Here is a 72089-nt window from a genome sequence, read left to right on the forward strand (position 1 = left end):
GAGTAGAGAGACTGCTGGTGGGAAGCTCAGGAACTCTCACACATGGTTGAGAGGTGCCTGATGAGTAGAGAGACTGCTGGAGGGAAGCTCAGGAACTCTCATGCATATTTGAGAGGTGCCTAAAGAGCACAGAGACTGCTGTAGGGAAGCTCATGAACTCTCACCCATGGTTGAGAGGTGCCTGAAGCACAGAGAGACTGCTGGAGGGAAGCCCAGGAACTCTCACGCATGGCTGAGAGGTGCCTGAAGCACAGAGAGATTGCTGGAGAGAAGCTCAGGAACTCTCATGCATGATTGAGAGGTGCCTGAAGCGCAGCAAGACTGCTGGAGGGAAGCTCAGGAACTCTCATTCATGGTTGAGAGGTGCCTGAAGAGCAGAGAGACTGCTTGAGGGAAGCTCAGGAACTCTCACACATGGTTGAGAGGTGCCTGATGAGTAGAGAGACTGCTGGAGGGAAGCTCAGGAACTCTCATGCATGGTTGAGAGGTGTCTGAAGAGTAGAGAGGCTGCTGGATGGAAGCCCAGGAACTCTCACGCATGATTGAGAGTTGCCTGACAAGGAAGCTCTGGAACTATTACGCATGGTTCAGAGGTGCTTGAATAGCAAAGAAACTGCTGGAGGGAAGCTCAGGAACGCTCACGCATGTTTGAGAGGTGCCTGACAGGGACGCTCAGGAACTCTCACGCATGGTTGAGAGGTGCCTGAATAGCAGAGAGACTGCTGGATGGAAACTCAGGAATTATCATGCACCGTTGTGAGGTGCCTGAAGTGCAGAGAGACTGCTGGAGGGAAGCTCACGAACTCTCATGCATGGTTGAGAGGATCCTGAAGTGCAGAGAGACTGCTGGTTGGAAGCTCAGGAACTCCCACGCATGGTTGAGAGGTGTCTGAAGAGCAGGGAGACTGCTGGAGAGAAGTTCAGGAAATCGCACGCATGGTTCAGAGGTGCCTGAAGCGCAGAGAGACTGCTGGAGGGAAGCTCAGGAGCTCTCATACATGGCTGAGATGTACCTGAAGCCCCGAGAGACTGCTGGAGAGAAGATTAGGAACTCTCCTTCACATTTTTGAGGTGTCTGAAGAGTAGAGAGACTGCTGGTGGGAAGCTCAGGAACTCTCACACATGGTTGAGAGGTGCCTGATGAGTAGAGAGACTGCTGGAGGGAAGCTCAGGAACTCTCATGGATGTTTGAGAGGTGCCTAAAGAGCACAGAGACTGCTGTAGGGAAGCTCATGAACTCTCACCCATGGTTGAGAGGTGCATGAAGCGCAGAGAGACTGCTGGAGGGAAGCTCAGGAACTCTCATGCATATTTGAGAGGTGCCTGAAGCGCAGAGAGACTGCTGGTGGGAAGCTCAGGAACTCTCATGCATATTTGAGAGGTGCCTGAAGCGCAGAGAGACTGCCGGAGGCTAGTTCAGGAACTCTTATGCATGGTTGAGAAGTTCCTGAAGAGCAGAGAGACTTCTGGAGGGAATCTTGGGAACGCTCATACATGGTTGAGAGGTGCCTGAAGCACGGAGAGACTGCCGGAGGGAAGCCCAGGAACTCTCACTCATGGCTGAGAGGTGCCTGAAGCACAGAGAGATTGCTGGAGAGAAGCTCAGGAACTCTCACACATGGTTGAGAAGTGCCTGATGAGTAGAGAGACTGCTGGAGGGAAGCTCAGGAACTCTCATGCATATTTGAGAGGTGCCTAAAGAGCACAGAGACTGCTGTAGGGAAGCTCATGAACTCTCACCCATGGTTGAGAGGTGCATGAAGCGCAGAGAGACTGCTGGAGGGAAGCTCAGGAATTCTCATGCATGGTTGAGAGGTGCCTGAAGAGCAGAGAGACTGCTGGTGGGAAGCCCAGGAACTCTCATGCATATTTGAGAGGTGCCTGAAGCGCAGAGAGACTGCTGGAGGCTAGTTCAGGAACTCTCATGCACGGTTGAGAAGTTCCTGAAGAGCAGAGAGACTTCTGGAGGGAATCTCGGGAACGCTCATGCATGATTAAGAGGTGCCTGAAGCACAGAGAGACTGCCGGAGGGAAGCCCAGTAACTCTCACGCATGGCTGAGAGGTGCCTGAAGCACAGAGAGATTGCTGGAGAGAAGCTCAGGAACTCTCATGCATGACTGAGAGGTGCCTGAAGCGCAGCAAGACTGCTGGAGGGAAGCTGAGGAACTCTCATTCATGGTTGAGAGGTGCCTGAAGAGCAGAGAGACTGCTTGAGGGAAGCACAGGAACTCTCACACATGGCTGGATGCTGCCTGAAGAGCAGAGAGACTGCTGGAGGGAAGCTCTGGAACTCTCACGCATGGCTGAGAGGCACCTGAAGCGCAGAGAGACCGCTGGAGCGAAGTTCAGGAACCCTCACGCATTGTTGAGAGGTGCCTGAAGCACAGAGAGACATCTGGAGCGAAGCTCAGGAGCTCTCATACATGGCTGAGATGTACCTGAAGCCCCGAGAGACTGCTGGAGAGAAGATTAGGAACTCTCCTTCACATTTTTGAGGTGCCTGAAGAGTAGAGAGACTGCTGGTGGGAAGCTCAGGAACTCTCACACATGGTTGAGAGGTGCCTGATGAGTAGAGAGACTGCTGGAGGGAAGCTCAGGAACTCTCATGGATGTTTGAGAGGTGCCTAAAGAGCACAGAGACTGCTGTAGGGAAGCTCATGAACTCTCACCCATGGTTGAGAGGTGCATGAAGCGCAGAGAGACTGCTAGAGGGAAGCTCAGGAATTCTCATGCATGGTTGAGAGGTGCGTGAAGAGCAGAGAGACTGCTGGTGGGAAGCTCAGGAACTCTCATGCATATTTGAGAGGTGCCTGAAGCGCAGAGAGACTGCCGAAGGCTAGTTCAGGAACTCTTATGCACGGTTGAGAAGTTCCTGAAGAGCAGAGAGACTTCTGGAGGGAATCTTGGGAACGCTCATACATGGTTGAGAGGTGCCTGAAGCACGGAGAGACTGCCGGAGGGAAGCCCAGGAACTCTCACTCATGGCTGAGAGGTGCCTGAAGCACAGAGAGATTGCTGGAGAGAAGCTCAGGAACTTGCAAACATGGTTGAGAGGTGCATGAAGCACAGAGAGACTGCTGGAGGGTAGCTCAGGAACTCTCACGCATGGATGAGAGGTGCCGGAAGTGCAGAGAGACTGTTGGAGGGAAGCTCAGTAACTGTCATGCATGGTTGAAAGGTGCCTGAAGAGTAGAGAGACTGCTGGACGGAAGCTCGGGAACTCTCACGCATGGTTGAGAGGTGCCTGACAGGGAAGCTCAGGAACTATCACGCATGATTGAGAGGTGCCTGAATAGCAGAGAGACTGCTGGATGGAAACTCAGGAACTCCCACGCATGGTTGAGAGGTGCCTGAAGAGCAGGGAGACTGCGATGCTGGAGTCTCAGGAACTCTCATGCATGGTTGAGAGGTGGCTGCAGAGCAGAGAGACTTCTGGAGGGAAGCTCAGGAACTCTCACGCATGGTTAAGAGGTGCCTGAAAAGCAGAGAGACTGCTGGAGGGAAGCACAGGAACTCTCATGTATGGTTGAGAGGTGCCTGAAGATCAGAGAGACTGTTGGAGAGAAGCTCGGGAACTCTCATGCATGGTTGAGAGGTTCCTGAAGCACAGAGAGACTGCTGGAGGGAAGCTCAGTAACTGTCATGCATGGTTGAGTGATGCCTGCAGAGCAGAGAGACTGCTGGAGGCAAGCTCAGGAACTCTCACGCATGGTTGAGAGGTGCCTGAAGAGTAGAGAGGCTGCTGGATGGAAGCCCAGGAACTCTCACGCATGATTGAGAGTTGCCTGACAGGGAAGCTCAGGAACTATTAACCATGGTTCAGAGGTGCTTGAATAGCAAAGAAACTGCTGGAGGGAAGCTCAGGAACGCTCACGCATGTTTGAGAGGTGCCTGACAGGGACGCTCAGGAACTCTCACGCATGGTTGAGAGGTGCCTGAATAGCAGAGAGACTGCTGAATGGAAACTCAGGAATTATCATGCACGGTTGTGAGGTGCCTGAAGTGCAGAGAGACTGCTGGAGGGAAGCTCACGAACTCTCATGCATGGTTGAGAGGATCCTGAAGTGCAGAGAGACTGCTGGTTGGAAGCTCAGGAACTCCCACGCATGGTTGAGAGGTGTCTGAAGAGCAGGGAGACTGCTGGAGAGAAGTTCAGGAGCTCTCATACATGGCTGAGATGTACCTGAAGCCCCGAGAGACTGCTGGAGAGAAGATCAGGCACTCTGCTTCACATTTTTGAGGTGCCTGAAGAGTAGAGAGACTGCTGGTGGGAAGCTCAGGAACTCTCACACATGGTTGAGAGGTGCCTGATGAGTAGAGAGACTGCTGGAGGGAAGCTCAGGAACTCTCATGCATATTTGAGAGGTGCCTAAAGAGCACAGAGACTGCTGTAGGGAAGCTCATGAACTCTCACCCATGGTTGAGAGGTGCCTGAAGCACAGAGAGACTGCTGGAGGGAAGCCCAGGAACTCTCACGCATGGCTGAGAGGTGCCTGAAGCACAGAGAGATTGCTGGAGAGAAGCTCAGGAACTCTCATGCATGATTGAGAGGTGCCTGAAGCGCAGCAAGACTGCTGGAGGGAAGCTCAGGAACTCTCATTCATGGTTGAGAGGTGCCTGAAGAGCAGAGAGACTGCTTGAGGGAAGCTCAGGAACTCTCACACATGGTTGAGAGGTGCCTGATGAGTAGAGAGACTGCTGGAGGGAAGCTCAGGAACTCTCATGCATGGTTGAGAGGTGTCTGAAGAGTAGAGAGGCTGCTGGATGGAAGCCCAGGAACTCTCACGCATGATTGAGAGTTGCCTGACAAGGAAGCTCTGGAACTATTACGCATGGTTCAGAGGTGCTTGAATAGCAAAGAAACTGCTGGAGGGAAGCTCAGGAACGCTCACGCATGTTTGAGAGGTGCCTGACAGGGACGCTCAGGAACTCTCACGCATGGTTGAGAGGTGCCTGAATAGCAGAGAGACTGCTGGATGGAAACTCAGGAATTATCATGCACCGTTGTGAGGTGCCTGAAGTGCAGAGAGACTGCTGGAGGGAAGCTCACGAACTCTCATGCATGGTTGAGAGGATCCTGAAGTGCAGAGAGACTGCTGGTTGGAAGCTCAGGAACTCCCACGCATGGTTGAGAGGTGTCTGAAGAGCAGGGAGACTGCTGGAGAGAAGTTCAGGAAATCGCACGCATGGTTCAGAGGTGCCTGAAGCGCAGAGAGACTGCTGGAGGGAAGCTCAGGAGCTCTCATACATGGCTGAGATGTACCTGAAGCCCCGAGAGACTGCTGGAGAGAAGATTAGGAACTCTCCTTCACATTTTTGAGGTGTCTGAAGAGTAGAGAGACTGCTGGTGGGAAGCTCAGGAACTCTCACACATGGTTGAGAGGTGCCTGATGAGTAGAGAGACTGCTGGAGGGAAGCTCAGGAACTCTCATGGATGTTTGAGAGGTGCCTAAAGAGCACAGAGACTGCTGTAGGGAAGCTCATGAACTCTCACCCATGGTTGAGAGGTGCATGAAGCGCAGAGAGACTGCTAGAGGGAAGCTCAGGAATTCTCATGCATGGTTGAGAGGTGCGTGAAGAGCAGAGAGACTGCTGGTGGGAAGCTCAGGAACTCTCATGCATATTTGAGAGGTGCCTGAAGCGCAGAGAGACTGCCGGAGGCTAGTTCAGGAACTCTTATGCATGGTTGAGAAGTTCCTGAAGAGCAGAGAGACTTCTGGAGGGAATCTTGGGAACGCTCATACATGGTTGAGAGGTGCCTGTAGCACGGAGAGACTGCCGGAGGGAAGCCCAGGAACTCTCACTCATGGCTGAGAGGTGCCTGAAGCACAGAGAGATTGCTGGAGAGAAGCTCAGGAACTCTCACACATGGTTGAGAAGTGCCTGATGAGTAGAGAGACTGCTGGAGGGAAGCTCAGGAACTCTCATGCATATTTGAGAGGTGCCTAAAGAGCACAGAGACTGCTGTAGGGAAGCTCATGAACTCTCACCCATGGTTGAGAGGTGCATGAAGCGCAGAGAGACTGCTGGAGGGAAGCTCAGGAATTCTCATGCATGGTTGAGAGGTGCCTGAAGAGCAGAGAGACTGCTGGTGGGAAGCCCAGGAACTCTCATGCATATTTGAGAGGTGCCTGAAGCGCAGAGAGACTGCTGGAGGCTAGTTCAGGAACTCTCATGCACGGTTGAGAAGTTCCTGAAGAGCAGAGAGACTTCTGGAGGGAATCTCGGGAACGCTCATGCATGATTAAGAGGTGCCTGAAGCACAGAGAGACTGCCGGAGGGAAGCCCAGTAACTCTCACGCATGGCTGAGAGGTGCCTGAAGCACAGAGAGATTGCTGGAGAGAAGCTCAGGAACTCTCATGCATGACTGAGAGGTGCCTGAAGCGCAGCAAGACTGCTGGAGGGAAGCTGAGGAACTCTCATTCATGGTTGAGAGGTGCCTGAAGAGCAGAGAGACTGCTTGAGGGAAGCACAGGAACTCTCACACATGGCTGGATGCTGCCTGAAGAGCAGAGAGACTGCTGGAGGGAAGCTCTGGAACTCTCACGCATGGCTGAGAGGCACCTGAAGCGCAGAGAGACCGCTGGAGCGAAGTTCAGGAACCCTCACGCATTGTTGAGAGGTGCCTGAAGCACAGAGAGACATCTGGAGCGAAGCTCAGGAGCTCTCATACATGGCTGAGATGTACCTGAAGCCCCGAGAGACTGCTGGAGAGAAGATTAGGAACTCTCCTTCACATTTTTGAGGTGCCTGAAGAGTAGAGAGACTGCTGGTGGGAAGCTCAGGAACTCTCACACATGGTTGAGAGGTGCCTGATGAGTAGAGAGACTGCTGGAGGGAAGCTCAGGAACTCTCATGGATGTTTGAGAGGTGCCTAAAGAGCACAGAGACTGCTGTAGGGAAGCTCATGAACTCTCACCCATGGTTGAGAGGTGCATGAAGCGCAGAGAGACTGCTAGAGGGAAGCTCAGGAATTCTCATGCATGGTTGAGAGGTGCGTGAAGAGCAGAGAGACTGCTGGTGGGAAGCTCAGGAACTCTCATGCATATTTGAGAGGTGCCTGAAGCGCAGAGAGACTGCCGAAGGCTAGTTCAGGAACTCTTATGCACGGTTGAGAAGTTCCTGAAGAGCAGAGAGACTTCTGGAGGGAATCTTGGGAACGCTCATACATGGTTGAGAGGTGCCTGAAGCACGGAGAGACTGCCGGAGGGAAGCCCAGGAACTCTCACTCATGGCTGAGAGGTGCCTGAAGCACAGAGAGATTGCTGGAGAGAAGCTCAGGAACTCTCACACATGGTTGAGAAGTGCCTGATGAGTAGAGAGACTGCTGGAGGGAAGCTCAGGAACTCTCATGCATATTTGAGAGGTGCCTAAAGAGCACAGAGACTGCTGTAGGGAAGCTCATGAACTCTCACCCATGGTTGAGAGGTGCATGAAGCGCAGAGAGACTGCTGGAGGGAAGCTCAGGAATTCTCATGCATGGTTGAGAGGTGCCTGAAGAGCAGAGAGACTGCTGGTGGGAAGCCCAGGAACTCTCATGCATATTTGAGAGGTGCCTGAAGCGCAGAGAGACTGCTGGAGGCTAGTTCAGGAACTCTCATGCACGGTTGAGAAGTTCCTGAAGAGCAGAGAGACTTCTGGAGGGAATCTCGGGAACGCTCATGCATGATTAAGAGGTGCCTGAAGCACAGAGAGACTGCCGGAGGGAAGCCCAGTAACTCTCACGCATGGCTGAGAGGTGCCTGAAGCACAGAGAGATTGCTGGAGAGAAGCTCAGGAACTCTCATGCATGACTGAGAGGTGCCTGAAGCGCAGCAAGACCGCTGGAGGGAAGCTCAGGAACTCTCATTCATGGTTGAGAGGTGCCTGAAGAGCAGAGAGACTGCTTGAGGGAAGCACAGGAACTCTCACACATGGCTGGATGCTGCCTGAAGAGCAGAGAGACTGCTGGAGGGAAGCTCTGGAACTCTCACGCATGGCTGAGAGGCACCTGAAGCGCAGAGAGACCGCTGGAGCGAAGTTCAGGAACCCTCACGCATTGTTGAGAGGTGCCTGAAGCACAGAGAGACATCTGGAGCGAAGTTCAGGAACTCTCATGCACATTTGTGAGGTGCTTGAAGTGCAGAGAGACTGCTGGACGGAAGCTCAGGAACTTGCACACATTGTTGAGAGGTGCATGAAGCGCAGAGAGAATGCTGGAGGGAAGCTCAGGAACTCTCACGCATGGTTGAGAGGTGCCTGAAGTGCAGAGAGACTGCTGGAGGCAGGCTCAGGATCTCTCATGCATGGTTGAGAGGTGCCTGAAGAGTAGAGCGACTGCTGGATGGAAGCTAAGGAACTCTCACACATGGTTGAGAGGTGCTTGACAGGGAAGCTCAGGAGCTCTCACACATGGCTGAGAGGTGCCTGTATAGCAGAGAGACTGCTGGATGGAAACTCAGGAACTCCCACGCATGGTTTAGAGGTGCCTGAAGAGCAGGGAGACTGCGATGCTGGAGTCTCAGGAACTCTCATGCATGGTTGAGAGGTAGCTGCAGAGCAGAGAGACTGCTGGAGGAAATCTCAGGAACTCTCATGCATGGTTGAGTGGTGCCTGAAGAGCAAAGAGACTGCTGTAGGGAATCTCAGGAACTCTCAAACATGTTTGAGAGGTGCCTGAAGCACAGAGAGACTGCTGGAGGGAAGCATTGGAACTCTCACGCATGGATGAGAGGTGCCTGAATCGCAGAGACTGATGGAGGGATGCTCAGGAACTCTCATGCATGGTTGAGTAGTGCCTGAAGCACAGAGAAACTGTTAGAGGGAAGCTCAAGAACTCTCATGCATGGTATAGAGGTGCCTGAAGTGCAAAGAGACTGCTATAGGGAATCTCAGGAACTCTCATACATGGATGAGAGGTGCCTGATGCACAGAGAGACTGCTGGAGGGAAGCATTTTAAATCTCACGCATGGATGAGAGGTGCCTGAATCGTAGAGACTGCTGTAGGGAATCTCAGGAACTCTCATGCATGGTTGAGAGGTGACTGAAGCACAGAGAGACTGTTAGAGGGAAGCTCAGGAACTCTCATGCATTGTGTAGAGGTGCCTGAAGTGCAGAGAGACTGCTGGAGGGAAGCTCTGGAACTCTCATGCATGGCTCAGAGGTGCCTGAAGAATAGAGAGACTGCTGGAAAGAAGCTCAGGAATTCTCATGCATGGTTGAGAGGTGCCTTAAGAATAGAGAGACTGCTGGAGGGAAGCTCACGAACTCTAACGCGTGGGTGAGAGGTGCCTGAAGAGTAGAGAGACTGCTGGAGGGAAGTTCGGGAACTCTCATGCATGGTTGAGAGGTGCCTGAAGAATAGAGAGACTGCTGGAGGGAAGCTCAGGAATTCTCATGCGTTGTTGAGAGGTGCCTGAAGACCAGAGAGACTGCTGGAGGGAAGCTGCGGAACTCTCATGCATGGTTGAGAGGTGCCTAAAGCACTGAGAGACCGCTGGAGTGAAGGTCAGGAACTCTCATGCACATTTGTGAGGTGCCTGAAGCGCAGAGAGACTGCTGGAGGGAAGCTCAGGAACTCTCACACATTGTTTAGAGGTGCCTGCAGAGCAGAGAGACTGCTGGAGGGAAGCTCAGGAACTCTCACGCATGGTTCAGAGATGCCTGAAGACCAGAGAGACTGTTGGAGGGAAGCTGCAGAACTCTCACGCATGGTTGAGAGGCACCTGAAACACAGAGAGACCACTGGAGCGAAGTTCAGGAACCCTCACACATCATTGAGAGGTGCCTGAAGCACAGAGAGACTGCTGGAGCTAGGTTCAGGAACCCTCATGCACATTTGTGAGGTGCCTGAAGCGCAGAGAGACTGCTGGAGTGAAGCTCAGGAACTTATACACATGGTTGAGAGGTGCCTGAAGTGCAGAGAGATTGCAGGAGGGAAGCTCAATAACTGTCATGCATTATTGAGAGGTGCCTGAATAGCAGAGAGACTGCTGGATGAAAACTCAGGAACTCCCACGCTCGGTTGAGAGGTGCCCGAAGAGCAGGGATACTGCAATGCTGGAGTCTCAGAAACTCTCATGAATGGTTGAGAGGTGGCTGCAGAGCAGAGAGACATCTGGAGGGAAGCTCAGGAACTCTCATGCATGGTTGAGTGGTGCCTGAAGAGCAAAGAGACTGCTGTATGGATTCTCAGGAACTCTCATGCATGGTTGAGAGGTGCCTGAAGAGCAAAGAGACTGCTGTAGGGAATATCAGTTACTCTCATGCATGGTTGAGAGGTGCATGAAGCACAGAGAGAATGCTGGAGCGAAGCTCAGGAACTCTCCCGCATGGTTGAGAGGTGCCTGAATCACAGAGACAGCTGGAGGGATGCTCGGGAACTCTAACGCATGGTAGAGAGACTGTTGGAGCCTGGCCAGTCTCTCACATGGAAGAGAGGTGCCTGAAGCACAGAGAGACTGCTGGAGATAAGTTCAGGAACTCTCATACACATTTGTGAGGTGCCTGAAGTGCACAGAGACTGCTGGATGGAAGCTCAGGAACTCTCACGCATGATTGAGAGGTGCCTGCAGAGCAGAGAGGCTGCTGGATGGAAGCTCAGGAACTCTCACGCATGATTGAGAGGTGCCTGACAGGGAAGCTCAGGAACTATTATGCGTGGTTGAGAGGTGCCTGAATAGCAAAGAGACTGCTGGAGGGAAGCTCAGGAATGCTCACGCGTGGTTGAGAGGTGCCTGGAGAGTAGAGAGACTGCTGTATGGAAGCTCAGGAACTCTCACGCATGGTTGAGAGGTGCCTGACAGGGAAGCTCAGGAACTCTCACGCATGGTTGAGAGGTGCCTGAATAGCAAAGAGACTGCTGGATGGAAACTCAGGAATTCTCATGCACAGTTGTGAGGTGCCTGAAGTGCAGAGAGACTGCTGGAGTGAAGCTCAGGAACTCTCATGCATGGTTGAGAGGTGCCTGAAGTACAGAGAGCATGCTGGATGGAAGCTCAGGAACTCCCACGCATGGTTGAGAGGAGTCTGAAGGGCAGGGAGACTGCTGGAGAGAAGTTCAGGAAATCTCACGCATGGTTGAGATGTGCCTGAAGCGCAGAGAGACTGCTGGAGGGAAGCTCAGGAGCTCTTATAAATGGCGGAGACGTACCTGAAGCCCCGAGAGACTGCTGGAGAGAAAATCAGGAACTCGCCTGCACATTTTTGAAGTGCCTGAAGAGTAGAGAGACTGCTGGTGGGTAGTTCAGGAACTCTCATGCATATTTGAGAGGACCCTGAAGCGCAGAGAGACTGATGGAGGCTAGTTTAGGAACTCTAATGCACGGGTGAGAAGTTCCTGAAGAGCAGAGAGACTGCTGGAGGGAATCTCGGGAACTCTCATGCATGGTTGAGAGGTACCTGAAGCACAGAGAGACTGCTGGAGGGAAGCCCAGGAACTCTCACGCATGGCTGAGAGGTGCCTGAAGCACAGAGAGATTGCTGGAGAGAAGCTCAGGAACTCTTATGCATGACTGATAGGTGCCTGAAGCGCAGAGAGACTGCTGGAGGGAAGCTCAGGAACTCTCATTCACTGTTGAGAGGTGCCTGAAGAGCAGAGAGACTGCCTGAGAGAAGCCCAGGATCTCTCAGACATGGCTGAGAGGTGACTGAAGTACAGAGAGACTGCTGGAGGGAAGCACAGGAACTCTCATGCATGGCTGGGAAGTGCCTGAAGCGCAGAGAGACCGCTGGAGCGAACTTCAGGAACCCTCACACATGGTTGAGAGGTGCCTGAAGCACAGAGAGACATCTGGAGCGAAGTTCAGGAACTCTCATGCACATTTGTGAGGTGCTTGAAGCGCAGAGAGACTGCTGGAGGGAAGCTCAGGAACTCTCACGCATGGTTGAGAGGTGCCTGAAGTGCAGAGAGACTGCTGGAGCGAAGCTCAGTAACTCTCATGCATGGTTGAGAGGTGCCTGCAGAGCAGAGAGACTGCTGGAGGCAAGCTCAGGAACTCTCATGCATGGTTGAGAGGTGCCTGAAGAGTAGAGAGACTGCTGGATGGAAACTCAGGAACTCCCACGCATGGTTTAGAGGTGCCTGAAGAGCAGGGAGACTGTGATGCTGGAGTCTCAGGAACTCTCATGCATGGTTGAGAGGTAGCTGCAGAGCAGATACTGCTGGAGGAAATATCAGGAACTCTCATGCATTGTTGAGTGGTACCTGAAGAGCAAAGAGACTGCTGTAGGGAATCTCAGGAACTCTCATACATGGTTGAGAGGTGCCTCAAGCACAGAGAGACTGCTGGAGGAAGCATTGTAACGCTCACGCATGGATGAGAGGTGCCTGAATCGCAGAGACTGCTGTAGGGAATCGCAGGAACTCTCATGCATGGCTGAGAGGTGACTGAAGTGCAGAGAGACTGTTAGAGGGAAGCTCTGGAACTCTCATGCATGGCTGAGAGGTGCCTGAAGAATAGTGAGACTGCTGGAGGGAAGCTCAGGAATTTTAATGCATTGTTGAGATGTGCCTTAAGAATATAGAGACTGCTGAATGGAAGCTCAGGACTCTCACACATGGTTGTGCGATGCCTGAAGCACAGAGAGACTGCTGGAGGGAAGCTCATGAATGCTCACGTATGGTTGAGAGGTGCCTGAAGAGCAGAGAGACTGCTGGAGGGAAGCTCAAGAACTCTCATGCACAGTTGTGAGGTGCCTGAAGCACGGAGAGACATCTGGAGCGAAGTTCAGGAACTCTCATGCACATTTGTGAGGTGCTTGAAGCGCAGAGAGACTGCTGGACGGAAGCTCAGGCACTCGCACACATGGTTGAGAGGTGCATGAAGCGCAGAGAGACTGCTGGAGGGAAGCTCAGGAACTCTCACGCATGGTTGAGAGGTGCATGAAGCGCAGAGAGACTGCTGGAGCGAAGCTCAGTAACTCTCATGCATGGTTGAGAGGTGCCTGCAGAGCAGAGAGACTGCTGGAGGCAAGCTCAGGAACTCTCATGCATGGTTGAGAGGTGCCTGAAGAGTAGAGAGACTGCTGGATGGAAACTCAGGAACTCCCACGCATGGTTTAGAGGTGCCTGAAGAGCAGGGAGACTGTGATGCTGGAGTCTCAGGAACTCTCATGCATGGTTGAGAGGTAGCTGCAGAGCAGATACTGCTGGAGGAAATCTCAGGAACTCTCATGCATGGTTGAGTGGTGCCTGAAGAGCAAAGAGACTGCTGTAGGGAATCTCAGGAACTCTCATACATGGTTGAGAGGTGCCTCAAGCACAGAGAGACTGCTGGAGGAAGCATTGGAACGCTCACGCATGGATGAGAGGTGCCTGAATCACAGAGACTGCTGTAGGGAATCGCAGGAACTCTCATGCATGGCTGAGAGGTGACTGAAGAATAGTGAGACTGCTGGAGGGAAGCTCAGGAATTCTCATGCATGGTTGTGATGTGCCTTAAGAATATAGAGTCTGCTGAATGGAAGCTCAGGACTCTCATGCATGGTTGTGCGATGCCTGAAGCACAGAGAGACTGCTGGAGGGAAGCTCATGAATGCTCACGTATGGTTGAGAGGTGCCTGAAGAGCAGAGAAACTGCTGGAGGGAAGCTCAAGAACTCTCATGCACAGTTGTGAGGTGCCTGAAGCACAGAGAGACATCTGGAGCGAAGTTCAGGAACTCTCATGCACATTTGTGAGGTGCTTGAAGCGCAGAGAGACTGCTGGACGGAAGCTCAGGCACTCGCACACATGGTTGAGAGGTGCATGAAGCGCAGAGAGACTGCTGTAGGGAAGCTCAGGAACTCTCACGCATGGTTGAGAGGTGCCTGAAGTGCAGAGAGACTGCTGGAGCGAAGCTCAGTAACTCTCATGCATGGTTGAGAGGTGCCTGCAGAGCAGAGAGACTGCTGGAGGCAAGCTCAGGAACTCTCATGCATGGTTGAGAGGTGCCTGAAGAGTAGAGAGACTGCTGGATGGAAACTCAGGAACTCCCACGCATGGTTTAGAGGTGCATGAAGAGCAGGGAGACTGTGATGCTGGAGTCTCAGGAACTCTCATGCATGGTTGAGAGGTAGCTGCAGAGCAGATACTGCTGGAGGAAATCTCAGGAACTCTCATGCATGGTTGAGTGGTGCCTGAAGAGCAAAGAGACTGCTGTAGGGAATCTCAGGAACTCTCATACATGGTTGAGAGGTGCCTCAAGCACAGAGAGACTGCTGGAGGAAGCATTGGAACGCTCACGCATGGATGAGAGGTGCTTGAATCGCAGACACTGCTGTAGGGAATTGCAGGAACTCTCATGCATGGCTGAGAGGTGACTGAAACGCAGAGAGACTGTCAGAGGGAAGCTCAAGAACTCTCATGCATGGTATAGAGGTGCCTGAAGTGCAGAGAGACTGCTGGAGGGAAGCTCTGGAACTCTCATGCATGGCTGAGAGGTGCCTGAAGAATAGTGAGACTGCTGGAGGGAAGCTCGGGAATTCTCATGCATGGTTGAGATGTGCCTTAAGAATAGAGAGACTGCTGGAGGGAAGCTCAGGAACTGTAACGCGTGGTTGAGAGGTTCCTGAAGAATAGAGAGACTGCTGGAGGGAAGCTTGGGAATTCTCATGCATGGTTGAGAGGTGCCTGAAGACCAGAGAGACTGCTGGAGGGAAGCTGCGTAACTCTCATGCATGGTTGAGAGGTGCCTAAAGCACTGAGAGACCGCTGGAGCGAAGTTCAGGAACTCTCATGCACATTTGTGAGGTGCCTGAAGCGCAGAGAGACTGCTGGAGGGAACCTCAGGAACTCTCACACATTGCTTAGAGGTGCATGAAGTGCAGAGAGAGCGTTGAAGAGAAGTACAGGAACTCTCACGCATGGTTGAGAGGTGCCTGAAGAGCAGAGAGACTGCTGGAAGAAAGTTCAGGAACTCTCATGCATGGTTGAGCGGTGCATGAAGACCAGAGAGACTGCTAGCGGGAAGCTCGGGAACTCTCACGCATGGCTGAGAGGTGCCTGAAGCACAGAGAGACTGTTGGAGGGAAGCTCAGGAACTCTCACGCATTGCTGAGAGGTGCATGAAGCACAGAGAGACCATTGAAGAGAAGTTCAGGAACTCTCACGCATGGTTGAAAGGTGCCTGAAGCACAGAGAGACTGCTGGAGGGAAGCTCAGGAGCTCTCACGCATGGTTGAGAGGTGCCTGAAGCACAGAGAGCTGCTGGAGGGAAGCTCGGGAACTCTCATGCCTGGTTCAGAGCTGCCTGAAAAGCTGAGAGGGATACTGCTGAATGGAAGCTCAGGACTCTCACGCATGGTTGTGCGATGCCTGAAGCACAGAGAGACTGCTGGAGGGAAGCTCATGAATGCTCACGCATGGTTGAGAGGTGCCTGAAGAGCAGAGAGACTGCTGGAGGGAAGCTCAGGAACTCTCATGCACAGTTGTGAGGTGCCTGAAGTGCAGAGAGACTGCTGGAGTGAAGGTCAGGAACTCTCATGCATGGTTGAGAGGTGCCTGACGTTCAGAAAGACTGCTGGAGTGAAGCTCAGGAACTCTCATTCATGGTTGAGAGGTGCCTGAAGTGCAGAGAGACTGCTGTAGGGAAGCTCAGGAGCTCCCATGCATGGCTGAGAGGTGCCTGAAGAACAGAGAGACTGCTGGAGGGAAGTGCAGGAACTCTCATGCATTTTGAGAAGTGCCTGAAGAGCCTAGAGATTGCTGGAGGGAAGCTGGGGAACTCTCATGTATGATTGAGAGGTTCCTGAAGAGTAGAGAGACTGCTGGAGGGATGCTCTGGAACTCTCATGCACGGTTGAGAGGTGCCTGAAGTGTGTGAGAGACTGCTGGAGAGAAGCTCAGGAACTCTCATGCGTGGTTGAGAGGTGCCTGAAGTGCAGGGAGACTGCTGGAGGGAAGCTCAGGAGCTATCACGCATGGTTGAGAGGCATAATTAGTTTCCCCCGTGCACAGCAGCTTTATCACAAGAGAACTTTAGAGTGCAGCCAAAGAAAGACTTGGATGGGAGCTGGAGAAAGCACCTCAGAGCTCATCGCGAGATGGACCCAAGCAGCAGCTTAACCAGGGAACTGTGTGGGAACCGTGGCACAGAATGGCCCTCTGTCTTGAACAGCAAAAAAACTAGGGGGTCCTAGAGGAGCAGAAGGAGGGTGTGCCTGAAGCACAGTGGAGATTGCTGGAGAGAAGTTCAGGATCTCTCAGACATGTTTGAGAGGTCCCCAAGAGCAGAGAGACTGATTGCTGAAGGGAAGCTCGGTAACTCTCATGCATGGTTGAGAGGTGCCTGAAGTACACAGAGAGAGACTGCTGGAGGGAAGCTCAGGAACTCCAACGAATGGTAGAGAGACTGTTAGTGCCTGGACAGTCTCTCACATGGTAGAGAAGTGCCCATATGGTAAAAGGATCCCTTTAGCTGAGCCACATGTGTAGCAGCTGTACGATTTAGGAGAGAGGTGCCCAGTTCAGACCCACAGAGACATGATATGTACATAGCACGGGTTGCTATCTTTGGTTTTGTGCTTATCTGTATTTTTGTATTTTGTTTGCACAGGCTATCCGTTTCTTCAGAGGAGGAAGGTTTTTAAACCAGTACAACTTCAACAACCAACGCACCCAAAATGTGACCGCCCAGCTGACGAATTGCAGGAGCCTGAACAGACAACAAGATTGCGAGGACAGATTCTAGCTCACTGCTGCGGGTGACTAATGCAGCGTGCACCCCCCCTGGCATTTCCCTCAGAACTTACTTTCCTAGTGGCTTTGAGGCACATAGCCTGGCGATCCCCTACTGTGCCCCCACTCACCCTTACAATATGGTCGAAGCATGGAGACCAGAGTGAATTCAATACTCAAAATAATAAACACAGAAACAGTTGTAAAGTTTGGAACCACAAAGATCACAATATATTGGAGCAAACAAATTGGGACGGTCCCAGCCACATAGGTAAAAACAAGATTCTAGTCCAAAGGTGACCCGTTTCACTCCCTGTTCGCCATTTGCAAACTAGCAGCCGTCCACTTCTGGTTATGAACTGCCAGTCAGTACATATCGGGACCATTGATTTCAGATGACGGAGTCGCAACTCTTCCTACGGGGGGGAGTCAGTGCCTGTTGACCGGCTTTGGCTAGAGAGGGGCGATTCCGGAAACACCTGTGGCCGAAACCACAGCATCAAAGTTCTCCTCTCCGGCTAGGACTGCCCCAACACTCAGCTTGAGATAGAAAAAGATAATTAGCAAATATGTCCCCACCCTATAAGTGCTCCCCGGAGTCCGAGACCGGCTGTGTCGGGCCCGAGGATGCTCCATCCACCTCAGAGGAGGAGGCGAGGTGTTGGATATCCCCGTGAGGGGTGGCCCAAGGGGCAGCCCGCTATGTAGGCAGTCCCTCTAGCGCCCCCTCTGGGGGGTTGGCAAGCCTCTGAGCAGACCAGGGCAGGAAATCTTTTCTCCCACCTTCTCTCTTCTGACATTACTGCTCTGAGCAGTGCTGTCCAACAGACTGAGCAAGAATGTAGCTTGGTGAAATGCTGCTCCTCACCTCTACATGGCAATCATGTACGAAGAAACAACAGTGTTGGCAAGAAGACTCTTCTGTCTTATGAAGGAACTCTATGCCTTGACAGGCAATGCTCTGGTTTGTCATTTTTAGGTCTGGCACCTGGGACTATAAAGCTTTAGCTCGCCACCAGATTCCTTGCATCAATGTATGTAGGCTCCAATCAGCGGCTCTGTGATGCATGTCCCAGTAGATCACAGGGAATTCTCTGTTATGGGGTTGGCCATTTTGTAGAATGTGGGGGGCTACTGTGCAAACTTGAGAAGAGTTGTTGAATGCGGTCTGTAAAAGCTCCCTTTGTGCACCATGCCTCGTGCATCGCTTTTTCCCACCTGTGTGCCACATTTATATTTATTTATTTATTATTTATTGCAACTGGCACAGCTTAATGTGGTTGACATTTCATTTGTTAAAAGCTCTTGAAAACATTTTTTTACATGTACAAAAGCTATTCATTTTTCTTTTGACATGTGGATTTCAAAATGTGTGGGCATTTGTTTTTTTTTATGTTTCTGTTGTATAATTATCAGTAACTACTTTATTCTGACATTGTCTTACACTACTGCCTCATCCTAAACAGAAATGGATGATTTCTGAATAAAGAGACAGCAAGAACACAAGTTGTCGGATGAAGGATGTTTGTTCACTTCTGTGACCAGCACAAATATACTATGACACCATCCCCTCCCCTCTCAGGATAGAGTATTATGCGAAGCACAATTAACTAATTCCGGAAGAAACTGAATCAAAAATGTGATATACTTGCCTTTATTTGATAACAAGCTTATTATATAACGGAGCAGTATTTGAGCAGACTGGGATAGAATATAAGTCATGAATCACAAATAATCTGAACACAAACAGGTCTTATGTTCCTAGATATTGTGGATGTTGGCACAAGATTGTCACATCTAGGACCCAAGCCACACTCACGCCAGACACCTGTGCTCTGTGGGATTGGCCTTGCCCCTCTCTGGATCCAGCAGGAAGGAGGCATATGATTGCTACTAACCTCTGCCCTGGGTTGCTGGTTCCGGGCACTTTGCAGTGTGCACTCAGCAGAAGCCCATCAGATGAGTCCCTCCTGATTAATGTGGGTATGCATTCTTATTGGGCAGGCCTGTCAATCAGAGGGACACAACCTTCTAGAATCTGTGTGATGAAAAACATGATTTGATGTAAAAATCTACTTCTGCTCTGTGCTCTCCACCCCTCCCGCATCTATAGCTGGGAAGCAATCCTTAGGAATGTAGTTTTATCTGCACCTGCAAAGGTCACGCATTCGGCTCTGTTTTCCAGTGCAATGCAGTGTCTGTGTACAGTGAAGCCTCTTGCAAAACTGGAAGCTAAATACCTCTTTTGCAGTTAATGCACTGTAAGCAACTTCATGAGGGCTCACGTTTAATATAGCTCACTTTAAGTGCTTTTCATTTTGAAAGAAGAAATACATAAGTTTACCTTCTAATTTGAATATGTGCCATTTAAATGGGGTGAATAAGAAAGGGACAATAATCAGAATTAGAATCATTTAAAATACAAAATAAACAATTCTATCCTTCCATTTGATTCCTTTGTGTAAACATAGTAGGCAACTGTATATAAGGATGACTTCCTTTGGTGTTCACCCAATGAACATTCCTCCAGTGATGGCAGAGGAAATTGAAGGCCATTCCTTATGTAACATTGATAAAAGACACACTGGACTTTGATAATGCATGTGTTACAGGCACCCATGTGGGCATGACAAGGACTTCAGACAAATACTTTATTAAGAAAATTAATGTTATGAAATAAAAATACTGGTAAATGATGGACAAGAGAAATAAAATGTGACTACTCTTTTTTATTTTTATTTTTTTATTTTACTTGTTTATAATCTTAAAAGAAAATGATTTTTACAAGGAAGTGTTTTGTTTTGTACAGTGCCTTAGTAACAGCAGTAGCGTAGGATCGAGAAAAAGAAAAGAGGTTGAAAATAAAGTTGCATTTGAAAATAAAATTGAATTAACAAAGTCGTGTTCACACAGAACAGAAACAGCCACACAGTAATAGTTCCTCCTAGATTTTGTGATTAATTAAGGTAAACAGAGTGTAGTAAAGGAGGGTGGTCACTTAAGTGGACGGTTGAGCAATTTGACGCATTGGCTGTAAGCATTTTCAAAGCTGCTTCAAACACTTTCATTGCTGCTATAATGAATCTGGATGCCTCCCCTGCTATCAAGCGGCACCACCAGATTTCTTTTTCTCTAATCGTAGCATCCCCAAATAGTGGAGTTGGGGAAGCGTTCCGGAGGTGACTGGTCTTTTGACAGTTTATTAACAAATGCTTTATCGTTTCTGGTTCTGTTTCATCTTCACATAATCTGCATTTGTTTGACTTTGAGAGTGCGCAAATTGCGCGGATTTCTTGTGTGGATACTAGATTCAAACGCATTCTCATAAATGTTCTCTGCAGAGCTATGTTCGGGAATTTAGAGAAATATGCAACTGGCACTTTCAATGTGTTGGTAGTTGGTGGTAGATGTTTCAGCAACTTGTTTGCAGTTACTTTTTCACAGGTTGCTATCAAATCACTGAGCCCCAGTTTTGTCTTTATTCTTTCTGGGTTTGTATTCGAATCTTCTTGAGAGCAGGCGATTTCTTTCAGCTTACTGTCTAAGCTTTGCCTCCATTGATTAAGCGCTTTTGATCTTCCACTCTGAAGTTCATTTCAGATAATTTTGTAAATAGGCAGGTTGTCGGGGTTTAAGATTTTCTGTAGCAATTGCATTTGGCGTTGTTCCACCAGAGCTCCCAATGACTGCAGACCCAGTTCTCGCCTAATTGCTGCCATTTGGGTAGATTTCGGAAGACCCAGGACTTGGAAGGGGCCCCTAGGGGTCCCTAACGTCTATGGAATCAAGGCGAGTCACCACACACGATAGGTACGCCAGACACGAGGTTGTATTCCCTAAGCTAGGGTTTATTGCAAAGCAAAAGTCTCAGTTGGCCAACTCGGTCTCACGCCCCGCGACGTGTATCTCTAGACCCCGAGGGACGCAAGAGAGTGAATTACGTACATCAGTTACATATATACAAAATGCATATCAAACAATCAGCTATGACATGTTTAACACCCCCCTTTATTGGGTTTCTTTGAACTTGGTGTGATGATGGACATTTTCGACAACTATGACACCTTCAAACATTTATTCTAGTAACAATTTGCAATTTGTGAGTGAGGAGGCATCTTTCAGTTGTTGAACAGAACACAGCGCTTCTGTTCTTGGAAGCGAGCTACATACAGGGGGGAGAGTTGCATTCCAGACCTTGCTATCTATGAGGTGCTATTCGTGTCCTGGGAGCCGACACGCTCTAACAGGGCTCAGCAAAGGGGGGCCGTAAGAAGAGCATAATTCAAGCCTTTAGCTGCTTTATTCTAACATATTCTACCATATAACGAGACTGGCTGGCAGCTGTGAAATGATTAAATGCCCTGCAGCTCTGCTTCAAGGCTACATTCGGGAGGGAGCCAGGCATTCTTCCTGGCGCTGCCTACGTTGTGTTTCAACAAACTCTTGTTATCCTCACGGCCCTTCGGCCTTGTCCTTTTACGTGCAGATAACAATGTTTTACAGTCGAGCAGTGTAAGCGGAAAATGTACTGCGAAGCAATAAGAACAGAAAGCAATGAGCAATGGTTAGAAAACAAAATGGCGATTCTTGTTAGATCAAAATGGCCGTTCATTGGCAAACTTGAAAACCTATATTCTGTCATATTGTGCATGAGACGGTTGGCCCACGGCCATCAACATACGTTTGCGGTCACACAGTGGAGGTATCCATTTTTCTAGACTGACAAACCCTCCTTTGGCCGTATGCCAAATGTCTCATCTATTTATTGAAACCTCGTCTAGTGATGATGAGTCTGAAGTACTTATGTCTGAATTTTGCATGCTATCGTAAACATCATCGTCTTCATCAATATCTATAGCCATCAACTCTTTTACTGTTTTCATCTCATTTGTGTCTTGGTCAGCTCGACCATGAGGTTGTTTTTTCTTTGTCATCATATGCATGCATCCCTCCGTACATCCCTCAGTTACCTCAGCGCAAACAATTGGTAGGCAATGTATGCAACAACAGCACATTAGGACTATTCCAAACACCACTACTAATATTGAAATCAACTTCCATCCCCAAGAACGCAGCATTCCCCAAAACCAAGACCCTATTCCCCAGATTCCTTCTTCAGTAGGGAGTTCGGAGCTTAGGACATGCATTTTCTTTATCGCTTCAAAGATCGTAGGGGAATAGTCATTGACATAAACACAACACGCTGATCCCACTATTTTGCAAATTCCCCCACGATCAACCAGGATTACATCGAGAGCCATTCTATTTTGCAGCGTCATTAACCTGATTCCTCTTTCTTCCAACGTCATGTTAAATAGTATATCTGTAGTTGTGTTTATGGTATTTTTTAGGATTCTGGACAGTCGCCTTATATTATAGGAGTTCACTATCTGCCCTAAGAATGGAATTAATGATTTTGCTACATCAGTTGCTATCAAAACACCCTCGTCAGTCCTTTTGACTCTAGTTCTGGATAGTCTGGCCATGTCTGCTGTTTCTAAGAGGAATACTCCTGGGAACAGTAGTCCTAGGTAACATGTACCTCCCCAGTTTCTGGGCAACCAAGGATATGCTTTCTCTCCACATATAAAATAAACTGGATCACCTACATATACTGGTTCTATTTCCCATTTTAATACCACTGTATTTATGCATCCAGTATATGTTCCGACTGAAAAAGAGCCTTTATTTTTTAGACAAAAAGGGACAGTTCTTGGGCTATAATTCACTGTGTAAGATGGGGGGATTGCATCTTTGTCCCCTTCTGTTCTTACACGAAACGTCATTACAGATGTATTTTCTGGTGGGGACAATCTATCTCGTCTATTTTGTCGTGTTATGTTTTGTGTACTTTTCCTCGTGGGCTCTGGGGCTATTAATTGTGCTTTATGGAAAATGGAACAACCCACAGGCTTCATTATTATCTCCTCAAACTCATTCATGTTGGTGTTGTCTAATTGACCCGTATTACTCTCATTCCATTTCCCATAGAACATTGCACCTAAAGATGCACTACATTCAGAACTTAATGGTAATGGCTGCACATACCACCCTATTCCTTTCCCAGCATGCTGTGGTAAATGGGCACATACCCAGCAGTTTGTTTTCTTCAGAATTGCATGTGTCATGTTCATGATTAATAACAACTTGTTATTCCCGAAACCTTCCCTGTGTCTTTCTTCCATTGGGGGCAGGGTGTAAGTAATCACCTGAACCGGGCTTTCAGTAGTGGATATATTAACTATTGGTAAAAACATTTCTAATGGGTGTATCGATTCCACATACCATAATATTAAGGCTGTCGTTATTGGTGCTACCACGCTCATAAAGCACATCATTATTGTCAGTCCCAGCATACAATTCGTTTTACCATGCGTTTTTCTTAAGATTACAGTCTTTATAATTTACTCATTCTCAGCGGTGGTGCAGGAGGAGGCTAGACCAGTCCCGACATGTTTCTCATCGTCCTTCTTCTTCCTTATTACAGTTCGTCGTGGATATCTCTCTTCGTCGCGCTTGCTCTGATGTTAATAAATTAAACGGAATTGTCACAGTTCAGTTCTGCCAGTCCTTTATAGCCTGGATTTGCTTATTCATTTTTATGCAAGATCACTTGTCCTTTCTCATACTGCTCAAAGGACTCTTGATCAGTTATCTTTTGCCTTAGTACCATGTTCGCCCAGCTTGTCCGCTCTGGTTCCTGACACATGTACTTTTATGATCGCACTGAGGAGCCGCGGGTCTTGAATTGTACGACTTTCACAATTCTCGCGCTTCTCTCCTCTGCACCTCTAGTTCCTTCTCTGTCCATGAGCAGAACCAGAGGTTGACATAAACACCAAAGAACTGTGGATCACTTCGCCTCACTCCTGGTATCGTGCGATCCGTGAACAGTGCCGGTGCACTTCCAGATTCAGGCTCAAAGTCAGCCTGTGGCGCTACTGCAGGTGCTGGTGTGCGCCACGCCAGTGATGCAGATTCGGTCTTTGGCGTGCTGGCAAGTGCTGGTGGGCACCAAAGAGGTACATGTTTTGTGTCTGCTGGTATTTGCAAGGCAGATTTCGTGTTGGCCAACAGTGATGTCGATTCTGCTGGGCAACATTGGGGCACTCTTTGCCCTTCCCCCTTTTTGGGAATCGTCTCAGGCTTTGTTTCGAGTTTCACTTCTTCTTTGGGTAGATTTGGTGGCTGCTTACTGGCAACAGTTTCTTCAGTTTTTGGGACCGCTGTCTCTTTCCGGTCATCTGGGTCAGGTAAGTCTTTCATTGAAGTTGGAATCTTTTTGGCATGGGTGGCATGGATCCACGACTTCCGTCCATCCATCCGTATCGCCGTCTGCGTCGCCAAGAGTACTTGATGGGGCCCGCGCCACCTGGGTGCTAACAATGACTTTCTTTCAAAATTCTTTAGCAGAACCCAGTCTCCTGGCTCCAGCGCGTGCCCCGACTGGTGTATCTCACTGGTAATGCCTCCTGCACCTGCTGATGAATCAAACGCAATTTCTGCATTAAAAGGCCACAATGAGTACTAAGCACAGGATGTTCTACCTCACTAAGTCGTTTTGGCTGTGGTGCGCACCATACATTTGCCGGCCTTCCCATTACGATCTCGTTCGGGGAGAGCCCAGTTTTAGCATGTACAGACGTACGCATGCATAATAGCGCTATTGGTAATGCATCCACCCAACTCAACATGCTTCCCGCACAAATCTTGCTAATCTTTGATTTAAGTATCCCGTTGTGCCTCTCCACAAGACCGGCAGAACTCGGATGCCTTGAACTATGGAATCTCTTATCAATCTGAAGACCCACACATATCTGTAACACCACTGCACCCACAAAATGTGGGTCATTATCGGACCATAAGGCACGGGGCAAGCCAACTCTGGAAAAGTATTCCTTAAGCATTACTTATGCCGTGCTCATTGCTGTGCAGTCCTTCAAGGGATATGCCTCCACCCACTTACTGAATGCATAGATCACCACTAAGACGTATTTTAAGTTTTGGCATCTCTCCATCTCTATGAAATTAAAATGGATCACCTCAAATGGCATAGAGGGCGGGCCAAAACTGCCCATTGGAGTCACTGTTCCCTTTCCTACATTGTGTTGCAAACACGTGATACAGTTCTGTACCAACCTCTCTGCATTCTTTTTTATGTTTGCATTCTGCCATACTGTAGATAGGTGCTGTATTATTTTATTTGCACAGATGTGGGTAGGGCTGTGGGCCATTGTGACCATTGCAGTCACATAGGAATTTGGCAACATCCAGTTTCTAGTTCCCTTGTCCACCCAACAACCTTCCAGAATTAACTCAGCAGAGCCCTCTGCCCACCCTTGTATTTCATCGGCCGTAGCTTCGGCCTGCATTTCTTTGACAGTGGCAACTCCATTTTCTATCATACAGGGTACTTCCTCAGTCTGAACCGTAATCATTTTGGTATATAAATTAGTGGCAGTTTGTTTCACAATTCTGTCTGCAAACGCGTTTCCCTCTCCTATTTTGCATGTTACTTTTTTATGTGCCTCGCTGCTAGGCGCTTTGGAAACGTGAGTGCAGACAGTAATCGTACAATCAAAGGGCCATGTTGATTCTGGAACCATGTGATGTCAAGAAACCTCTCTCAGCCCAGAGTCGACCAAAGTTATGAACCACCCCAAAAGCATACTGGCTATCAGTATATATATTCACATTCAAATGTTCAGAAATCTCGCAAGCTCTGGTTAATCCTATTATTTCTGTGGCTTGTGCCGAATTGTATGGAATTCTTTTGCTTTCTACAACGCTCTCTAGGGTAGTGATAGTATATGCGGCAGTTGTCGTGCCATCTGGTAATTTAAAACATGAGCCGCCACAAAATAACTCTCCATCCGGCTCTTTCTGTGGGGTATCACTTAAATCAACTCTCCCCTTGGTTTCTTCCTCAGTGACCACTAAGCAATCGTGGGGGGGGTGATTCATTCTCCCCAATTTCTTTTATGGGTAGTGGCATTAATTCTGCAGGATTCAAACCGCTACACCTCATAATTTGGATATGGGGCGCGAACAAGATAATCTCATATCTTGTCAATCTAGCAGAGGTGAGGTGTTGCGTCTGTGTCCTATTTAATAGAACGTCTATGGCATGTGGCACCATCAAAATTAAGGTGTGCCCCAATACCATCCCTTCCGTTTGTTTCACTGACGCAGCAGCCGCCGCGACAGATCGCAAACATTGTGGCAGTGCGCGCGCTACAGGGTCCAGCGCAGAAGAAAAATAGCCGCACGACCTATTTCTCCCACCTTGTTCCTGTGTCAAAACCGCCAATGCACATCCGTCACTTTCACACACAAACAGTCTAAAAATGTTCTCATAGTTCGGCGTACCCAAAACTGGAGCCGAGCATAATGCAGTTTTCAATTGATCAAATGCTTTCTGACATTCCTCATCCCACTGTAACGGCATAACCGCATCTTTTTTAGTTAAATTCACCATCGGTTTCACAATTAACGCAAAATTACCAATCCATCTTCGGCAATATGAAGCCATGCCTATTATGGCTCTGACTCCCTTCTGTCTCTTTGGAATAGGCATACAAGAAATACTTTCTATGCGTTCTGGCGTTAGCCTTCTCCCTTCTTTCGAAAGTAGGTAGCCCAAATAGGCCACCTCCTTTCGATTATATTGAAATTTTTTCAAACTAGCTTTATGGCCATGTGCCGCTAGGTGTGACAGTAGTAATACAGTGCTTCCTTTACAAATCTCCTCTGTGTCTGCAGCTAACAATAGATCGTCTATGTATTGCAAGATTACACAACCCACTGGTAATTCTAGCATGTCTAGCTGCTCTTTTAATGCTCTACTGTAAATACTCAGACTTTCCGTGTAACCTTGTGGAATCCGCGTGAATGTAAATGATCGTCCTCCTAATGTGAACGCGAACAAATATCTGCTGTCCTTGTCCACTGGAATGCTGAAGAACGCATTTTTTAAATCCAATCCACTACACTAAAATATTCTGCTGAAACAGGTATCATTGTCAATATTGTAGTGACATCTGGCACTAAAGGAAATTGTGGATCTACTACCGTGTTTAATGCGCGCAAATCAATTATAAAACGGTATGGTACTTCATTGCCTCCTTTTTTATAAACTGGAAGAATCGGGCTTTTACATGTACTGCCTGTAATTTCTTCAATTACCCCTAATTTCACCAAATCTGTAACAATACTCTTCAATCCTTTCTCACCTTCAGCTGAAATTCTATATTGGGGAATTCGCAGTAGGGGGTAACACCTTCTTTCAAAATTATCTTTATTGGCTCTATTTTCAAGCATCCTAAATCATTGTCATGCATTGCCCATATACAGGTTGGCACTTTACTTAGTTCTCCTGGTAAAGTTTCGGATATGAATTCTGACACAGGGGCATCATGTGGCCAAATCGTTAGGAACACCCCGTCTGCCGTGCAATGTATAACGGAACCTAATTTTTTCAACAAATGTAATCCCAACAGGTTCTCCCCACAATTTTCTGTTAAAAGGAAAGGACAATGTTCAGTAAATGGTCCTATAGTAACTGTGACTGGTTTGGACACTGGGTTTATGACTGGTATACCTGCGAACCCTACGGAAACATTCTTTTGCCCTGACAGTGGTATATCCGGAACCAAGTGGTGGTCTATTGAACACTTCTGCGCTCCTGCATCTACAAGAAAGCGGTGCTCCTCATTCCTGACTCTCATTTCTACGTAGGGTCCTCTCTGATTCACAGGAATAGACACTGGTTCCGACCCCTGTCCTGGGCTGTCCTATTGGGGAAATAACACATCGTCCGATGTGTAATCATTGCTGTTACTGTAATACGTGTTTGGCTGTGTATCGAAAACGTTCCCACTCTTTCCTCTATTTCCCCCACTCTGGTTTCCATACTGTTGGTTTTGCTGTGCCAGGCTCTGGTTAGGGGCATTTTGGGTTTGGGCTTGGTTTTGATTACCTCCGTTATTGTGGTGCTGCTGAATACTATTCCTATTCGGTCCATTCGCTCCTTGGTGTCCTCTATGCTGTCTCCTCTGACCAGAACCATTTCTATTCTGTAGATGCAGACATTGCGCTCGCCAGTGTCCTTCCTCCATACAATACGCACACTGATTGGGTCCCACTGTTCCCCCATGCATATTCAAATTACTCCTTCCTTGTGCATTCCCTCTCCCTCTATTGTGTCCTACTACTTGCTGAAGTAGTGCCTGTGTTTTCAATAGGCATTCTTTCAAGTCTGCCCCATCTGTTTTAGCAGCGATAATTCGTCCACCATTTCCTTCTGCCCCGGTGATGGTAACTGCTGCCGTTTATTATGTGCCCCCTTTTTCCCCTTCCGATGTTTCCCGATATCCTTACCCCAGTACCCAGGTGTAGTAAACATTTCGGCATAATCATTATCTAATTCATCTTTAAGTTCAAAAAGTCCATATACATGTTCTCTCACTTCTTCATCCCTCTCCCTACAGCGTGCTAATGCATTCAAATCTAACAATCGCTGCGGTGGTAATTTCCCAATTAACTGTTTCCATTTCTCCACCAAATATTCACCCATGCATTCCAACACTACCTGCCTTTCGTTGCTTCTTCGGAAGTCAAATATCGAAGCCAATGTTGTCGTCCCATCATTCCCGTCTATATACATCTCTGCCTGTTGCTGCAATTCCACCTTTCTTTCTTTGCTGATCGCGCTGCGAGTTACCCTCGTGCATCCCCGTTGTTCAGTCGCGCGTCTTGCTCGCGTGGTTTCAACTTCAACCCTGGGAGGAACGGACGGTACCGAGTCTGTGTCTAAGGCAGGAGGTGCGGATGGGACGATGGGAACAGGGAGTGTCTGTTGTGGGCCTGGTTGGCTAATAGGAAGTGTTACGTGCGCGGTCTGTGGCTGTGGGAGGGCTTGAGCTACCGGAGGGAGAGCTTGGGCTACGGGGGGGATTTGGGCAATAGTTACCGACATGTCTGGCCTCACTTCTGATCTTGGGCCTTGTTTTGTATGGGTGAATATGTTTTCTATCAATTCATCTGCTATGTGTAATTCTCGTTGTGGATATATTTTTTCTATATTCAACTGGTCATGCCTACCTGCCCTTCTTAGACTCTCAGTCCACTCCTCCTCTTCTTTCTCTTCCGCTACTTCACCTTTCGATTTAAGTCTGGACGCGTGCTTCACTCTACTTCTAAATCGGAGCATTGCTTCCCTCCTCCAGTCTTTAATAGTCTCAAATGCTGCAGGACGCGCTTTCTTTCTTATCAACACCCTTTCCAAGTTATCTATTCTCGCTATCTCAAAACTACCATTAATCGGCCACTGATAGTTTTGTTGCTTTCTGGTTTGCCTATGCCAAGTCTCACAGAATTTTATCGCACCCACTCCATACTTCACATACATCTCATACGCCGGTGTTCCCCCAGGTGGTAGAATTTGGCCATCTTCCAAAGATTGTCTACTACAGCGGAAAAACCCTGCTAGGGTGGACAATACCCCAGGCATGTTTCAACCTTCCCCCTGGTTAATCAACCTTACCTAGGGCGTATGATTTTGCAAAGTCAACTCTCAACCAATATCAGGATTACTTTGAATCGGGGAATGACTCACCTGATAAATCAAGTCGTCCGTATACTGACGCACCAAATGACGTCGTGTCTGCGTTTCTTGGCTTCCACCTCGTTTCGGGACCCTCGCCTCCTTGTTCTCTAGCCAGGCACGTCGATCAGGGATCAGATGTGTGCAGATCTGCAAAGGAGTCTCTCATTACTTCTACAGGGCGCCCCGAACACCTCTTGATCCCGGCTCGATCGTCCCGTCCTCGCCGTTCTCCGCCCTACTCAATTACAACGTTATGCAATGAAACAAGTGGGGGAGGGTCCCTATTCAGGCACCATCTTGAAAGGGGCCCCTAGGGGTCCCTAACGTCTATGGAAACAAGGCGAGTCACCACACACGATAGATATGCCAGACACAAGGTTGTATTCCCAAAGCTAGGGTTTATTGCATAAGTCTCAGTTGGCCAACTCGGTCTCACGCCCCGCGACATGTATCTCTAGACCTCGAGGGACGCAAGAGAGTGAATTACGTACATCAGTTACATATATACAAAATGCATATCAAACAATCAGCTATGACATGTTTAACACCCCCCTTTATTGGGTTTCTTTGAACTTGGTGTGATGATGGACATTTTCGACAACTATGACACCTTCAAACATCTATTCTAGTAACAATTTGCAATTTGTGAGTGAGGAGGCATCTTTCAGTTGTTGAACAGAACACAGCGCTTCTGTTCTTGGAAGCGAGCTACATACAGGGGGGAGAGTTGCATTCCAGACCTTGCTATCTATGAGGTGCTATTCGTGTCCAGGGGGGCCATAAGAAGAGCATAATTCAAGCCTTTAGCTGCTTTATTCTAACATATTCTACCATATAACGAGACTGGCTGGCAGCTGCGAAATGATTAAATGCCCTGTAGCTCTGCTTCAAGGCTACATTCGGGAGGGAGCCGGGCATTCTTCCTGGCGCTGCCTACGTTGTGTTTCAACGAACTCTTGTTATCCTCGCGGCCCTTCGGCCATGTCCTTTTACGTGCAGACAAGAATGTTTTACAGTCGAGCAGTGTAAGCGGAAAATGTACTGCGAAGCAATAAGAACAGAAAGCAATGAGCAATGGTTAGAAAACAAAATGGCGATTCCTGTTACAGCAAAATGGCCGTTCATTGGCAAACTCGAAAACCTATATTCTGTCATATCGTGCATGAGACGGTTGGCCCACGGCCAGCAACATACGTTTGCGGTCACACAGTGGAGGTATCCATTTTTCTAGACTGACAGAGTGATTTCCATATATAACCTTCAATCTTTAGCCAGAGAGGTGGTGGAATGTTTAGAGCTGCATCCATCCCATAGGTAAGTGCGGGGACCACTTTGGATTTGTAAAAGAGGACTGCTGGTGATAATGAGAATTTGCCATCTCTTCTGTCGACGGGTCTAGTTTGACTGGTCAGGGATTTTGTTTTACTCCAAAGTGCTTGTATCATTGCTTTCTCATTGTTTGTTGAGTCCACCATTATTCCTAAGTATTTAAAGTCCGTTACTAGTTCTATTTTTGTGTTGTTAATAAACCAGTGGGATTTGCTCTTTGTTTCTTTTGTGGTTGTTTTTTTTTTGAGGATTAGGACTTTGGTTTTTGCTGTATTAATTTCCAAGTTGTTTTCTTTAGTGTACCTCTCCAAGTTGGATATCGTTGTAGGCCAATCTGGGTTTGGTCTAGTAGAATAAGATCATCCTCACAAAGAATCCGAGATATTGAGTGGCCGCCTATTTGTGGCGGGAAGGATCTGACAGATTTTTCTGAATATTGAAAGTCGCCGATGTATGCAATGAATAGAGAGGGTACCATGGGACATCCCTGTTTCACTCCTCGTTCTGATCTAATTTCCTCCGAGAGTAGACACTGTTGGCTCAGACGTACTCTGATCTTTGCGTTGGTATGCAAGACAGTTTCTATGATGTCTGGGGGACAATTCCATGTGCTGAGTTTGGACCATAGTTTATGGCAGTCAATTTTGTCGAATGCCTGCGACATATCGATGAATGCTAGAAATACTCTAGGCGAGCCCGACTTAATATGGTTTTTTGGTATGTTGAGTAGGAGAATATTGATGCTACTGCCTGCATTTTTCAGAAAACCAGTTTGGAGATAGTCTGCACTTGGAGATGTTCTGGCCCACTTCTGGAATCTGACTAGTAGTAATGAAGCAAACATTTTTCCAATTATATCTGTCAGTGCTATTGGCCTGTAGTTTAGAGGGTCCTCTCTTTTTCCTTTTTTGAAGATTGGTACGACATTGCTTCCATCCAAGTTGTTGGGATTTGCTTTGATGCTTTGCAAAACTTTGGAAAATTCTACTTATAAAGCACGCCCACTCGTCCGGACTGGACTTGAGGTCAATGTTGGTAAGGCCGTCTGGGCCCAGAGCTCTTGATCTTTTAAGTTCAGAGATTAGTGCTCTGATGTCTTCGATGTCAGTCAGATCTTCCCAGTCATTTACAGCCAAAAAGGGTATCTTCGTTACTTCCGATGTTGCGGGGGCGAAGAGGGCGGAAAAGTGGGCTATCCAATCTGTTTCCGAGATGGCATTAATTAGCCGATTGTTGGATAAGGGATCTTTTGTCTTTATCAGTGCCCAGAAGCCTCTAGAATTTTTATTGTTTAAGATTTTTAGCATATTCTCTGTGTCAGTTTGATAAAGGGTCGCTCTGTGTCCTCGTAGCCAGGTTTTGTAGCTCTTAGTTGCGGCCTTCAGCGTCTCTCTTCCTTCCTCAGAGTTGATTGAAAATATAGGCCGCTTCAGTTTTCGTAGTTCTCTTCTTTTCTCCACTACTGTCTTGTCATATTCGTGAAGTCCTCTGGCCTTCATTCCTTGGCCTTTTCTTGACTTGTAGATCGTCAGGAGAGGGGTATAGTTTGGTCTTTCTATGTTGCCCTCCTGAGAGGAGGTTTTCAGTTTGGCATTATACTTGTCGTGATGTGTCTTATGCCTGCCGCTGTTAATTTAAGGCGCATCTGGTGTCCCCCTTGTTCTACGTTCGAGTTGTAGAGTAGTTTATAGGGGCAGGTGGTGTTCAAGGTGATGCAAAGCATATTATGATCACTTTCATTAGTACGTAGAACCTCAAATTGGTCAATATGAAGTATTAAGTTGTTGGTCGCAAAGATGTAATCTAAAGCTGCCGCCGAGTTTGCTCTTTCCCATGTTGAGAGGCGTGGGCGATTTCCACAGAGTGCTGCTATGTTGTGGATGTTTCTTTGCTTCATGAGGTTCAGCCACAACTTTCCGCTTACCCCCGTGTTGGAGCTTAGGGGGATCTGATTTGTCGTGTCAGATGGTGTGTCACAATTTGCATTTAGGTTCCCGTAGAGGATAATATGATTAATTTCCAGTTCGATTTGAAGTTTGTCCAGTGTGTCTACTACTGCTCTACAAAAATTCTCGTTTGTGGTTTTTTGCGGGTTCCAATATAAGTTTATTATTCCCAGCTTTGTTGTAGTTTTGCTTGTGTTCTCCAAGGTTGATAGGTTTCAAGAGGCCGAGATCACCAAAATTCCATATGCCTCTACTACTTTTTTATCGATGTTTATTCCTGACCCAGAACGTACTGCCGTCAGTAGACCAGATGATGGTCGTCCTAATAATCCTTTCATGGTGGGTGATATCTGTATGTCAAGAACCGGTTTGTCCTGCAGCCAAGTCTCTTGGAGGCATATTATGTCCAGAGTTTCCAAATCTTGCGTCTCACATTTGCTAGATGCTCGTGACCTCGTGTGTTCCAAAAGCACATAGTTACAGGTTTTGTGGATTTCCAGTTGCTGCCCTGAGCAGAGTTTTTTTCATTGTTCTTTTTCTTGCTCCTTGATTGCTATTTTGATGCATTTGGTTTTAGGACGCCTTTCAGCCAGTTCCAAGGTCCGGTTTGTTCTTTGTCGATGTGGGGTCTCTTGTCCAAGGTGTTATCATATCGGGCTGAAGTTTTGCGTGGTGAACTTGGGCCTTCTACACGATACACTCTCCGAATGTCGGGATTATTGTTATTTATCTGGTCATTCAAACTGTGTTCTGTCAGAGCACAGTCTGCCTCTTCTACCATTTTCGTTGTTCTTGTTTCGATAATGGTGGGAGCGGCCCTGTCCGACATAGTCGGAATTGTTTCGAGATGAGTAAAGTTGATTCCGCATTCCCCGAAGCTCCTCTGTTCTTTTGTTGTTATGGTAAACCTTTGTCTTGGACCTGTATTGGGTTGTTGCCCCCTCTTGGTTTTGTGTATTTGCAATTCGTTTGCTGTCCAAAGATGGGTCATGTGGGACTTCTGATATTTTGAAACCTATGTGTTCCAATTCACAATATACTTAATTTTTGATATCCTGAAGGGCTGAGGCCTTTGTATGAAGGTAGGTTTTGGCTTTTTTGTCGTTATGATAGGGTTCGATCAGGGCAAAATCTTCGGTTTTTAGTGTCCTTAGTTTTCCCACTTTGCCCAGTATTTCCAGCACCGATTTCCTGTTTAGCACCATATAATTTCTGCCAGGCGCTAGTTGTTCCATCTTAAAGATACAAGTACAATTTGTCTTCAAGGAATTTAGTGGCGCAGTGTGGTGTGATTGCCCTTTTGATGGATTTGTTGCTTTTGTCTGGTCACTTCGATCATTAGGTACCATTTGAGGTCTCTTTGTCACCTGTTTTGATTGGTTTTTATTTGGCGACGGCTCTCTTAGACTTGTCTGAGTGACCAGAATCTCCCTGTCTTGGATTGTTTGATGTTTCTAATGATGGTCTTGTTTGATCCAATTTTATTAAGAGTTGGTTCGAGGTTGTAGTCTCAACTTGATGCTTCTCATGTTGTTTTGGGGTATCCATTCCTTGTGTTTGGTCAGTAAACACTGCCACTTCTTCCACATGGTCTAAGTGTACTGTCAAGTTCATTAGCGACGAGTTGTTTGTGTCCTCATTCAAAGTTCCTGTTGATTTGTCAAGTTCAATCACGTCTTGGACTCTATTTTCCTGAGTTTTCAGTGTGTCAGTTAACTTTTGTACGTTTTTTTTCGCTGGTATGGTCTGAGGTGTTGCTGGAGTCCTTGCTAGTTTGAATATGGCTGGTGTTCTTATAGCTTTGTTTTTCTGGAGTTCCATGCTTACTATACCTGTTACGGACTTGCTCTTCTCTAATTTGGGCGGTTGAGTTTCAGAGAACACTACAGGTGGTGGTAGAGATTTGGTGTTTTTTGTCAAAGCAGTATTATCTAGTACAGAAGTATCTTGGAATGTTGTTTGCCTTTCTTTTACTGAGTTTGTTTGATATAGATTGGGTGGACAGGTTGCCGATAAATGTTTAAACTTGTCTTCCAAATTCATAAGTCGGAGGTCCCATTGTGGTTTGCGCTCTGCCGATTTTTGTTCTAGCGCTGTGATAAAACCTTCCAGGAAGATTAGTTTGGAGTGCATCATCGCTGTTATTTTTAGTGAGTCCTTCATGGAGTCGTTTATGGACTCGTATAATTTTCCAAAAGGTGCCAGAGTGATGGTAATTGCGGACATTATTGATAGCATGTCTGGCTTTTTTGTAGGCGAATCTTTGTGTGCGTTTGCGAGAATTTCACTCGCTCTTCTGTTTTTATTCAGGTTATGGTCCTCTTTACGTTGATCGTGATGGGGTCGTGGCCTATCCCGCCCGGTTACTTGGTCTTTCAGTTTGTTTAAATCTGCTACAGATAGTGGCTGCTCCGGAGAAGTGTACAATTTTTCCTGCTGCTCACTTGGACCTAAATTCACTGCTTTTGTGGTGTCTGGTTACTTCTGGTCTATGTCATACTGTTGAGAGTCCAGGATTTGGTTACAGGGAATTTGTTCAGATGGTACATGATCTGTTGAAGGATGGTAGTTATGCCTATTCTTGAAGGAGGCTGTTTGGGAATGAGCTTGCTCATATCTAAGCGTTATGAGAGAGGAGGTCGTAGGTTTCATGGCCTCACGGTCCTTCAAACTGGTGACTTTTATTGCCAGTTCGTCCTGCACCAGCTCAGCGGTGGAATCCTTCATTGAGGGATTGTCAGTGGTGTTTGTGTTGGATAATTGCAGTGCCTCAGAGGCTTTATGTTCGTTGTGATCGTTGATAGTCTCTTGGGTCCCCGTTTTCCGTTGTTTGGATGCAGGTGAAATGTCGTGAACTGCATCTAAGATCTCTGCGTCAGAGAGTTCTGCCTCATTTTCCAATTTTCTTTTACATTTTTTCACAAAAAAGTCTTTTAAGGCATTTGACATTAGCAGATTCTGGAGGGGAACTTTCCCCAGATCGGTTCTTTTGGTTGATGCGGATTGTTTTTTTAATTGCGCTTTTGTGTTCTTGATGTCCCCTGTGTCTTTTCCTCTCTTTTTATGCAAAACTTTCTTTTTATAAATGGCTAATGCCTTCTCTCTTTTGTGCTTATATAGGTCCGTTCGAGGGGCAGTAGAATGAGCCTGCGGCTGGTTTGAGTCTTCCATTGCTGTTCCTGGGCTCCGAGACACGAGGGGGTCAGTGGCCGGGGATGTCGGGGTCTTGATATCTGGGCCGGGTAAGGTCTCCCTGTCAGTTGGTCGGTCTGTAGTAGACCCGCCTGCAAGGGAACTTTGGCCTTGCCGGGCAGGTTCGTCATGGATCAACACATGGATGGGTACGTCATGTGGGGCTGGCTCCCGGTCTTTGTTCGCTCTGGGTGGCAGAATTTTTGGAGTCGTGGCCTTATGCTTTAAGATAACTTCATGGGGCGGCAACCGTACCGCACTCACGGGCGACGTGTTCAACGAGACTAGCCCCCCCACCGGTGAACTGGATTCCTGCCGGTGGTACCCTATGGCACACCCGCTCAGGGCACCACTCGCCTCGGCGGATCAATTCTGATCCAAAGAACATGCTTTTGTGAATTTGTCTTTATTTTTCTATTCTGTTGTCTCTTGTTATTCAGGTACAACCCATCTTATCAAGAAAAAGGTTTTTGAGTTTCCCAACTAAACAATTGAAGCAATGGAACGAGAGGAGTTTGTAAAAACGTGCAGTTTGTAAGGTCCAAACGGGAAAAGGACACCAATCAAAGCAGGAGTGCACTGCTCCTGTTGAATAACTTCGTGTCGTGTATAACGCTTCTATGTTCATTCAAAAATCGATCTTTTTTATTTTGGGGGGGAACCCCCCAATCTCCACTCCTCTATTATGTATACCTATACACGCCACCCTACCCCTTATATGCCCCTCCACACCCCATATTTTTCGATGTTTTTTGGGAAGTGAAGCAGAAAAAAAACGTGGGGATGATTGAATGTCGCACCATGTATTACACAAACGCAATATCACACACATGTAACATCGCTTCTCCAAATGAAGACAGAGAACCCCCAAACTTACATGTTTCTGTTCTCCAGTAATTCACAGAACCATCTCATATTTAGGGTGTTAGGAATATAATGACAGAGTGACCCAGACAGCTCCTGATCCTGTGGGAAAGTGTGTACATGGTCTCTTCCTTGCATCTGGTGTCAGTACAGCTGGCACCAAAGTCCCAGCAGCTACCAGAATCCCAAATCACACTGAGCACAGGGCAGTTACCAGGATGGCATTTTCTTTCCCCAGCCCATCCCCTCGGTTACAGTTGTTTCTTCCCATATTGCTTTCCCTGCCCCCTCCCACCCAGCTCTTCATCTTCATTACCCCCCACCCCCCAGCTGGCGGTAGTGGAAGGAGTCATTTCAGTTTTCTATTTCATAAGTGGCTCCTATTAGTTTGTGTTAAATATCCAAAACAAAGCACCGACAATTATTTTAATACAATCATCACCCCTATAGTAAACATGGATCTTTAAAAAGAAAATATGCAATCTGTGTTTTTAAAATTGGAAAATGATTCAACATTTTAAAATGACATTTGAGTAATGGTCTGCATATAGACCATGTTTAGCGTTTCTTTGGATGTTTGTGTTATCATCCTAGCCTTTTTAATGTAAAAAATATATATTGATCATTGTGAAAGTGATAATTTGTCATTTCAATAATTGATCAAAAATGTATAAATATATTTCATCATGGGGAATGACATTTGTTTTGCTCATTGAAAATGTAACCTAACAGAAACCTATCATTTCATCCATTATTTATGACTGCTGATGCTTTAAATGTTGCACAGATGAGCCCTAATGCTTATGTACAGTGTGAGACAGGCTTGTTGGCAAGAGAGACACAGACTCAGAAAGTACGATATCAACAACTTTATTTAAAGTTTCAGGGTTGGTGCAATAAATAACCAGTTCTAACTCTAAAGGGATGTTTCCCTAAAATGATGCTTCTAAGGGCCCTCAATGTCTGTAAGTCCAAATAAAAGGCCAAAGGCCTGTCTGGGTCTAAACCTATGCTGGCCCTCACTCTATACGAAAAATGTGTTAGGGGTCTTTTTTCAAAAAGGAAAAGTAGTGGTTCAAAAGAAAAATAGGAAAACCAGAGTTGGCTTCCGGCGGCTTTCTTGCCAGGCGTGGTTTTAAGCTTACCAAAATGATCTCAATCAAACAGGGCTGCTTGCAAGGCTTTCTCCACATGGGCCTTGCTGTGAATTAAAACACCTTTAGTGTCTGAGTTCCTTGGGGTTCCCGTCCCCAAGCATGGACGTATTCAAGTTCCAAACACCACAAAAGAAATGTATCATAGTTGCCTTTTTAAGCTTCTCAGGCTTCCCTTCCCCCCGCGTCAATCCTTTCAATGCTATAAGGTAAACCCATAAGTCTCCAACCTGGCCGGGCCTCTTAGGGTTCCCTTTCCCCAAGCTCAGGCCCCTTCCAGCTTTATTTATTTATTTATTGTTTGCTTGTTAGGCGCTTATACAATAAGAATATACTGTTTCAAAGCGCCCGCGGGGGTGAGGGGGAGTGGGAAATACATTACAGCATTACAATACAATATTTAAGAGCAGAGGCGGAAGGGAGAGGAGTACAAACCTATTGCGCTATGTGAGTATTCAGAACGTGCAAGTGCAGGAAGGAACAGGGGAGAGTGGTAAGTGCTGGGGAGTCTGAGCCCGTGGGTGAGCCATGGACGAAGTGCTAGGAATATAGATGTTGTACACGACCTGGGCCGTTTACGGGAGGTGTAAGTGCGAGTCTCCGGAGCGGAGGGAGTGCAGATGCAAGTGCTGTGGATATACAGGAGCTGGGAAGAATTGTTGTGGGAGGTCAAGGCCCCAAAGATGCATAAGGGCCAAGGAGACTGATTCAGCAACTGTGGGATTAACAGACGAGAGAAGCAGGGAATGAGGAGAGAAAGAGGAAAGTCTTAAGGAGCTTCCGGAATTCGAGAAGATCCTGCTCAAGGCGCATGGGGAGGCTATTCCAAAGGAGGGAGCCCACAGAGGAAAGTGAGCGGCCCTCTGCCCTCTGTTTAGCAAAATGCTTTACACACAAAGAGTTGGTGCCAGGGGAGCAAAGTGGTCTAGAGGGAGAGTATTTAGTAAGATAAAGTTGAGGATAGTGTCGACCCTGTGCCCAGGCACCCTTGTGGATGATGCAGAGGGTTTTGAATTTAATCCGTGCAGCAACCGATAGCCAGTGAAGACTTTTAGTGCATGAGAGATGTGATCCATTGGTTAAGGCCAAGGTGTTAGGGAGAATTCTCTGTTTAGGCTGAATTTCCTAACCTAGTGAGTCCCCCAGCAGCTTTGCTGGATTTCGGGAGTTTGTTTTTTTCCATCCTGCCAAGAGTGAGACTCTTTTCCTCCCACTCTTGGACATGTATGTGTATAATTCCTTTGAAATGTCAATGTGTTCGATGGGCTATGGGGTCTTTTACTCCATAGGGTCTCATAAGTTTTTCTATGTGTGTTACACCGCACCCTATGTGCCGTAACACTGGGGCGTCCTAGCGGACCTCCACCATAGACTCCATACCCGGGGACTGACTACTGTCTCCCCGGGCATGTAAAGTCACCATTGGCTTTACTAGACCTAAATTTACTAACAGAACTAGTACAAACCATCTTATTGTGGACGTACTAGTAGGGGTAATTCGATTACTCCTAGATCTGTCACTCGAGGGGGCACTGTCCCGTCCCCCCTCGGCGAGTTTTGGCTGGTGGCAGTGGAAACTACTTGTTATGTTCGACCCCGAACATAACCCTATGGGATTCGTCCCATTGTTGGAGATTGGCTCTTTTTCTCGTTAATCTCTAACGTACCACCGGTCTCCTTATCTTAAATAAGTTTATCGGATGGTATTTTCTGCCAGAACTCGGTTTTTAAATGGCGTCTGTGTTCGTCTCTGTGACTCCTAAACCAAAGGTCGAGCCCTTTGTTCCACTTTTGGCGGGCTCTGTACAGAGACCCTCCAAAGTGGTGCCATTCTGTCTGGGTTACCACAGGGGTGTGGGAGGGGGTTTAGGCACCCTGGACCGAGTTGCCTTGCCAACTCCGGTCGCACTCTGGAGTGATTGGCCCAAGTGGTGAGCGTTCCCGCTCACCACTTAGCTTGTGTTGATTGACAGCTAGGCTGAATGAATGGGGGTCTTCTGCATAAAAGCAGGGCTTTTGGGACTGGATCTTCAGAAGTCGCCACAGGACCTAAGAATCCGACGAGGGTAACGCTGAGCCGACCTGCAACGACGACACCTCCGGTGGAGCCCTGCTGAGCCGACTCACCACTTCCCGACGACAGAGGAGATCTCCCTGCCGGAGAGTCTCTTCCCCTGACTGGTGGGAACAACCAGTCCCCTTTGCTTTTTATTCGCCTCAGGACGCAGTGGGCGAATTGCCCCTGCAGAGCACCTCGGCAACCAGATAGCCACTACCCCTGTACCGCGACCAAAAGGTGGTGCCTTGTGACGGAGCACTCCGCGGCTGGTCTCTTCCCTGGTGGTGCACCGGACTTCACTTTCCTTCGACGACGAGATCATCTCTACTCTTGGCAAAGACCCGACGTGCATCCACCACCAGGAACAACTGCCCCCGCCGGAGCTGCCCTCCACAACAAGGTACCTGGCTTCCCTTTCGTTCGGTTCGAGTGAGGTGTCTTAATCCTCTCCGTTCCGCTGGGTCGCCTCCAAGCTTTGCTCCTTCTTTGTTTTGAACTGGTTCAATCTGCCGATAACAATTTGCTACAAAGACTTGAATGCATCTCCACTAGAGACTTTTTGGGACATCGCGCCTTGCCTCTCTCCGAGTGGGCCTGGCCTCTGAACTTTATGATCTATTGTGGTTCTTGCCTTACTGCCTTGCATTTTATCCGCGTAGGATTGAACTGTGTTGATTTCATAACCTGCCTATCTTTTTCTCTCCCTTCCTAACTAATATTCGAGTGTCATCTAGGTTGAGGTATACACCTCTGTCTGAAAATAAGTGGTACCAGTAGAACCTAGAGTTGTCGATATTTTGCTAGGGGGATTGATCGTTTTCTACTTCGTAGAGTAATTGTGTTTGATTTGTTTGCCGTGATTTGCTTTAGTGTTTTCCCTAGATGTTGTGTTATAAATAAATACCTTGATATCTTTACACTAAGCCTCGTTGCGTGTTTGCTTGTCTTGCTGTGAAGAATTGCCCTATTTTGTATACTCCCCATACTGCTCAACTTTTCTTGAGAGAAGTCTGTCTGCTCAGCCACAGCTACCAAGTGAATCTGTGTGGTGCAGACTGCTACCAAGTGGGCTCACCGCCAAACGCCTGTAGTCCTAAATCTTTTGCAGTGGTCCCAGAGGGAACTGCACAGGTTTCCGCCTAACACTGGTGTACAGCGGTGGGATTTGTATTAAGTATACAGTTTATAGTGCTTTTCGACACTGTAGGATAACTAACCACAAAACTTTGCACAGAAAGCAACTTTCAAAAAACATGTCTACGATGGAAACTTACAGTCAAGAGTCTTTGTCAGGTGAAAATACTGAGAGTTTGCGAGCTCTCTGTAGGCAAGCGAATCTTTCTGTAAGAGGCAAGAAGTTAGAACTAATAGAGAGATTGCTGGCGAACCAAAGTTTGGGTACTGGTTCAGAGGAACCAATCTCCCCAGCGAATGTAGACGACAGTAATGGTGTTGATCTGAATCGGAATTATGATGATAGGGATGAAGAGGCTGACGAGGACGGAGAGGCTAACGAAACTGTCTCCCCCGCTCCTCTACCTGCCTTACCAGCTGTGCCTAAGGGGCCCATACCAGGTCCCACAAGTAACCCTGCTTATTTTGAACTTGAAAAAATGAAGCTCGAACTAGAATACAAACGGTTCTTGGCTCAATCGGAACGAAACCAAGAACTCGAGTGCAGACGGATGAATGCCCAGGCTGAGCAGAAGCAAGCTGAGTTAAGACTCAGAGAAATAGAACTTAATCACGAATTAGAGATGAAAAAGTTGTCTATGGAAAATGCTTCTCTCTCCTCTGGTTAGGAAGTCCAAATGGCAAGTGGAAACTTTCTACTGCTAGCTGACAAACCCATTGGAGTCTCAGCCAGCGTTTCTTTAGTATCTCTGGGGTTGTGGGAACAACAGAATTTAGATGTCTATAATTCTATCCCCGATAATACTAAAGAGTATTATAAGGAAGTGTCCAGGTGAATTGTCAGGAGACTCCTGCCATTAGGGACACTGGGGCCAGCATAACTCTGGTGGATAAATCGTTTTTTCAGGCTGAGGATGTTGCTAAGGCACCCAAACGCCTCACCAAGTTAGCTGGAGGGCCTGTGCAGATGCTTCCCCAATTACCAGTTCTCATCCAGTGTAACGACATGACTGTGAAGATACCTGTCAGCATACAGAGTGAGGTACCAGGACGCGTACTGTTGGGTAACGATTTGAAAACTCTCGGAGTTGTATCGCATACTCCCAGACCTCCTAGTAAACGGTTACAGGAGCTAACCAGACCCGCAAGAGAGAGGACCATGCGCGGTACTCTCCAGGAGATGATGAAGAAAGAAATCACTCCTGCTCCACTGGAATTGTCGGCCGCTGTCTCCAAGAAATCAGAAGCGAAGGGGAAACCTAAGACTTCTATCCCGAAACCAGCCGCCAGCATTCCAGTGCAGCTGACACGGACTTCCCCGCGGTTGTCCAACGTCACACCTGTAACTCCACCTCCAGCCGAGGCTGAGAGGGAGGTACAACCCTGCGTGGTAGAATTAGACTCTGAGGAATAGCTAATGGAAGGCCAGGAATTCATTGGAGATCTGGATCCTGTCGACCATCCTGAGCTGCAGTCTTTACTGGCAGAAGGTGGACCCAGCAGGGCAGACTTCAGTAAGGGACAGAGAGAATGTCCAACTCTGGAAGGTCTTCGCCATCAGGCAGAAGCTCAGGCTGAAGGGCAAGAGCCTGGGAAATACAGGTTGCACTGGGAAGATGGCCTCTTCTACAGTGAACCGACCGAGTCTGCACCTGGAGACTACAAAACGACTTGTAGTACCCCAAAAGAACAGACCACAGTTCTTGCAGTTAGCCCACGAGATTCCTTTGGCTGGTCACTTGAGTTTCAAGAAGTCTAAGGAAAGGCTCTCTCTCTATTTCTATTGGCCAAAGATGGGGGCCGAAGTAGAAAAACACTGCAGGAGCTGCCACACCTGCCAGACCTCTGGTAAGGTTGGCTCCAAGAATGTGGCACCTTTAGTGCCTCTCCCAGTCGTGGGAGTACCATTTGAGAGGGTAGGGATTGACATCGTTGGTCCCCTTGATCCTCCAACCTCCTCAGGCAACAGGTTTATACTTGTTGTAGTAGACCATGCTACTAGGCATCCTGAGACAATTCCTATGAGGACTGTTCGGGTTTCCTAAGGAAGTAATCTCTGACAGGGGGTCAAACTTTATGTCCCACTACATGAAAGCCATGTGGAAAACCTGCGGAGTAACTTACAAGTTCTCAACGGCTTACCACCCACAAACCAATGGGTTGGTAGAACGGTTCAACCGAACCATGAAGAGCATGATAGGTGCTTTAGAGGAACCCTTTAAGCGTAAGTGGGACCTTCTACTGTCATGCCTTCTCTTTGCTTATAGAGAAGTCCCTCAGGAGGGAGTAGGTTACTCTCCCTTCGAACTACTCTATGGTCATCCCGTCAGAGGTCCATTGGCCCTGATTAATGAGGGGTTGGAGAGTGCTGCGTCCCCCAAGCCAGTCCGAGTGACTGACTAAGTGATAGGTCTCCGGAGGAGAATGTCGCACATGATGACGGAAGCAAACGATAACTTGAAAGCTGGACAAGCATTGGTCAAGCACTGGCTCGATCAAAAAGCTAACATGGTTGAGTTCGCTCAAGACCAGCTCATTCTCGTTATGATCCCAACAAGGCAGAGGGTCTTGCAAGATAAGTGGATGGGACCCTACCGAGTAGTGGGTAAACTCGGAGAGGTTAACTATCTGGTGGACTTGGGCAATCCCAAGGAGGCTCCGACAGTCTTTCACACCAACCGACTTAAAGCGTATGTCTCGCGACCTGATGTAGGAGCGTTAGCTCTAGCATCATCCGAGGAAGAAGAAGAGAGTGAAGCTCTTCCGGATCTCCTCAGAGGCTTACCTTTAGATGAAAAAATTGAAGGAGTGAATCTCTCCTCCAATCTGACACCCGGGCAACAAGAAGAATTCAAATCTATGTTGAATCAGTTTGCCTCTCTGTTCTCGCTTTCACCAGGCTTGAACCCTTGGGGCCAGCACGACATACTCACTGGTGACTGTCTGCCGGTCAAAAGCAGAGGATACCGCATGTCAGAAAACGTACAAACCCACATCAAAGGTGAGGTCAGCAAGATGCTCGATCTCGGGGTAATAGAGCCCTCTACTAGTCCATGGTCTAGCCCAGTTGTGTTAGTACCAAAGGCCGGATCTAAAGAACTTAGATTCTGCATGGATTATCGAGCTCTTAATGCAGTCACCAAGACTGATGCCCACCCTTTGCCAAGACCAGATGAGTTGGTGGATAAACTTGGCGCCGCCAAGTTCCTCAGCACATTTGACTTGACGTCAGGCTTTTGGCAAATAGCCCTGACAGACCATGCCAAGGAGAAAACTGCATTTTCTACCCCCGTTGGCTTATACCAGTTTAAGGTAATGCCTTTCGGATTGAAGAATGCACCTGCTACGTTTCAACGGATGGTAAACCAGGTTCTGAATGGGATGGAGGACTTCTGCATGGCATACTTGGATGACATCGCAGTGTTCAGCAATTCCTGGGAAGAACATGTAATCCACCTGAGAGATGTTTTGCAGGCTCTTGGACGAGCCAATCTGACCATAAAGGCGAGTAAATGCCAAATTGGACAGAGTAAGGTAGTCTATCTTGGGCATGAGGTAGGCGGTGGAGAAATAAGGCCTTTGCTCAGTAAGATTGAAGCTGTGCAAAATTGGACAACACCGACTACTGAAACCCAGGTGAGAGCCTTCCTAGGCCTCGCTGGGTATTAAGGGAATTTCATAGAGAACTATGGGACCATAGCTTCTCCACTGAATGTCATCTCCTCGCCCAAATTCCCTAAAAAGGTTAAATGGAACGAGGAGTGCAATCAGGCTTTTAAAAACCTAAAAAAGGCTCTTTGCCAAGCCCCAGTACTCAGAGCTCCTGATTACCGCCAACACTTCAATGTGCAGACAGACGCTTCCAATGTAGGGATAGGTGCCGTACTCAGTCAACTGGATGGGAAAGGTAGGGAGCACCCCGTTTGCTTCATCAGCCGCAAGCTGAAGGATCCTGAAACAAGGTGGGCAACAATCAAAAGAGAGTGCTTTGCTATCGTGTGGGCTCTGAAGAAGTTTAGGCCGTACTTGTATGGTTCTACTTTTGTTATTCAGACTGACCACCAACCCTTGAGATGGTTAATGCAAATGAAAGGGGAAAACCCAAAACTATTGAGATGGTCGATCTGCCTGCAAGGGTTTGATTTCACCATTGAGCACAGGTCAGGGTGTCACCACCAAAATGCTGATGGTCTCTCTAGGATGTATGTCATCGACTAGAGGTATGAGATTCATCCAGGAGTGGATTAAATTCTCCTGTCCCTTAGTCTGGGGGGGGCGAGTGTTAGGGAGAATTCTCTGTTTAGGCTGAATTTCCTAACCTAGTGAGTCCCCCAGCAGCTTTGCTGGATTTCGGGAGTTTGTTTTTTTCCATCCTGCCAAGAGTGAGACTCCTTTCCTCCCACTCTTGGACATGTATTTGTATAATTCCTTTGAAATGTCAATGTGTTCGATGGGCTATGGGGTCTTTTACTCCATAGGGTCTCATAAGTTTTTCTATGAGTGTTACACCGCACCCTACGTGCCGTAACACTGGGGCGTCCTAGCGGACCTCCACCATAGACTCCATACCCGGGGACTGACTAATGTCTCCCCGGGCATGTAAAGTCACCATTGGCTTTACTAGACCTAAATTTACTAACAGAACTAGTACAAACCATCTTATTGTGGACGTACTAGTAGGGGTAATTCGATTACTCCTAGATCTGTTACTCGAGGGGGCACTGTCCCGTCCCCCCTCGTCGAGTTTTGGCTGGTGGCAGTGGAAACTACTTGTTATGTTCGACCCCGAACATAACCCTATGGGATTCGTCCCATTGTTGGAGATTGGCTCTTTTTCTCGTTAATCTCTAACGTACCACCGGTCTCCTTATCTTAAATAAGTTTATCGGATGGTATTTTCTGCCAGAACTCGGTTTTTAAATGGCGTCTGTGTTCGTCTCTGTGACTCCTAAACCAAAGGTCGAGCCCTTTGTTCCACTTTTGGCAGGCTCTGTACAGAGACCCTCCAAAGTGGTGCCATTCTGTCTGGGTTACCACAGGGGTGTGGGAGGGGGTTTAGGCACCCTGGACCGAGTTGCCTTGCCAACTCCGGTCGCACTCTGGAGTGATTGGCCCAAGTGGTGAGCGTTCCCGCTCACCACTTAGCTTGTGTTGATTGACAGCTAGGCTGAATGAATGGGGGTCTTCTGCATAAAAGCAGGGCTTTTGGGACTGGATCTTCAGAAGTCGCCACAGGACCTAAGAATCCGACGAGGGTAACGCTGAGCCGACATGCAACGACGACACCTCCGGTGGAGCCCTGCTGAGCCGACTCACCACTTCCCGACAACAGAGGAGATCTCCCTGCAGGAGAGTCTCTTCCCCTGACTGGTGGGAACAGCCAGTCCCCTTTGCTTTTTATTCGCCTCAGGACGCAGTGGTCGAATTGCCTGTGCAGAGCACCTCGGCAACCGGATAGCCACTACCCCTGTACCGCAACCAAAAGGTGGTGCCTTGTGACGGAGCACTCCGCGGCTGGTCACTTCCCTGGTGGTGCACCGGACTTCACTTTCCTTCGACGACGAGATCATCTCTACTCTTGGCAAAGACCCAACGTGCATCCACCACCAGGAACAACTGCCCCCGCCGGACCTGCCCTCCACAACAAGGTACCGTGTCCGCCTGGCTTCCCTTTCATTCGGTTCGAGTGAGGTGTCTTAATCCTCTCCGTTCCGCTGGGTCGCCTCCAAGCTTTGCTCCTTCTTTGTTCTGAACTGGTTCAATCTGCCCATTACAATTTGCTATAAAGACTTGAATGCATCTCCACTAGAGACTTTTTGGGACATCGCGCCTTGCCTCTCTCCGAGTGGGCCTGGCCTCTGAACTTTATGATCTATTGTGATTCTTGCCTTACTGCCTTGCATTTTATCCGCGTAGGATTGAACTGTGTTGATTTCATAACCTGCCTATCTTTTTGTCTCCCTTCCTAACTAATATTCGAGTGTCATCTAGGTTGAGGTATACACCTCTGTCTGAAAATAAGTGGTACCAGTAGAACCTAGAGTTGTCGATATTTTGCTAGGGGGATTGATCATTTTCTACTTCGTAGAGTAATTGTGTTTGATTTGTTTGCCGTGATTTGCTTTAGTGTTTTCCCTAGATGTTGTGTTATAAATAAATACCTTGATATCTTTACACTAAGCCTCGTTGCGTGTTTGCTTGTCTTGCTGTGAAGAATTGCCCTGTTTTGTATACTCCACATACTGCTCAACTTTTCTTGAGAGAAGTCTGACTGCTCAGCCACAGCTACCAAGTGAATCTGTGTGGTGCAGACTGCTACCAAGTGGGTTCACCGCCAAACGCCTGTAGTCCTAAATCTTTTGCAGTGGTCCCAGAGGGAACTGCACAGGTTTCCGCCTAACACAAGGATTAGTCTTGCTGCCCTATTCTGGATAAGCTGGAGGGGTGGCAGAGTGGAAGAGATAGGATTGAGGAGGAGCTGTTACAGTAGTCAAGTTAGAGAGAACCAGGGATTGAGTCACATTGAGCATCTGAGGGAAAGTGAGAAACGTTAGAATTCCTTTGAGAGGGAAGAGTTCATAGCTGGATTTCCTGGCAATGTCCAGCGTGTGAGGAAGGAAGGAAAGAGAGGAGTTGAAGATGACTCCAAGGTTTCTGGCTTCAGTTGAAGGTGCAGGGGGAGAGCCCAGGGAGGAACACCAGAGAGAGGGGAAGAAGGAGGTAGCAGAGGTCCAAATGTAAAGGATCTCAGATTTACAGGCGTTGAAGCAGAGATCATTGGAGGCGCACCAGGACTAGATGGCCGAAAGGCAGTCAGGGATGATGGAAGGTGCAAGAGGGTCAGCAGGGAGTCTGAGAAAGAGCTGTGTGTTGTCTGCATGCCACTGGACCTTGAAGGAGAAAGTGTAGATGTGGCGTGCAAGGAGAGCAAGGAAGACGTTAAAAAGCCAGGGGGAAAGTATAGAGCCTTGGGGGACACCACAGGTGTAGATGGAAGTAAGAGAGGAGAAGGGGCCCAGGATGACTTGGTTAGTGAGGAAAGAGGACAGCCAATCCGGTGCCTGTTCTAAGATACCAAGTGTACCATGGAGCCTTTGTATGAGGATGGAATGATTAACTGTGTCAAATGGAGAGGAGAGATTGAGAAGGATAAGGAGAGCTGGGGAGTTGGAGTCCAGAGATGTGAGCAGTTCTTCACGGGTGTTCAGAAGAGCGGTTTCTGTACGGAGGGGAAGGAGGAGAGGGGGAGAGTGTGGTGGAGGCTGTGGGATAGGCTATGAGGAAGTCTAGTGTCTCCGGTTGCGCTGGCCGGTTGTCTCGCAATTCCCACAAGGGTCCTGCAGCCTCTGAGGTCCGACGGCTAAGTAGGCAGCTTCAGGCTGGGCTGACGTCACAAACGATCTCAGCAGTGCCTCCAACTTGTTAGGGTGATGCCCCAGGCAGGCAGAGCTGTGCTAGAAGTCTGCAGACGCCGAAATCACAGAAGGCCTAACTCCTTCCTTTGCCCAAAGGAATGCAAGGTCCACACAGGTAGAAAGGTGCAACTGGGGTTTATTACATCCAACAAACCGCAGGAATTACATGCACGGAGGGAAGTCAAAGCCATATTCAGGCTTGCAGGCCCTTTTTGGTGACCAGTGGCATCATGACTAGCGTCATGCTCCGGGCTTGTTCCCAAAACCTAACACCACTCTGGATAGGCTGCAGAGTGGTAGTTCCACTATAGGAACCCATATAGATAGTATTGGATTGGACAAGACAACATCTGGTGGTAGGCTTGGACCATCCCTGAAAACTGATACTAATACATTGTTACAGTATGGGAGCATAATGATTGGTCAGTGGCCTAAGTTACCCACCCCTAGGGCCAAGGATTTCGTTGGGTCAGGCTGCAGGCCCCCAAGCCTCAGACAAACTCGGTTCCCAGCCCGCAAGACACCTGTTCGTAATACATGTGTAATTATTTGTCAACAAGGTGAAACTATGTGTCAGCGTTACAATGGTGTGTAGACCACTAGTGCCATGAGTACGTTCCATTCCCAGCGCACATCTGTAGCTGGGGAGTAACAACTTGTTGCGACCACTGTCTGGCCGTGAGACGGCTGCTCCTTCCCAGCCTCCAAGTCTTGGCCCATTATCAGCTCGGCTGAGTCACATGTTTGGAGACCACGTTTTCGATCTCAAGAGCTCTGAATTAGTCTGTATTTTGCAGTGCATATCCTCTGCTGCAGCTGGTGTTGCCTTGGTTCAGGGTGTGGAATGTCATTTGCAACATTGCGACCATGGCGGTGGTTTCGTTTCCGCCGTGGCAGTTCTGCTTGCACAGCATTTCGGTGTGGCTTCGAGTTACTCTGGGTGTTTGTGTCCTGCTATGATTTTCTAAGCCATAGTCTTGCTACTACTTTATGTGTTGTCCCAGAGTATCCATAGGTTAGTGTGTTATGACTAGTTTGGTCCCTTGAGTGCTCCTGGCAGTCCATAGGGTTATGTGCATGTAAGCATCTGCATGCATTTACCCGTGCTCTTCTTGCTTCTTGCGTTCCTTCGTTTCTTGCGGAAAGCTAATAGCACAAATAATAAACGTGCAGACAGGATGTGCATGTTACTGTCCTCTAGCTCATAGAACTGTACACATGTGTTCTTCATGTAGTTGGGTGTGTGAGCGTCCCGACTGTGTGGATGGCACGTGTGCTTCATGTCTAACACTGCTATGTCGTGGTGGTGTCTCTAATGACTTGAGGCATGGCTTCTCAGTGCTTTAGTCGATCCTGTCCATGTAGCTGTCTCCAGCTCCTTCTTGGTCGTCTTCGTCCACCTTGGGCAATGTTCGCACTGCTCGAGTTTTGTAGGGTCTGCTGAGAGGGTACTTCTCACGGTAGTCATCCATTGTGGGAGCAGTGGGGCTAGGCATGAGTTCGTATGACTGGCGGCCATGTTGTCTTTGGTGCTTCTTCCGGGTGGCAGGTCTTCCAGGTTCAGAGGCATATTCCGGCCTTCCCTCTTCAGTAGAAAGGGTAGTCAGAATGTCCTGAGTTTTGGTGGCAAAGTGTGAGGCCTGGACATTGCAGAGGGCCTGGGAAGGAGGAAACTGAGGAGGGGTTGGCTAGTTCCCTGCAGATTTTGAAAAGTTCAGCCGTGTTATTGGATGAGCCAGAGACCCGTGCCTGAATGTGGGCTCTTCTCTTTGCACGGATGGCGAGTCTGTATTGCCTTTGTAGCAGGCGGCAGGCCAGTTTGTCTGAGGATGCGTCTGAGGCTTGTCACTTCTGTTCTGCTGCCCTGCACTTTCGTTTCAGGGCTGCAAGTTCGGTGTCGCTAAGAGCCGCCAGGTGGAGGTGGTCAGCGCTTTTGAAGGTTTTCTGAGGTGGGGTACATGGGCGTGGTACACCATTCAGAGGAGGGAGAGTGAGAGATGGGGGAGATACAGGAGAAGGAAGAAAGTTAATGAGAGAAGGCAAGATGCGGTCAAAGAGTAGGAGATTGGGTTGTGGACCTTGAACCAGAATGGTGCCAGTGTGATGGACATTAACATAGCAATGAGAGGATGCTAAACCAGCCTTGAGGACTTCCCACTTGGTGCCACCATTAATAGAGGAGTGTGAGGAGGCAGAGAGGGTGGAGATGAGATGGGGACTCCAGAGATCAGGAGAGGGGACAGAGAAAAGGATACCAGTGACAACCTCTGTAGAGGAAGCGCTGACATGGGTGCCTGCAACGGGAACTCCAGGGTTTGCACTCAGGGTATCCTTTTTGCAATTTTTCTTGCTGGACTTGGAGAGAGATGGGGGATAGGTGATAGTGTAGCAGTTAGAGAATATAGGAGGGATGGAGTGAGCCATAGGAGGGCAGCAGGGGTTTTAGTGAAAGAATGAGGGAGGAGTGGCAGCACTGCACAGTTCTGGCTGAACTCACCAGGGGGCCTAGTAGATTTAGTCGGAGAGAATAAGTCAAACACAGCAGGAAGAGAGGCGCAGAGATGTAGCTATACACATAAAGTTGATATTAAAAATGAAGGCAGCAAACAATGCAGATGGTGCACAGGAAAAGCAAAACACAAGTTAGAGTAATCAATGCAGTGAAAGGGATGAAGTTAGTTAGATGAGGATGGAGGGGTGAAGAGTACTGGCAAAGCCTCATGGGAGGAAGTTATGGAGATCAGCCGAACTCACTTTCATGACTGCAGGGATCGTGGGAGGCCTTTGAAACAGAAGTGGTGATGCAGTCAGGAATTAGTCCGGTGGACGGATCATAGTTTGAGATGAGAATCTAAGGCTCCGCAGGCCTTCTCAGCCCTGACAGGCACAGACAGGAGCCTAAGGGGTGGGCCCAGGGAGGGGGCCAGCTTTCGCCTGCCAGCACAAGCAATTGGCTCTCTTTGTGTGTGGGCTGACCAATGGTTGATGAAGCAGAAAGGCTGTGTGAGCACTCCTCAGCACGAGGATGCAGCCGCCATGTTGGAGCACAAAATGAAATGCTTACATTCACCAGCCTTACTGGGCAGACAAATAAATATCCTGATTAAATGGAGTCAGTGACTACAGTAGCAGCAGGCAGCCCTCAGTTGATCACCTGCGAAATACAGTGATTAGGGCGCTCGCCGCTCATGTTTCATTTTTCGTAGCAAATTTCATTTCTAAGCCCAACACGTCTTACCTTGTCTGCCGTGGCATCCGCGCTGCTCCTGCAGCACTGGTTGTTGGTCTGGGGCTGCAGATCTCTTCCCCGATGCACTTTGATTTCTTAAGTAGGCCTCTCAGGATTCCCTTCCCTAAGCACAGGCCTTTTGCAACTTTCAACACAAAACAAAATATATCACAGTTCCTTTTAGGTTTCTCAGGGGACCCTTCCCCAAGCTAAGGCCCCTCTAGTTTCAAACACAGATTCAGCCAGTCAGGTTGTGCCTTTTCCTTTTTTACAGCTTTTCTTACATACACTCTTCCCGTGGGGTAGATTCAGAGGCTTTAGAAAACGCCAGGCTCTTTGCTTTTCCTTAGCGCGACCACTCTGATCCTTTGCCCATCTCCTTATTTCTTCGTTGCACTTTCCTTGGTACCTTTGATCCTCAGGTGATTCTCATGGACACTTGCACTGCCCTTTATTCCTTTCACTTTGTTGCACCCACCTGTGCTCTTCCTTTCCCCTCCATGCTCCTTGTGTGCCTCTTGCATCTTCCTGCTTTTTCGTGCTTCTTGCACCCTTCTGTTTCACTCACTTATGCCTTTAAACGTGCACACTTTAGCTTCTTTTCCTTTGCTGTGAGCCCTGGCACCTTTAAGCTGCCACTTTACCATGGCACAGAGCCAAAAAGTAATTGCCTAATTGAATCTTTTAATTAAAGTAAATCAAAGATAATTAGTGGTCTCTTTGTAGCGCAAGCCAACGGAAAGAAATACAATCCTTCATTTTAAGAGTCAACACCCCAGACGCAACCGTACTAACATTTCAGACTTCTACAAAGAAGCAGACATTGTAATGAAGTGTTTATTACTCAAAGGGTATTCCAAAAATCTCTTTAAATGGCCACTGAGGAGAGCAGGATTTTGCCATCGTGAGACACTCTTGGAGCACAGTAGTACAACAGACGATAAGAGATTAGTCTGAGCCATTACATATGGACCGAATAGTAATAGAATTCACAGTAGTACATTAAGAGGATTATTACATCTTTATGAACCTGCATTGCCTAAATCATTGTTGGCTTTAATAAAAGGTAAACATCTAGAACAATCACTAGTCCACTGCATCAGATACCAAGAGAAAGAGAGTCCGCTGGGGTTGGATCCGATAGTGGGTCCTTTCCCATGTGGTGGATGCACCACACGCAAGTCTACCTCTAGAATCCACAAATCTACCCTTGCAGATAAAACATGGAAACTAAAGGCTTTTAAAACATGCAAAACCCATCATGTAATATACTTCAGACAATGTCCCTGCAACACATGTTATGTAGGGAAGACTCGATGACAAGTACGTCTGATGATCAGTGAGCTTAGATCGCATACGTACTGGGAACACCTCTGCACCATTGGTATCACACTTTATCGAACTCCAGCACACTGCGGATGGCCTCACGTGGTTCACGTTAGAACAAGTAAAGAAGGACTACAATATCAGCTCAGTGGCTTTTAAATTAGCCACGCACGAGCAGTTTGGATATTTTCTCTGAAAACTCACATTACAGGTCTGAATGACAATGAAGAATGGGCATCAGTTATTAACCGAGGTTGCCATCTTCTTGTCTCCAGGTAACTCCAATTCACTTTGAATTGTTTTGCCAATATACTACATCTGCAGGTGGCAGTTACTACACCGCACCACTGTTAAGATTAAGGAACTCTCCTCATTACATCTTTTAAGTTTCATATTAAGCTCCTGCAATTAAAGGAATTATCAGAGCCCATGTATGTACGACAGCATTTACAATGAACATTCGAGTGGTTGCACCGCTACGTGGCACTTTGGCGTCTTGTGGCTAAGACGTTGAACACGATTCTAGGTATCCGAGCAACGTAAGATGCCTGCCAGTCATTCCACCAAGCAACGCGTTCTCCGCTGCGCATCCAAACCGAAATGGTTCCAGCTTTTTCACATAACATATACCAATTGGGTGAGTTAACTCACTTCTCACAAATGAGATATCTTCAGCCCTTTGCTGTGTAGTGTCACCACAGTAATACGCATAAGGTTGACAGCTTGGCGCTATCTCTGAAGAGCAGAATCACTGCAGAATCTATTGATTATCCAGAAGACGCGCCGCTGACCATGAAGGCCTCAGGTTTCATTGCATTCACGAGTAATAAACATAGCTGCCACACACACAGGCAATAAGTAAATCTCGCATTTAAGTCTCAGTCGCCGGGTGATCTATTCAGAATAGTCACCCGAGAGGTGTAAGTGCACCAATTTAATTTTCAATAATTGGTCCTCATGGTTTAATTCACAGCTGACATCTACAGAAAGTTATGGATACTGCTTTGGTGGAGACCACTGCATGGGGTCATCCATCAAGTCATTTCTTGGACTTAATGCAGTCGATAGATTAAAGTGGTAATATTAATAATAATAATAATAATAATAACATCAGGTATTTGTCTTTCCTTGCACCGTATCCTGTGATTCACATATTATGTCTTAGATTAGCTAGAGTTTTAAAATGACTAAGATATATATGGTTATCTTTTAGAATCCCCGAAACCATTGCCCTGAAGAAGACGACCAAGCTCGTGGAAACTAGCCAGAGTACCTGTCTATACTTATTGAGACCGGAGTGCGGCTTTCATTTTGTCATAATAATTTGAATGACTTAAGCTAGGAGGTACTTGTATTGGAGATGTTTGAACACACACTTTGCCTGCACAGCCCAGGCTCAGTCATGCGCTATTTATTTATTTATTTATTGTACTTATAGAGTGCATTGTTCGCCCGAAAGCATCGTGGAGCTAAGCAATACTAGGGAAAGCACCCAGGAGCTAGGAATTAGAAGAGAAAGGTTTTCAACTCTCAGCTGAAGGACAGGTAGTCCTCGTTTTTCTGCAATGTCAGAGGGAGCGAATTCCACAGCTTGGCTGCCACCACAGAAAAGGCTCGACCACCTTTACGCATAAAATTAACGCGAGTGACAACCACCTGGCAGGCATGGGTCGAGCGCCAAGTCAGTGTCGGGACAGAGTGACAGAATTTCTGCTGAGGGTATTCTGCACCATTCCCATAGAAGGCACGATGAACTAGGCAGGTGGACTTAAAGGAGACCTGCTTGGCAGCAGGAAGCCAGCGTAGACGGCGAAGGATGGGGGTTGCTTGAGTATGGCCCTGGCTGCAGAGTTCTAAAGGACCTGCAGCCGATGGATAAGGTACGCAGGCTGGCATAGAGAAAGTGCATTGCAGTAATCGAGAGCAGATGAGACCGGTGCAGCAAGCACATGGGCCCTAAACTGAGAAGGGATGGAAGGGAGGAGCCTTCTGAGAATGTTTAGCCCAGAGTGGCCTTGCCGGCACATCGCACTAACCCGCACCTCCGCGGACAGCGGGCAAGCAGACGGATAGTCAGGGGCGTCGATGCACCTGCGCGGGGCACTTTGCACTTTTCAGATATTGGAATAATGCTCATGTAAGATGTCTCTATTTCAGAAAAGCAATGTGTTATTTTTTATTTCATTTTTATGATTGTTAATGAATAGGTCCTGGTTGTTAAGGCACCACATGAACAATGAAAAGCATTGCATGGGAGTAGCATGCTCAGGTCAGTAGCAAGAGAGGCTAAAGAAAGAGGGGCACCATAAAATGAGGGTCTAGCAGAAAAGGATGTAAGAAACAGATATCTCTCTTGGGCATCCATATTCTTCTCCTGTAGAGGCGTGTGTTTGGTGTTTAATGTACCCCTGAACTGTTGGGGTACAGGGAACCCTTGTGTAGGTGCCCCGCTATTCCAAAGCAACACAGAGAAGGCTCCAGAGGGGTCTTCAAAAAGGGGATGGGGCGGCGCATCTGGTACTGTACAAAGCCTCTCCTCGCCTCTGTCCTCAGAGTGAGGCCTGGCTGTCTGCTGCAGCTCCTCTGAAAGTCTTTCTGTCTGTAGCTGGAAACACAACAGCAATGCCTGTCTCTGCCAGGACTGCCTTATGGGTCCTCCTACCTTATAGGCTGTCTCCTGGGCAACCAGCCCCTCACAGGTTCTACCTACCTGCCACCTGGAGCAGAAAGACCCACTCTGAAATGTTCTCCTTCAAGGACGTGGCTGGGATTCCACCCTCTGGCAATACCTGATTACAAACCCGAGGAGTAAACTGGTTCTGCACCAACAGCCCCTCACCCTCACTTTAGTTGCATGAACTCTGTGTACAAAGGGGACAAAAAAGCTGCTTGCCGCCCAAAATAAATCACCTAGCAGTGTAAGTGCAGCGCTTACATTTCCACTCCTGTTTCAGGTGTGAAAGTGTAAATGAAGTGACAGAATGGCACTTGCTTTGCGTGTGCATTTCTATTTGGGGCGTGGGATGTGGGCGCATGATGCTTTCCCCTGAACCTGGCCTGCGACAGGGGAGACCAGGCACTGGTGAAAGAGCCACGAGGGCTGGTCAAGTTCAGAATATGTCCCTTTATGAAACAGTGATGAGAACAGAAATGCAGCATTCACTCCTACAAAATACACCCTTAGCATACATGTTGTGGACGTGCTTAAAATGCATGTGAACATGTATTTGTGTATGCGGTTTTGTTTAAATGAGTAAGTACAATTTCCAAATCTGTACTCTCCCCCTTTTGCATGTCCCCTCGGCAAACACAATTGAAAAAAAAAAACCCTGTGCAGACCTTTTCCCCTGAATGATGCTGGCATCTGTGATTCCTCAGGCAATTTGCTTTACCAACCTCCTCTACCGTTAAAGACTAGTGCATGCTGCCTCCTGACATGCCCGATAGATCATGAGTCTTTGATGAACAGGAGTATTTACAGGACATTCTATGATACATATAATGGCTGCGATCATGATAGGTTTCTCTTCTTGCACATTCCTTTTGCTGTGACTATCACCCCTGTGTGCTGGCTTCATACTCCATTGAGCATCTGATTAGGACACTGGTTGTGCTTGAAGACCACTGTGTCCCGCTTTTCATGAGCCTTGCATTGCAGAGACTAACCACCCCTCCAAATGCGGTCTAAACGCCCACTGGGGGTTGGGGCAGGCTTGGCGGTAGGGGGCAGTGCTGTGCCCGATGCAGCACTCTAGAGGGACTTGGATCTCTGCACTTTGTGCAAGAGAAGCTACTAACCCTGACAGCTTTCTTAATGGACACCACTATAGTTGTGGGCCCACCCTGAGAACATCTAGGAACCACTTTGCATTACCCCTGGGTGAATTATTAATATCATATGTGACCAATAACTTCCCTACACAAGTTTATGACTAAAAACAACAAGCATTTACACTTGCAATATAGGACATCACTATGCTCGTGAATTAAAAGGCATAACGAATTCCCTCACTCTTGTATTTAGAATGTCTGTATGTTTATTCTCTTGTACAGCTAATATTTGAGCATTACTAATAGTATCATCCCCGATATTAGCAATACTCTAGTTCAGCACATAGACATACATGTAAATGCAGCTGCTGCTTAATCCCTTTCATCAGCCAGTGCGTGTCTGGGTGCACGTATGCTTACTGGCTGAGGTGCAAGGGTAGCAGAGGCTATTGAATGCACTGTGCCCTGACTGGCTTCACACCCAATTCAATGCAGCTCCACACTTCTGAGACTAGCTAGTAGCTAGATGAACGAAAATGCACCACGTAGTAGCTAGATGAACGAAATGCACCATGGCCAGTCTTGACTGGCAAAAGTGAGAATAGAAACCTGTGAAAAATAGGTAAACGCTGTTTATTCAGCCCCCAAAATATACAAGCATACAGAAAATGCGAATTTGGAAAAATTGGCAAAGTTCACATTTTTTTGTAACAAAAGCAAGTGTCCTGTGTCCTCGTATTGGAATATCTGCTGTTTATCGCGCCTAGAAGCACTTGTGTACAGGCGCGTTAGGAATGCCGGGCCGCAGCATATCACATTATTATTCTTACCACAGTCAGACAGGAGTCCTGTCAGCACATGGAGTCCTATCCAGCTCTGCCTGTCAACTCTGCCACGCATGGAATCTGCTCGCCAGGAAACCTCAGGGTGATCTCTCTGTCAGATGTTGTTTTATAGGGTAAACATCCCGACTTCACCTGCTCCCAGCAGCCTATTCTGGCAGTCTCTAATCTGAATTCCTGACCTTTTCACCCAATCTGCCATTGTTTTAAGAAAAAGATTGGACATGCGTGAAATGGTGGTGGCATGTTCTGTAATCTGGGTCCCATCCCATATTTAGCCAGCCCAAGACAAAACGCAGCGCCCCCAATACAAATAAAACTGAAACAGGCAGATGGTCCTTTTCCCAAATCCTAAAGTGTTTTTAAGAAAAGATCAAGATCATGTTGCGTAAATAACCAAAAATAATGAAATATTCAAGTATTGGGCTATTGTATTTTTTTATACACCACAGAGTGTGGTACCTCATGGGACTTAGACGTCATAATTGACTTCATTTTGGACGGTTTTGGACCAAAATGAGGTAAGCAGATTGTAGAATTGTTATTAAATGCAATACAGAATCTTTATTTTAAATTGTACATACTATATAAAACCAATTTAGACACATCATTAAACCAATCTCTCTTTAGCATACTACAGATGTCTAAAACATGACAATGCCTATGTCGAAGAAAGCATTTGTTCATTTTAATGTGCAAAGACACTCTCCCACTAAAGTGCAAAAATGCATATGTGCAAATGTGCAAACAATTGTATAATGCATTAAGTAAAACTCAGACATTCAATTCAGGAACAATGTGGAAGAAAAACTTCCAAAAGATAAACACTTTTTTTACACGCCCTTTATAGGGCTCACAATATATGGGACATTGAAGTGATCGTCAACTATAGGTATTAAAGAGGAGTATAGATATAAGCAAACCCCTCCATCTATGATTTCTAGATCTCCCTTAACAATAGTTTCGACGGAACCAACATCTAAGACCCTCAATGGGAACAGATGTGTCTGTCTTCCTCAGGACTTGAAAGCATTGTGAGATGTTCTCTCTTGCTGTTATTTTCACCATCCCATTGTGTGTCTTGATAACACTAAACTTAAAAGATAATAAAACAATTACAATCAAACATTGACACTTCGCTAAATCCTCGCATTGCCCTTTGAGCTCCTATATGCTTAAATTTAGAGGAACACTTACTCATTTCTTGTTCAACTCTAGTAGGCGGACAGACAAGTGCTACTTCTTCCTCATCTATAGAATGCAGAGTCAATCAGATCGATCTTCACAAGCAAACAACAGAGCAGGAGGGAGTCAACCTCTTACTTCCTTTTATGTCAAGCTACATGAGCGCTGCAGGAGAACGACACACAGCCTTGAACATTAACCTCTCAGTAATTGTGCTCATTTGAATCCGTCACCGCCGGATTACGCACTCTTCTGACTGTTGTCTTCCTTAGCACTACTCCACAAATGTATCTAAGGAATAAGAAATCAATTAACATATTGATTCCTTACTTTTTCCATGTGCAAAATGCACGCGGTTATCTTTGCAAGTTACATCTACAGATCATCCCGTCTGGATGTATACCAATGGGGGCACATTCTGTGCACCCACAGAACACACATACCTCTTTTTTTGAATGCTTTTTTCTTCTTGTCCTCTCACGCCATTAAGGTTCCTGGCACCGGTAAGTACATGCTAGCTGCCAACGAGTGTCACCCATCTCACGTAATCATGATTGTGCTTGTGTTCATATATTACACCAACATTCTTAGACCGTTTTTTGTTCCGGGCGTCAGAAAACAAACAAGGAGCACCGCGTAGTTGGTAGTGACCGGCAATTTGCCTACATCTCGCGGTTGTCCTTTTCAAAGACGAATCATGGATGTAACAAGTGTGCTGGTATCACCCCCTCATGTAATGGTCGATAACACAAAGGACGGGCCGCTAGTATCCCGCACTAATCCAGCACAAAGCTGAACCTTGATGGTCAACCTAGAAAATCACAGGTCAGTGAAGGATCTAGAGCATGTCTACAGACCAGGGACTATGAATGAAACAATGTGCATTCCATATCCTCTTTGGCCAAAGGCGCATCATTTTATAGCAGCGTTTCATGCCATTAGGGCGAGTTGTCTGATCTTAACATATTGTAGGTACTCGGAAAGCAAATCCAAATACTAACAATATAAAATAGTAGTAACACATGATCACTTGTTGATGGCAAGCAAATTTGCAGGGGTAGCTTTAGTTTCGCAAACCATACATTCACCATATAGTCTTCCAACCACACTGTTTGTAGATCATGTAGTGATGTACAAATGAAATGATTAGCTCCTATCACTGGGTCCATTCTTCCAGTACGTTCAAACCATTACGCTAGCTCTGCACATGATAGATCCACCACTGTCCTCTCAGAGATAACCTTGCAGCAATGCTTGGTCCATCATTGCTCCTGATCTTATTGATGGCCCCCCATTTTAAATCGTCACAATAGTAATTCTTCTCAATATAGTGAGCTACCAATGGTGCAGTAATGTTTTTATTACGGATTTTAGACTTGTGCTCCGTAATTCTTAATTTGATGGCTCTAGAGGTTTTACCTATGTATGTTTTGTCACAAGGACAAGTTATTGCGTATACAACATTTTTACTGTTGCAAGTGGTATGCTTTTTCAAAAACCAACTTTTTGTACTAATAACAACAGTAGTACAGGCTGAAATGGAACTACAGTGGCAGCGTCTTCCACATGGGAAATGGCCAATGACTGGCACCTGGCCCATGCTGAAGTAATCGTTGGTTGTTCTTCACCCGTGGAGCCTCTATCGGCTTTGGAGATCCATTCCTTTACATTTTTGCCTTTTTTAAAAGCAGATACTGGGCATTATAAAGCAGGGTTATTCAGTAGTAGCAAATGCTAATGTTTAGATGTTGCTTTTTTATATCATTGTAATGAGTATTGTATGTCGTGGCACATACTAGGCAATCATTGATATTATTTGTATTGGTGTTTTTGACCAGAAAGTTGTCTCTATGTTGGTATTTAGACAGTTTCAATAGTTTACATGGATAACCTCTTTCTAATAATCTGCTTTGTATTATAGCGGACTGAATAGACTAATCCCCTGTTTTAGAGGAATTGCATCTTGCCTTCAAGAATTGACCATAACGTATATTTTTACGTAGTGCTTCAGAGTGAAGACTTTCATAATGCAGGATGGTGTTTCTATTCGATTCCTTGTGGTATAGATCGACTAATATATGTCCGTTCTCTTCTTTGATCAATAGATCCAAGAAGGGTGTTTGTTTTTATTTGACTTCAAGGTAAAACACAAATTAAGATTGAGGGGCTGATTCATGGAATTATTTGCGCCGAAAAATAGGGATTTGTGCGCCATTCTGCCCGCAAATCCCCATTTGTTAAACAGATCACACAAATTAAAGAGGACTTTGAATTTGCAGGCAGGTAGAATGTCCAAAGGTCCTTGGGTTTCACACTCCTCACTGCATCTTGCCTCTCATGCCAGTGATTTGGGTCTCTTCAGACCAGTGTACAGTGGGGGCCTGTTTCTGAAAATGATCGATGCACGTGACCAAATCCTGCTTAGCCCGTTGCAGTGTCAGCATCTGCAGCCCTCTGGACTGGCTAGCATAATAACGCTTGAACCTCTTCCTAAGGCAGAGCTAAACTCTGCACAATTGCAAAGGAATCGACTACCTGACTTTATGGAGGGAGTACCCCATGTTATGCCGTCTGGTTTGTGTGATAAAGATGGCCTTGCCTTGCTCACACAAGAAATGCAATAAAAATTGGGCTTGAAGAATTTAGAGTATTGACTCTGGGTATCAATGAATTGCTCAACTGGAGTGGGATTATAAACTGTGTTTTGAGTGACAGCGTGAGGGGTGCTATCCGGAGGCAGGGGTTGGTTATCCAGATGCAGCACCACCTGTGACAAAGCCGGGCAATGACACATGTGACACAAACTGGTGAGATTCAAAGGATTGCTTTATTAGGTTCTTGATCTAGGAAGAAATTGGAATGAACACCTTAAAGGACTAAGGAAACATACTACTAAGAAGGAACACAAAGTGTCGGGGAGAGGGCAGCACAAAGTGTTCCCTTTCTCCAGGTCTTAAACAACTCTAGGAGGTATCTCCAAATATTACAGTTCCTAACCTAAGCTTAACAAGTCCTTGTCCCTCCTGGAACAACCTAATCTATATATTAATTGTCCAACAATATGGCTTCAGAAAGTTTCAAATCTAATTTTAATGGGTCCTCTTCCACGTGGCTATCTCTAAGCTAAAACACAAAGGTTTCGAGTATTGACCAACAAAGGAGTTCACAAATCCAATTTTAAATGTCCAACACTAGTCTAAAACAACCAACACAGAAAAGGTCTCTTGGGAAGGCTCTTCTCATGTGAATCACATTCCGGACAATTCTTTGGTCTTCCTGATTTCTTGATGCATCTTCAAGATCTTCCCAAGGTTTTCAAGCAATTTCAGGCTTTCCTCCATCTCATAGCAATAGTCTTAGGTATTTCCTAGACTTTGGGTTTTCTTAGCATTCACTTCCAGACCTCGGGTTTATCAGCATTCACACCAGGTCTCTCCCAGTCCTTAAGTTTCCCAGCATTCACATCAAGTCTCTCTTAGACCTTGGTTTATCAGAGTTTGGATTCATATCAAGTTTCTCCTAGACCTCTGGATTATCAGGATTCATGCCAGGTCCCTCACGGACCTTGAGTTTCTCAGAATTCACATCAAGTCTCTCTCCAAGAGTTTGTGTTTGTCAGGATTCATATCAGGTTTCTTCCAGACCTCTGGATTATCAGGATTCATGCCAGATCGCTCACGGACATTGAGCTTCTCAGAATTCACATCAGGTCTCTCTCCAAGAGTTTGGGTTTGTCAGGATTCATATCAAGTTTCTCCCAGACCTCTGGATTATCAGGATTCATGCCAGGTCCCTCACGGACCTTGAGTTTCTCAGAATTCACATCAGGTCTCTCTCCAAAAGTTTGGGTTTGTCAGGATTCATACCAGGTTTCTCCCAGACTTTGGTTGACCAGGATTCACATCAGTAAAATGTGTATTTATCCCCCTTCATTCAGGGTCTTTTTTAGACAGCAGATATTATGTGGCCCTCCTCACAGGAATGTTATCTGTATTGAGTCTTTAGGTGTCCCTTGACCTCCAGGCTTCCTTCCGTTTTCTGTGCTTGAGTACCCTCATCCCAGGTCATCCTTTCATTCAGGTTCTATTGTGTGAGTAGGTTTTCTGGATTCTGTATCCCCAGAACAGATGATGTGAGGCTGTGAAACATGCACTACCTCTTCTGAGGAAATGGCTTTCCAGCACATCCAGGGGTCCACTGTAATATCACTGGCTTCCTTCTGGTCTTCCATCTGTACCCTTTATCTCAATTAATCGTCACTAATGTACTGTCCTTCAGGCATGTTAGCCTCTCTCTCCACCAGTAGCGATTGTCTTGGCAGAGTTGCCCAGAGCAAGGCCAGTGGCTAAGATTAATCCATAACCTTCCACCTTTCACAATTTATGGTTACAGTCTTTCCCCCTAGGCCAGATAGGATATGCTCAGGCATGGGTCCCTTGCTTGCTCTCAGAACTGCACAGGAACCAAAGAATGTGACTGACAGTCCCGCCATGACAGCTGCGTGAGCCAGCAATAGGTTCAAGGCCAAATAGAGACCCAAAGGGCCGGGACTCCCAGGATGGTTCAGCATGAGGTGGCTGAGAAGGTGCTAGTGCAATGACATGTTGAGAAGTCCATCCTAGATGCAGTAGAGGCTGGAGGACGAGGGCAGCATTGTGGCACCGGTAAGGATTTCTGGCAGCAGGAACCACAATTGTAACTGCAGTGGAAGATACGAACAACACCACAAGGTTTCCTGCCCTGTTTCCTCAACAATAAGTATGCTGAAAGTGGGCTAGCTCCCGGTATGTGGCAGCTTGCCTGGATACTGGTGGTCTGATGAGGGAAGGAGACACACCCTGCATCCTGGAGTTAGCTAGCAGAAGCTGGTGCTGAAAGGAGAGCTTGCCAGGAGGTGTGAAAAGAGAGTGATCTAATGCAGTCAGAACAAGAGTGACAAGAAACCCAGGAAGTGGGTGCAGGAAGATGGAGCAGTGCACAAAAAAAGATGAATTCAGGAATAACCAGACTGAGAGGCAGGTGGGCAGAAGGGCTTGCAGCAGGGAAGAAGGGAGGAGCAGGCAGGAGAGGCTGGCACCTGAACAGGCACAGGATCGCCATATGTCAGAATGGGGAGATGAAACCAGCAGAGTAGAGTAGATTGTGGGGTACATTTACCAGCCCAACAGAAATCCATGCATCACAAAACTGCATGTTTGCAGTTACCGAAATAATGGCTGCACTGTGTCTGCTGGGCACAAATGGGGCAAGATGGAGCATAGTCACCCCGAGAATAGCTGCATTTATTTTCTTCATGTGCACCCAAAAAGAGAAATTCAAAGTCAGAATGGCTCAGCGCTGAGGTGCTGTCAACACAAAAATGTAAACACTGCAAAAGAAAATGTTCTGCATTGAAAATGACCTTGCCCTGGTGCTATTTTCATCTTTAAACATCAGGAAGCCCCTTTACAATTATGAAAGGCCCAGAGGTGTGGGAATTATCAACATCGTTAGACTGGCCAGCACTTTTGCAGCCAGGGTCAACGGATCAAGGGGACATGGCCTTGTCATAAGGACGTGTGAATTCCTTTGACACCTTTCCTCGGCATCCATTGCCTGGGGTCAAAGAGGATAATGGTAACCCTGTTGTTCAACTGACCAAGGAAAGACATTTGGATTGGGGTTGGAAAGACTGCCAACTTTTGGGAACAGAGCCAGCCCATTTGAATCAAAATACTTTTTACATTAAGACATCTATTTCAGTAATATGAATAAGCAGTAATGTGAAATTATGATGGTTTTTAATCTAATTATTGTATCAGTAAGAAGAGACTACGTGGGTTATCCTAGCATGTAGGGACGTGAATGGCATCAAAGAGGCATTTTTAAAGAAAGCGTACATGACACAGATGTAAAGATTTTATGGAAATATGCCCGAAATTGATAGGCTCATGTGTAGCCATTTGTAGAATTTTAGGTGAAATGTTTTCCTTCAAAATGGAGAAAGATTGCCAGAAGGACAAAGCAGAATCGCACAGACTTGGGTTCGAAATGACAATTTCCTTATAAAATATGGGATCTGATTTTCATGAGTAGAACAATTGTGAATATAAGTGTTTTGTTTCATAACTGAGTTTGGCGAAAGTAACTGTGGTATAACAAAGCACATCATAAAACACACACCCTAAGACTGATGTCACTTCCCTGGGTCCAATCTGCTTGCAGGGAGTCGATGACATCCACAGCCTCACCTATCCTATTTTAGAGGTATGTCGAGGTTATTTCCGCCCACATAGTAAAAATCCTCTGATGTCATCCTGCGTATAAAGGAGGAAGCATAGAGGGAGTCAATAGATTCAAAAATCCGACATTCAAAAATCCAACCTTCACAATCCAGAGATACAGACATTCAACATTCACCCTGCACAACTCCAGAGCCAGGTCAGAGGCAGAACCTCCTATCCAGGCAGAACCTCCTATTCAGGCAGAACCACTATCCAGAATTAAATCCTACAAACATCCCAATAATTCAGGGAGAAAGGGGGAAAGGCTGCTGACCTGTTGGGAGAATCCAGTGACTAGACCTGTCCTTGCCCAGCTGATGCACCCCACTATCCACAGTGACCAGACCCCGGTTGCCCCACTGTTCCCTTAAAGGATTGCCCGCTGCTGCCCAGTGACAAGATCCTTGTCCCGCTGTCCAGAGACCCGGTCAGCTGTCCAAACTACGCTACCCAAGTGTATTTTGTAAGTCTCACCCTTCTTCAATATCAAAAAGCTGCATACACCACTCTGTTACCTTGCATTCTGTCCTATCCTATAAGAAATCCTATAAGTACCCTAGTAACTTCTTAAATTGTCAGAATCCTCTGTGTATCCTGTCCTTAGGAAAATCTGTGCTATTCTCCATGTGTAGCGTAATCATTTCCAAATCCTTTCAGACCGTTGTGTAAGTCCTTAGTACTAGTCTAAATAAATTGATTAATTTCCCATAGAGATGAACGCGGCATGAATAGGGTAACCCTGCAAATTAACCTCCTTGTGTACCATGTCTTTCTTTAATAATCTAGCCATTTAAAATATAGTTGCAGTAGAACAAATCAGTTTGCTAACAAAACCGAGTTTGCCCGTGAAAGTGTTTCCCTTCTCAAATCTGTTTTTCCTTTCCTTTAAAAAATCCCATACTGATACCCATCAAGAGTCACCCTGTCACTTTAGTATCATACCTGTTATGTGCCTTTGTACCTCATCCGTAAAATCAATTTCCAATTTTGACTGTTTAGCACATTGTAAGTTGTTTGCTTTCTTTAAACCCTTGAAAACTAAGAAATTTCAATTCTGCCACGTGTGATTTTTGCTGCACTGTTTCCTTCCCAAAGTCGATATTCTCACCAATATGAATGTTGTTTAGTAGCTTGCCTTGTAGCTTGTAAGTTTTCTTGCTCCTTTAGTAAAGCCACACTAATTCCTGTCTTATCCATTCAACCGCCCATGTAAAATAACTATTCAGTAATTCCAAATGCCATTTTGCTAATTTTTCAAGGGTTTTGAATCTGATTTTGGCCTCCCATTTAGGGGTGGTAGGTTGGATTTCCAATCCGATTTTTCCCTATTATACCTGACTGCTTGCTACTCCTCTCCACCTACACATGGTTAACAGGGGTTTTGAGTTAGTGTTGCAGGTGGAATTCCTAACAGTTGTGCCATTTGAAAGTATTACCCTGAAGGTAATCTATCTTTCATTCATTTTTGCATCGATGTGTCTGATGTGAGAAGGTTAAATTAAACGTACCCTATAATTTTGCTGTGTACCTATCACCACACTGGTGATTGCTGCCCAATACTGAATATGTTTGATTTCATTCAAAATTAAAAATAAATAAATATTTCATTATTACAAACCGGCGTGGTTCATGGCCCATGGCGACACAGGGTGTACGTCAAGTGGGGTGTGAGGCGGGCTGGCTGCCTTCTCAAAGCTGAATCAGGATTCAATAAAATTAAAAGTGTATAGTAGAAAGAGTCCAGGTCTGGAGTGTGTCGTGTCTTTAAATCTGTGACAAGATGGTGGCCAAGAGGATGGGTCATGGGGACAGACCTAAGCTAGGGTGCCAATCTGAAAAGACTGGAGGAGCAGACAACAAGCCCTTGAGTAGGAATGTGAGTCAGCCTGGCTAACATCGATGCTGGGAATAGCCTCACCAGAACTGCAGCGTTGTGCATCCCCTCGCCCGCTGGGGTCTGTGAAGGGAATGCTGGAGCCTCGCAGGCCCTCCAGACAATTTCAGACCACAGGGATTTCAAAACGCAGAAATTGTTTATTCAGCTGTATCAACACCAATTGATTCCTAAACTGATGTATGGATCGGCGTTCCTAGAGATTAATTCATATTGGTCAAAATTGAAAGCACTTGTGTAGAGAAAAGGTCTTGTGTTACCTCAACGTACCCTTATAGCCGTGATCAGGCACATACTGGGTCTGGTTTCACTACAGGCACGCTCTAGCTGGAGACTGTTGCTATTGTAAGACTAAGTTTTGTCACCCCTTTCTAGGAGTTTATTTATTATGCTTCAGGAGGAATTATTTGCCAAGGTGTTACTTAATTGCAAACCAGCTGTGACCGACTGTTAAGAGATTGGCTCATGGCGGAGGCGTTGCGCCTCCTGCACGGAACAACACAATAGAAATGCTTTGAAGCAGACTGGATCTCGAATAGAGAATTATTGATGCAATACCGTGTGTTTGATCATTTCAGATGGTATAATAAAGCCTTTGATATTGTTGTACCTTATCTGATCAAACACCCATCACATGGTTTTAGGAGTTCACTTTTAAGATTTAAATTGAACCTATTTCCGACTAAGGATATTTTAGCTTTGAGAGCTGGGATTCTGGAAACTGAGAGAACTTGCCTTCGCTGTAATAAATCCGTTGAAACTTTAAAACACTTATTCATGGAATGTTCATCAGTGCCTTGAGTCTGGAATCTAGTGTTTGGAAAATGTGTATGGAATATAGATTTTTAGTGCTATTGGGATTCTGGCAACGTATGTGAAATCTGAATGAACTGGATATTAATATTGCTGTTATTAGTTTTGTAAATCTTGTTTTGTTGTACATTTGTGCAGGCTTTTGTATTTGCATTTTGTGAAAGTTATAACTGAGGTGGATCTTTTATCCTTGATATGATTGTTTATGTGCTGGAACGAAGTGTGTATTTTAGGATGTGTGTAAATGTGAAAAGTTCCTCGGGAACTAAAACACATTACACGAAATACAGTAGAAGATGTTTTCTGCCCTTTTACACTAATGGAGATGTTGTTCCCATTTTTGTAGCAGGATCTTTTGGTCCCTTCTTTGCTAGAAGGCATTTTGTTTCCTTTCTTTGCTAGATGATACTTACTTATCTTTTCTGCTAACAGATGTGTTGTTTTCATGGTGGCTAGAAGATATTACATTTCCTGTCTTGCTAGTGAATATTTTGTACATTTTTTGCTGCAGGGTATTTTGATCCCTTTTTAACATTATTGTTCCTTTCGTTATTATTTGATGTTTTGTTCTCTTTTCTGCCAGCAATGTCTCATTCTTGTTTTCACGTGAAGATCTTAAGTTTCCTTTTCTTCTAGTGAATAATGTGTTATATTATTTTGCCAGGCAATGATATGGGCCCTCATTACGACCCTGGCGCAAAGCGAAAAACGATGGCGGTAAACGATTACCGCCATCGTCTTCCGCTCGTGCCGATTACGACCCGTGACCGCAAACTACGATGTCACTAGCGGCATCGTAGCTAACGCTGCCGCTGACTGCGCCAAGGGCGCGCGCACGTGAACATCCACACCGTACTTAGCGCCATGGCGGAAAGGTGCGGGAATGCCGACCCAAGCGAACATGCCCCTAACGCCATCACTCAGGCCGTTAAGTACCTTACCGCCATGGTGCAAATTACGCCATCGCGAACCAACCGTAAAGGGCCATGTAAAGTGAATGCAGCTGCCACAGGTGCACAGAAACAGCACAGGTGAAGGCAATACAGACACAGGAAGTACAAAAAGAGCACACCCCACCCCTTCCCACACCCAGTCACACTCCACAATGATACCAATAGGACTAGCAATGTTGGGGCTGGAGGACCTGATAGCAATGCGAGTGCTACAACAGCAACTACAACAACTACAACTACAACAACAACAACAACAACAACAACAACAACAGGCTGCACAGAGGAGACGCAGGAGGAGAAGGAGGGCAAGGCAGGCCCAGCAAGCCCCACCAGCACAGCCAGTGCCACCACGCAGGCAGCCCCCAATCCCACGCATCAGACCCAGCCCATTCAACCTCACCGCTGAGCAGATCCACACCCTGTACCGACTGGACCGGGACACCATCACCACCATTGTGGACATGATACACAACGACATCGTCAGCATGATTGATACACCCACTGCCACCCCCCCCCCCCCTACTGAAGGTAGTGTCCGTGCTCCACTTCCTGGCCACAGGCACCTACCAGCACACAGTGGGGCACTTGCATGGCATATCACAACCATTATTCTCGCGTACACTGATGCAAGTGCTCGATGCCCTCCTCAAGCACACAGATGACCACATCTCATTACCACGGTCTGCCCAGGAGATTGCCAACACCAAAGTGGGTTTCCATGCACTGGCCGGCATACCTGGTTGCATTGGTGCCATTGACTGCACCCATGTTGAATTGGTGGTCCCACATGCCATGGAGGTACCGTACTGCAACCGTAAACATTTCCACTCAATCAACGTGCAAATGGTCTGTGACTCCAACAGGATCATCACACATTGTTGTGCCAGATTCCCCGGATCAACCCATGATTCTATGATCCTTCGGAACTCAACAATACCACGCTACATGGAGCGACATGCAGGCCCAAGATCCTACCTACTCGGTGAGTCTAATGACATGAGCATGGAAATGCAAAGTGGGTGTTGAATGACGTACCAATGCATATTACATCTGGCAGATACAGGGGGGTGGGTGCAACTAGCAGTAGCCAGATCATTCCCTGTGGCAGCACTGACGTCAACAGAGAAGTGTACACATCATGAGTGCATCCCAAAAACGACACAACCATTTGCAAGTGCATAGTGCAAATTGTGGCCGCATTGACCCTAAAGAATAACACCAACATGCACGTCACCATGCACCAACTACTGAAAGGCCTGTCCCCCACAACTGCGCACAAAGGAGGCACATGACAGACAGGGACATCAATGCACCACTACAAGACCCACAAACTGTCCCCATTGACACCAGTAATGCTCACTGGGGTCATAATGAGCCAGACATCGATGTTGCTATCATGTGAGCTTCAAGCTCACAGGACACGTGCAAGGTCACATGAATGACGTCCTGAACGGACACAGTGGATGGCCACTCACAAGGCATTCGTCCCCCCTGCATTGTGTTTTAGCATGCAAAACAGTACATGAGAGCCATGAACACATACTGGTTGCACAGTGTAAATCCATATCCACAACTCCAATTGGTGCACAGTAACAGTCAGAATCAAGGCATGGTTGTGCGTCTTGTTCACATATCAATCTCGTTCATGACACATTCTTTTCTCACATTTTACAGGTGATGCGGGCTATCCCCTGAAGAGGTGGCTCCTCACACCAGTCCGGAACCCATCAAACCAGCATGAGGAGGACTACAAGCATAACCATGCACGTACCCGTGTGGTGATAGAGCATGCTTTTGGCCTACTGAAGGCACGTTTCCGCTGCCTCAGCAGGTCTGGCGGGGCACTCCTGTACCGCCATGAGAAGGTTGCAAAGATCGTCATGGCATGTGTCATGCTACACAATATGTGCATCAGACGAAACGTGCCTCTGCCCCCTGGCGCAGAACCACAACCACCTGATGATGGGGATGATGATGATGGGGAAGGGGCAGCACCTCAGGGAGGCAGCGATGCACAGGAGGGCCATATAATGCGTCAGAATGTCATTGACCGATACTTCTAGCACACACAGCGAGTGTGTGACATATGGATGGCACTTGGGGCACTGTGTGTGTCTGGTATGTCAACACTGTGGACTGTAACAATAAAGCACACATACGCAATGAGCAATGTCCACACTTTTAGTTTGTGAGAAAAGAAAAAGTGTATTGTACTACTGAATAGGTATAACAGTACCCCTCCCCCTCCCCCCTGCACACTCCAACACACCCAATACCCCCCTCCCCCCTGAACACTCCAACACACCCAATACCCCCCTCCCCCTCCCCCCTGAACACCCCAACACACCCAATACCCCCTCCCCCTCCCCCCTGAACACTCCAACACACCCAATACCCCTCTCCCCCTCCCCCCTGAACACCCTGCAAACATGTGACAGTGCCCGTGGTGAAATGAGTATAGTTCAGCACACTATTGACTGCCCCCTCTCCCGGAACCTGGGGCCCCCCTGCCTGTGCTCCTCAGGGTCCTGGATGACCTGCGGACGGGAGAGGCTTGTGCTGAACTTGCAGCCGAGGATGTACCGGGCTGCTCAGTACGGCATGTGTCCAGAATTGTCTGGATGAGCTGGCTCATCATCTGCCGCCCTGCAGCAAGTTCGGTGCAAATGTCCCTGCTGGCAGTTTGGATGGCAGCCCTGATGCCATCAGCACTCCTCTCCATGGCTGCACTGGTACTTACACATTCTGCTACATGCTGCGTGAGGAGTGTGCCCAGTGCTTCCTGCCTGTTGGCAATCTGCTCCAGCGACAGCTGGAATTCTGGCCCAATGGGGGGTGCCAATGGGGGACCAATGGGACTACTCCCATCTTCCACAACTCCCACTGGGCTTGGAGTTGCTGGCCATGAATTAGCTGGCGATGGGCCCTGGGTGTCATCTCCATGATGGCTGATTGGGGATAGGTGTGGTGAGTGCAGTTGTGTGTTGTGGTCAAGTCCGGTGTCATCCTCCACATCACTGTCGGAGCAGGCAGCGATGGCTGCAGTCTCCCCAACAGTACTGCTCCCTGCTGACGCATTGCCCTCAGTGGGCAACAGTGGGTGTGGTTGGGCTGAAGGTGCTGTCACGACCCCTTCCTTGGGGGACTTTGCTGCCCTGGGCTCTTCAGCCTGGCGTGGATTCTGCCTGGGTCCAGCAGAGGTGGATGCATGGTTCCCCTCTCCCACTTTCCTGGCCTTCTTGGCTGGGGTGCTGGTGCTGTCGTCCCTGCCAGTGTCCGATTGCGAGCCTGTGGTGGAGCAGAGGAGGGTGACTGTTATTGATGGTTCAGCGGACATTGAGCAGGCATTGTGAAGAGTGAAATGGATAGATGGTGGAGTTAGTAGCCCGTGACATACAGGTTGCCTCCCTTTAGGTTCGGTTTTGCATGCAGGTGTGTGTCTGCCTACTGTACAGTGTACATGCTGCATGTGCGC

Source organism: Ambystoma mexicanum, chromosome 13, assembly GCF_040938575.1.
Source record: "Ambystoma mexicanum isolate Mex_15411 chromosome 13, UKY_AmexF1_1, whole genome shotgun sequence".
NCBI lineage: Eukaryota > Metazoa > Chordata > Amphibia > Caudata > Ambystomatidae > Ambystoma > Ambystoma mexicanum.